The sequence below is a fragment of the Vanessa tameamea genome, chromosome 7 (assembly GCF_037043105.1).
Source record: "Vanessa tameamea isolate UH-Manoa-2023 chromosome 7, ilVanTame1 primary haplotype, whole genome shotgun sequence".
NCBI lineage: Eukaryota > Metazoa > Arthropoda > Insecta > Lepidoptera > Nymphalidae > Vanessa > Vanessa tameamea.
The window spans coordinates 326821-398909 of record NC_087315.1 but is presented as its reverse complement, the minus strand read 5'-3'; the positions used below and the strand labels follow the sequence as shown (position 1 = coordinate 398909).

Here is a 72089-nt window from a genome sequence, read left to right as displayed (position 1 = left end):
CATCCCATCTTTTCTTAGGTCTACCTATCGTTCGCTTACCTTCTCTAGGATACCAAACGGTTACTCTTTTACTCCATTTATCTTGGCCTCTCATTATGTGCCCTGCCCATCTCCATTTAAGTCGTTTTATTTTTAATGTAATATCAATGTCTTTTGTCTTGTTTCTAGTGTCGCAGTTTTTCACTCTATCGGATTTCTTAATGTTGAGCATACTCGTCTCCATTGCATATTGACAGGTTGCAAGCTTATTTGTAATTTTTCGAGTCAGTGTCCATGATCGGCAGCCGTACACGAGAACAGGTAATATACATGTATTAAATAAAGTGATTTTCATGCTTACATGGAGTTTTGTGTCTTTCATAACTTCTTTTAGTCCCCAGTACCTCTTCCAGCCATTAGTATTTCGTCTCTCAACTTCCTTTTGCATAGGCTCTCGTTGAGTTATTAGCTGCCCCAAATAGATGTATTCATCTGTGTAATTAATTTCCGTATGTTCTAGTTCTATGGCACTTTTATTTCCATTTGTCATTATTTTAGTTTTTTCTGGGTTCAGTTTTAAACCTACTTTATCACTTTCAATCGCAAGTTATCTTATCATTGTACTTATATCTTCAGAAGTTTCGGCGAAGAGCACAATGTCATCAGCAAATCTCAGAAGCGTCAACATCGTCCCGTTTACATTAATCCCAAGATGTTCCTAATTCAGTTTTCTGAAAATTTGTTCAAGTATCGCTGAAAATAGTTTTGGTGACATAGGGTCGCCCTGTCTTACGCCTTTTCCTATTTCAAATGCCGTACTTTTCTTCTCTAACTGAATCTTTGAGGTACTATCACTATATACATTTTTTATTAATCTTATATATTTGTGCTCGATTCCTTGTTCGGTTAGAGCCTCCCATATTTTTGCGTGTAGTAAAGAATCAAACGCTTTACTATAATCGATGAAAGCGTTAAAGTATGTAAGGTTATATTCATTATATTTCTCTAAAATTTGGCGTACTACGTAAATGTGATCGATAACCGAATAGCCTTTACGAAAACCTGCTTATTCTATGGGTTGTTGTTCATCTAATTTTAATTCCTTCCGTTTGAGTATTATTTTGGAAAATATCTTATATAGGTTTAACATCAGGCTAATCGGGCGATAGTTCCTAATATCATATTTATCACCTTTCTTATATAAAAGGATGAATGATGAATATTCTAACCATTGGCGTGGAATGGTTTCTGTATTTATGATATTTTTAAACATTTCCGTCAGAACAGGTATCAATACATCTTTACTTTGCTTAAGGATTTCGTTATTTATGCCGTCGGGTCCTGGTGCTTTGTCATCTTTCTGGGTTTCAATGCTATAGCTTTTTTTACTTCAGATGGTAAAATTTTAGAGACATCGGAGATTTCTTCCAGGTCGACTACATCGTTGATTGTGTCACTTGCATTCAGTTTCTTGTAATAGGTTGTAGCTGTACGTAGTATGTCTGTCCGGCGACGATTCCATTCCCCTCTATCATTTTTTAATTTTACTATCCAATCTTTAGAAATTCTTTATATGCTTTTTTTATTCCACCCGTGTTACTTATAAACTTTTGAATTATTTTCATTCTGTTTTGTTGCCGGTCCTTTCTTATGTTATTCTTTATTTCTTTACTTATTTTTGTTAGTAGTTTCCTTCTATCTGGTGTATCTCTTGCATTGATCAAATGGTATCTTTTTTCAAATAAATTAACAGTATTTGTTGATAATTTTTTCTTTGATTCTTTGTTAGTGTTCGAAGCTAATATAGTTTGCGACTTTATATTGTTTTCTATCCAATATTTTTCTTGCGTTCCTAGTTCCTTAGTTGAGTCTTTAAAGTTCGCAAACGCGTTTTTCATAGCAGATATTATTTGTTCTATGTTATGATTTTTAGAATTTCCGTAACCTGTGTATTGTCTTGGTCTGATATTTTTAGATTATTTTGCTGTTAATTCTGTTCGTATTAATTTATGATCGGTATTAAAATTTAGATGTTTTATTACATCGAAGTTTGAGAAGTATCTAGTTTTGTTAGTCATCATAAAATCAATTTCATTTTTATTCTTCCCATCCGGCGTCATCCAGGTCCACATTTTCTTTTTGTTTTTCCTGTACACTGTATTTAATATAGTCAAATTGTTCTCTAGTGCAAATTGGACAATTTTCTCTCCATTCTTGCTTCTGATTTTGTTTATATAGGTGAAGCTTCCTATTGTGGGCTCTTCTCCTGGGCGTCTTTCGCCAATTTGACCGTTGAAGTCTCCTAATATTATTAAATCTTTGTGGCAGTGCTCTATTATAGCTCTATTTAGGTCGAAGTAAAACTTATTTATAGTATCGTCTTTAGCTTGCTCTGTAGGTGAATATATTTGTTCAATAGACCAGGGAGGTTTGTATCCCGGTAGTTTTAGTTTTAGTCTCTTTCCCCTGCGCTGACCAGTCGGCTTGGGGGAGAATTTTATAATAATAACACGTTAATTTCAGGTCAAGCCCATTCATCAGGGTTACCAACAATAAAATTAGTTTAATTAGTGATTAAACTAATTTTATGTTACATTTTAATTTTATTAGTGTATCCAATGTTGCAGCTTTGGAGTCCCGCCTGACCAGAAATACAGAATACTAATAACAATAATACAGAATATTTAAGTTATTTTATACTCAATGTGTATTTTACGGCACAACTTTGTTTAATCTATGCTAGTGGTATGATATGGCGGGGGCGTCCTGAATATTATTTTAAGCAACTTGTTGATAATTATTCAAAGACAATATTTCATATTATAATTTTCCAGCAACACAAAGTACGAGTTTGTTGCCTTAGGGACTAATAGAAAATAGAAATAATAAAAGCATTGCTTTAAACTTCGGTTTCCAAGATCAACCCCTAAAGGAAACAAAAAATTAAAATATGAAAATATTATTGTTCTTTCTACTGTTATGAAAAAGGGTTAGACGGTAAAAACTACGGTTAGGTACTTAAGAAAATAATTAAATATTGCTATTACAATACAAGGTTTATTTTATGTTTTTATTTCCAAAAGTATATTCAGAGCAACACTGGTTGTTGTTGCGACCCCTCGCGTTTGTTTATAAAGCCAGGAAACAAAAAAAACCTTAAGTGTTTAGAAGGGGAAGGTTGGGAGGGTGCTAATCTGATTCCGAGTGAAAGATTTAGTGCACCCCTCAAATTAATCTTAGCGATGAGGATTCAGCTTTTATGCATTCGTGTCTTATATTAGGGACGAAGAGCTGACATACACTTCACTTCAAACATACACTTGCATACAGCATTGTGAGCATCTTGTTGATATTGCATATAATCGCTACATAAAGTGAAATGTTCCTCTATAAGAAAATCTGAGGTTTAATACAAATTTAACGCGGCGTTCGGGTTTTAATTCTGTTTTCCATTTGCGTTCCGTCCACACGTTTCGTCATATCCACACAGATATAATTGCTTAATCAATATTGACAATATTGATAGCAAAGATGGAATACAGAAAAGTGGTACAGATTACCGTAATTTCTGTGGTGTGAATGTACGCCGGAAAGGCGACGAACAAGAGTTCGATGTTGAATTTATACGCCTTTTTGAAATTGGACGAACGTCACGTTGACAGCGCTTATTTTTATATTCTGCAAGCGAATTCTTAATTTGTAATTAATTAATTGGCAAATATAAAAAAGTATCTGTGGAATTTTATTAGAAACTTTGTTTTAGTTAAAAAATATATGTATACGAAAATTTATAAATTAATCAAACTATATTGACAAGTAATAAAACTTTAGTAATTTGAATCGTGTTGCGAATGAAATATGTTTTTGTAAAACGTATTTTCATTAAAATACTAGGAGAAGAAAAAGTTCGGATACATTTTTATTATTTCAAGAATATTTTAACGAACGATTCGCAAGCAATTCGTGGCAGATAACATATCTCAGGAAGCACAATAAAAATAAACCTTACAAACATCGGTACACTCAAACAATACGCGCACTGAATTGAGAACTTCTTTTTAGTCGGTTAAAAAAGGTATTTGTATTCTGTCTCCAGTCGTGTCGGGGATATTGCACAATATTTGCAATATTGGATGCACGAACATACGCCCCTTGCAATGAAAGGAAAATACCGGGAAATGCACCATAAGAGTATATTGCCAGCGCTTGGATGAATATTGAAATTCCTACTTACAGGCGTAATATGCAACGGCTCGTGTATATTGTTTGAATTATCTATAATAATGTTTGGGTCGCGGCGGCGGCGGCGACGCCTTCGCGGGCTTGGGGTTTACAGATACGCACTGATCTGTTAGTTTTTAGTTTACCTCATAAGAAAATTCGGCTTAAAATAAGTTCTGGTAAGTCTAGTGGTTTTGATTGTGTTATGATTAAAATACATGACTATAATTTTCTGGTCATCTTTTTATACTTCACAGATATTATCATACTAGCCGTTACCCGCGGGTTTGCTCGCGTAGAATATGAATATATTTACAAAGTAACTTAAAATATTACGTTAACGTAAGACCTCTTTGTATACCATATTGGTGTGTTTATTACAGCCCTAAGGGTAGAATATCCAGAAAAGCTTTAATGCGAATCAACTCATTTTTAATCGGTAGCCCAAAAATAAAATTTCGAGCTTCTAACTTCAAAATGACGGACTTCCAGACTAACCTGTATACGAAATGTCAACACCTATTTTCCCTTTAAGCCTAAAATATCTAGAAACGCTTAGATACGTATCTACTCATTTTTAATGAGGAGCCCAAAAATAATGTTTTATGCTTCTAACTTCAAAAATGATGGTCTTCCAAACTATCCTATATACGAAATGTCTACCTAATTTCTCTCCTTATGCGTAAAATGTCTAGAAACGTTTAAATGCTAATCAACTCATTATTAATCGGTAGCCCAAAAATAAAATTTCATGTTAACTTTAAAAATGACGGACCTCCAGACTAACCTGTATACGAAATGTCAACCCCTATTTCTCCCCTCAGGCGTAAAATATCTAGAAACGCTTAAATACGTATCTATTCATTTTTAATAAGTATCCAAAAAAAGTTTCGTGTTTTTAATTTAAAAAATGACGGACTTCCATAAAAACTTTCATCCCTTATTTCACCCCCTTGTGGTAGATTACCTAGAAACGCTTAAATACATATCTAGTCATTTTTAATCAGTATCCCAAAAATAAAGATTCATGTTTCTATTTTAAAAAATAATGGACTTTTATACATACTTTCAACCCTCATTTCACCCCCTTAGGGGTAGAATATGCAGTAACACTTAAATAAGTATCTACTCGTTTTTAATCAGTATCCCAAAAATAAAATTTCATGTTTCTAACTTAAAAAATTACGGACTTTCATAAATACTTTCATCCCTTATTTCACCCTCTTAGAAGTAGAATATTTATTTATTTATTTATTTATTTAATATGGAACTCCAACACAGGTACATATGTAATACAAAAAATACAAGTTTAGACAATAAAATATTAAATGTACCTCCAATTATAGGAGAACACAACATGCACTTATAAAGTATTGAACTCTAAAACAAAACTTAAGAAATAAAAATAAAAGAAAAAGAAAAAACTAAAACTAATAATTACAAAACAATGAAATAAAATAATTTATCGAAAACTATTTAATAAATCTAAACTAAACAAAATGTAAACTAAACAAAATGAAAATAAGTTCATAAACAAATTATAGAAACAAATTTACTTTGACTAATAATTTGCATAAAAGGCATAACATTTCTTTTTGAAAGTGCTAAAAGTGTCGAAACCCATGTCGATAGTTGGTATTGCGTTATATAAGCGTGTCATTCGGGCTAATGGTGAATTTTTCCCAAGATTGGTTCTATTCTTACTCATTTTGAACAATGGACATGGGTTCCGAGGTGGTCTTCGTGGCACGTTTATATTAAGTTTTTCGAGCAAATATTTACTGTCCACTTTATTATGAAAAAGATATACAGAAAGGCTAAATCCAATAAGGATCTTCGCACACGAAGAGGTTGCATTTCGAAGTACTTAAGTCTATCGCTATAGCTTTTTACGTGTACCCTCATTCTGTAACACAAGTGTCTCAATAATCGTTTTTGCACCTTTTCAATACGATCATCATATACCTTATATAACGGTGACCATACTTGACAACAATACTCAAGTTTACTCCTAACATAACAGTTATAAAGTCGAATCATGGTGGATGTCCTCCTGAAGTCTTTAGATTGTCTTATAATAAAACCCAGTGATTTCAACGCAGAAGTGACAATGCCATCAACGTGAGCATCGAAGCGGAGATTACTGTCAAATATAACGCCTAAATCACGTACCGTTTTTGACTCCTTTAGATGTTTTTCGGAGATTGTATATGAACTAATTATTGGATTTCTTTTTCTTGTGAATCTAATGAAACAGCACTTCAGGGGATTCAAATACACTTTATTTTTCTGACACCAGATTACTAGATTATTTAGGTCCTCTTGAAGTTCTAAGACATCAGACTGTTGCTTAATAATCTTAGTGATTTTGAGATCGTCTGCAAACATGTATACACGTGAGTGCTTCATTACCGTCATGAGATCATTTATGAACAATATAAAAAAGAGTGGACCCAAATTTGAGCCTTGAGGGACCCCGGAGGTGGCAATGTAGGGATATGATTCATAGCCATCTATGACTACTTTCGCTGGCCTATTACAAAGATAAGATTTACACCATGTCAATAAAGGATTGGAAATTCCGTGATGCGTCAGCTTAAGAAGCAATAGATCGTGGTCAACTTTGTCGAATGCCTTTGAAAAATCTGTATAGATAGAATCAATTTGCAAATTACTGTCCACTGCGTCTATAAGATCTGAAAGGTAGTTTAATAAATTTGTATTTGTGGACCGCATAGCAATGAATCCATGTTGATCGGGTGATAGAAGAGACTTGACATGATGAAAAATAAACGGGTAAATAAGGGTTTCAAAAACCTTCGACATTGCTGATAGGATCGATATTGGCCTGTAATTGCGTACACACTCCTTATTACCGTCCTTAAATATTGGTACTATTCTGGCCTCTTTCCACTTATCCGGGAATATTCCACTGTAAATAGAGGTATTATAGATAATTGCTAGTGGTAAAGATATAGAATCAGAACAGTTTTTCAAAAATATAGGTGGTATATTATCCGGTCCCGCAGTTTGATGCACATCAAGTCTTTTTAATTTAATTGCAACACTTTTTTGAGAAATAAATATATTTTCCATTTCGTTACAAGATGTCGATTTACTTAAGCTATAGCTCGAATAGCCAAGGTTTGCCTCAAATACGCTTGAGAAGTTAAGAGCAAAAAGATCGCATATGCCTTTTTTGTCCGATGTTTTACTCTCATTAAATGACATGATAGGTGGATAGTTGGAACTATTTTTATGTTTATTCTTTATGTGTGTCCAGAAGTACCTTGGATTATTACTTATAGCGGACTCAATTGACATAATATAGTTATTATAACAGTGATGCATAAGTTTTTCACAATCATCACGAAGATATTGGAATTCAAGTAAATCTAGAGGATTTTTATATTTTTTATAACGAGTGTGATATTTATGTTTTTGCTTAATCATATAAATTAAATTAGAATTAAACCAAGTTGGATACTTATTATTATATTTTTTACTTTTAGGAACATGCTGCTGGATTATTTCTCTTAATATACTATAGAATTTATCTATCATAAGATTGACATCGTCATAAATGAGGAGTTCCTCTAACCAAGATATTTTGTCCAAGGCTGATTTAATTTTATCGTAATCTGCTTTACGAAAATTAAACCTTATACTCGTAGGACTCGCATTCGCATTTTCTTTACTCAATGGAAACGAAACAAATATCTCTAAAGGAGGGTGATGTGAGTCGACTTTACGTAGTGGTGAATCGCATTGTTTTATCTTAAGAAAATCCGAATCAAATAAAACTAAATCTAAAACTCGGTCATTCTCGTTAGTAATGCAGTTAAATTGCCGGATGTCGTTCAATTCCATAAAATCCGATAGGACATTATGTATGCTGCAACCAGAATTAAATTCAGGTACTAAGTTAGAACCAGATTCGCTTGAATTCCATGTAATATTATTGATATTAAAGTCACCTAGTATTAAGGTATATTTAGAAGAATTCTGCTCAGATAATTTGTTGGCCTCATCAAAAAAATTATTAAATGTTCTTAGGTTCATCGGAGGAGGAAGATATACAGCGCAGATTTTTAAAAATTCTTTACTTTTGCCTGAATTTACTTCTACCCCAATCCATAGATCCTCATAATCGTTACTATGTCCTAAAATCTTACATGACGGGAATTTTGTCGAAACCGCTATTAATACACCTCCTCCGAGCCTAGCGCCAGCTCTGTCAGTCCTATAAACATTATATCTACTGTCGAATATTTCGTTGTCAAATATGGTACCGTTTAACCAAGTTTCCGTAAATACAATTATATCGTAGTTGGTATTTAAAATTTTTAGGGATACATCCATAGTGTTAGACCTAAGACCCCTAACATTTTGATAATAAATATTTAAAGTACCGAATTTAATTATTTTATAAGAAATTAATAACACATAACCAACTTTTAAACAAATTTGAGATCAATTGAATAATAATAAAAACATTAAGTTGTAACTATTCTAACTTATCAACAGAGTCTTGATTTTTTATAAGTTTATGTTCGGATGACTCATTCTTTCGCACGTAGATACGACCTGACTTAATCCAGACATATCTGTAATTTTTTGCCTTAGCTTGGATCCTGGTAGCAGCATGAAGAGCTTTCATAGCCGGGGATAAATGTTCCATCACATAAATAGGTGTTTTATCACCCGATATGCCAATATGGCTTGTATTTAATTTATCCAATTTATTTTTATTCTTCTTGTTAAAAGATAAAGTGGCGGCCAAAAACCCATCTCGTACTATTGGGGAACTAAATTTCACTAGTACAGACCTAGGGCGGGGATTTGACTTATTTAATTTCGATACGCGTGTACAGAGATGTATGTCAGATTCATTTAGTTTATAATTTGTGATGCTTGCTATTTGTTTTATTATAGTAACAAGGTTTTCAGACTTGTGCTCCGGTATGCATTGAATCTCAACATTACTGGCCCTAGAATGTTGTTCCATTTGAGTTAATCTGGCACTAAGATCTGAGACAGTACATTTTAATTCATTATTTTTCGACTCCAAGTCTTTTATACACTCCGATTTAAACTTAATATCTTGTCTGATTTCTTCATATTTTTGCTCAAAAAAATTCAATGAATTGGTTAATTGTTCAACCTGCTGTAACAAGTCCTTGTTCCTAGATTCAAGTATTTCGAATATTTTTGTTTCAAAGTTTGAGAGAAAAGAAGATAATTCATTTCTTACTACATAACGTATTTCATTCTTAATAACATCAGATATGGGAGATTTCGTGCATTCTAATTCCTGAGAGTCCGAGGTATTTATATATTCGTCTCTGACGGATCTGTGTTCATGTTCAATATTTTTGGATCGATACGTTACGTTAGAAATTTCTGGGCATGATGGGTTGATTTCAGTTTGGTTTTGAGTACCGTAACGACTGCTAATTGGTGTGTTCGTATTATCACACTTAGGTATTTTGTTACGACACGCTTGACAAGTCCAGTTATTTTTATTTTCTTGAGACATAGAATTAAATTTTTTAGGTGTCAAGTTCGCACAGAGGAGATCATAATTATCTTTGCATTTTATGCAAGTTAAAAAGTCTTTTCGCGTTATCGACGAACGACAACCTGCGCATTGCTTTGACATCTTGCACAAAATAATAAATTTATAACAATTTGTTGATCTGGTAAACAGCGCTGACACTTGTTGCTAAATATAAGTAATTTCAATAAGCGAACGTAATCCTAGTAGATAAGGACTTCTTCGCGATGCACAGGTGCGAGCCGTATGAATCACACGCACAGCTCGGCTACAGGTCAATGCCCTGTGGTCACAGCGACAACCGTGTATTAGTTTATACTAACACTGCTAATAATTTGTAATTTTAATTTCTCAACACACACAAAATCTTTGACTTGCACCACTTTTAACTTTAGTCACTTTTAAGTACTGGCACTTTATTATACAATTGTTCAATTTTAACATAAAAAAATAACTATAAATACTAGTTAAATAAAAATTTCGAGAGAGAGATACAATACTGAGCTAACGCTTAAAGCGCGCGCGCGCGAATTTGATGCAGAAACGAATACGCAGAAAAGAATATGCAGAAACGCTTAAATATTTATTTACTCAGTTTTAATCAGTATCCTAAAAATAAAGTATGTTTCCAACTTAAAAAATGACGGACTTCCATACAAACGTTCAACCCCTATTTCACCCCTTTAGGAGTAGAATTTCCAAAATTCCCTCTTTAGCGGGTGTCATGATATATTAGTTTATAAGTGTACAGCCTAAAATATAAGTTTAATGCTTTTAATTCTAAAAATGACAATACATTCAACAACTTACAACCTCTCATCCCCCTTTTCAACCCTTTACAGCACTTTTTTTCCAAATAAAAAGTGCGCCTATGTCCTTTCTCAGGCTTTTGTGTACCAAATTTAATTTAAATCGGTCCAGTAGTTTTGGCGTGAAAGCGAGACAGACAGAGTTACTTTCGCATTTATAATATTAGTATGGATAGAGATAATCGAACTGCACAAATTGTATTTAAATTGATGCGAGATTTAAGATAAAAATAATAACAGTTTTAATACTTATTTCTCATGTTTTATCGTAATCACTGATTACTGATATCGTAATGTTCTGATATATCGCACATAACTTGTAAGCCCCGAGGCCGAAGCGGGCCTAGACTGGAAAATGATTAAAAACTCACGATATTCTCGCTTTGTTGACGATATTTCACTGCAATCGAGTGTAAGAGTAAACAAAAACCGTACATTTTAAACGTATATTGAATAGAAGGCATAATAAATATTTTATCAGAACAATTTCTTTCTACAATTATAATTCCTAGACACACACACACGCACATGCACGCACGCACGCACGCACGCACGCACGCACGCACACACACATACACACACACACGGAGTAATGATGGAAGGGGAGCAAGTAACGGGCTCGTGCAAACCTGTGGTAGGTTTCAAGTCACCTGTAATCTGAAAAGGAAATAAGTCGCGTCATGTAACTCTGCCGCCGTGAAGTGAGCGGCGCGGTAATACGCACGGGGGGCAGCTGCCTCTCGGGAATGGCATCTTAAAATTAACGATACAGTAGTTAGACTATTTTTATTTATTCTTTTCTTCTAGGGACGTAGGAGTACTAGTAAATGTTTTATGAGAGGATCATCATTGTCCTATTTCTATATTAATTTCAATCATTATGTAATGATTAGTAATTTCATTTCATGAAGTAAAAGCGAATTAACTTCGGTATAAGTATTCGTTTTTAATTTGATTAGTCAAATTAACTAACTAATAATTATACAAGAATAATTTTGAGCGCAATCTATTTTTTGTACAGAGTTGAGTCAGCGAAAATATTTTCGATATCCTTAATATTAGGATAAGTATTAAATTATAACGTCACTAGCACGAGTACAATCTGCTACATGGAACGGGCTCAATCATTTAACATTTCGAGTGAACCACTAGGTCGTAGCCACTCTTCACTCGACCGTACCTCGCGACCTTCTCGCCCGAATAGCCGAATCGTTATAAAAAACAACCACATTTTTGAATTTTCTTACATCCGACGAAAGTAGCGAACCCTACTTCACCACTGCTGTCCACCAATATAATATTACAAGCAATTTTTTTTCTCTCAGCTGCGGAAGAAAATACGCTACATATTTTTGTCGTCGTCGGTCGCCTGCGACCACAGACGAATGAGTATCGACGGCCGCGCCGCGGCCCGGCCTGGCAGAGGTCGCGGCGCGGCCCGGGTGGGAAATGAAACGGCCTCGGTCCTGTCGAGCATTTATTTCGCGTCAGGTCGTGAAATGATACCTCCGAGCGGGACCGCGCCGCCCGGGATGCGCTTCACTCGGAGTCGTCGCTGACGACGCGCCGCCTGCGTCGCCGCGCCGCGCCGGCCGCTGCAGACGAGATTCTTTTTTAATTAAAACGTCAAATTACAGCCGACTCCCCTCTTTTGAGCGGCGCTCGACTGGGTCGTCGTTTTTTGCGAACTGTGTTCGAGTATTCTCGGTGTTGTTTTAAATTTGAGCCAAATCTAGTCGGCGTTACGGAAGAAGTATGGCACAGATCCAGGTCGGAACTCTTGGGTCGATTTTGATAAAATTTCGGTGTGGCAGTGATTTTTAAATCAAAGTTAAAAATAACAACACTCTGCATGGAACCGTCGTGAGGAAACCTTAATGTTTAATGAAATTCGAGCACATCTGTGTGGTAGCTCATTCCACCGACCCGCATCGGGGCGACGCGGTGAAACGAGCTCCAAACCTTCTTTTCGAAGGAGAGGTGAGCCGAGGTGAGCAGTTAATGTCCCATTTAGGGGCTGATACGTTACCGCTGCCCGAGTCGTGTGCCGGCAGGTCGGCCGGGCCGTCGGCCGGCAGCTCCTCGGTGTCCGGCAAGTCGTCGCGCTGCAGCGTCTTCTTCGCGAACGACAAAATATCCTCTTCGCTGTCGTCTTCGTCGATTTTCTGCATTTTCCGATTATTTTCATCGTCGGAACTTAAGCTGCGATTACGTTTACGATTATTTAAAATATTGCTTGTCGGGTGGCTGCTTTTCTGTGGGCTCACATCGCGCATCTTCCGGAGAGTATCGAATAAGTCCTCATCGTCACTGGATTCATCTTTGGGATTATTCTCTTGTGTCGTTCCAGCGTTATTCTCAGTACTGTTGGTATCGTTGGTACTGTCCACAAGGAGTTCTTTGTTGACAGCCTTCATGACTATTTCTCGTCTTTTCCGTATAGTTTCATAGTGTATACTGCTCGGTATCCTCCAATATGTTTCCTGAAATATACATTGTACCTGAATCCTGGGTAAACTAAGGCCCTGTCATGTGAACTTATTAAGCTGGAGATATCAAGGTTCTAAGTTTAAGCCCCGTGTAAAATATATTTTATATATGTGAGTAAGGGGGAATAGAGAAACCACCCATGTTTGTGAACACACACTGAGCAATCTCCTGTGCTGTTTATCTGAGATATAAATTCGTTATTAAAATATGTCAGGAGGATCACCATCATCGCCAGCTGCAAAATCAACTCCCTAATGAGCACGTTACCTGTTCGTCACTGGGCGGTGAAATCCCAATGCTCTTCAATACTTTCACGAAGAGCGGATTGTCCATCGCTTCGACGGATTCGCTTGAAATAGGCACTAGCGGAGTTCCCTCTGACTCGGGGTCGAAGCCTTCCGCTTCCTGATCGAGAGCTACTTCTTCTAAATTCTCTGCTAGCCATTTGAGTGCTTCTGACAAACCTGATATACAAGAATTTTAATGTAATTTTTTATAAAACTTGAAACGATGAATACCCCTCTATTTATAGTTATGATACCACATTGTTTGTTGCCGGTATTTACTATTTGAAGGAAATGATTAATCAGATATTCTAAAAATGTCATAATATCTTCTGACCAGCGTTAATTTCTTTTAAACGAAAGTGTTTTGTTATACATGTGGCTTTGTGCCCGTTTGGGCTCATAGTATCGACAAACATAAATGCTGTACATTGCTGTGTTCCAGTTTAAAAGGAAATGTGAACTTACATGTCCAAGAAACTGAATATTTTTGCAAGTTGACGGTCAGTAAACATTTACGGTGTTAATAGCTCGCAGAGCTTGTCTATGGATGGTGATCGCTTACTTAGGTGACCTATTTGACCTCATTCTCATTTCAAAGTGATAACATTTATAATAAAAAAGCTTCGTAAACAAGTGACATCATTTTAAAAATATTAATATGAAGAAAATAACAGTCATTTCTAAGGACCGGTGTAACTGGGTCAGCTCGTTCTACAGTACAGCTGGATCTTTCCTCTATAGAAATTATTATTATAGCCAAGGAAGTAAATTCTGAAAGCTCGGACACCGGGGATTATGAGATGTTTTTAAACGAAGCTAATTTGATTATAAATTATTAATCGATAAAATATACAAAATATCTTGAGAAATGTTTGTGACGTCACATGCACTAGAGAACTATCGGCGTGCCATTGACTTGAATGGAAAAAACAGATTTCCTATAAAACTTACACGATATATCTTTCGACTTATAACAAAAAAAACTCATTCCAAATAATAAGTGTATGAACTTTCTCTAAAGCCAGTTTTCATTTAACAATAGTTTTTAAAGTAATTATGTCAAGTAGCAGCCGGAACATACAGGGTGATTGGTAATTCGACGTATTCGACGTATGCACGAATCTACAAAAAATAACTCTCTTTTCAGGGACCTGTTCGTAAATAATTTGCGCAGGAGTATAATGGTAAGGATGGAATCCTACATTATGCACTGTAGACCAAGCTGTGTGTGCTGTGCTCTGTTACAGAGAGTCGTGCGGCGAAGGTGTTTGGCGAAATGGTTCGATTGGTTCATCGATAAATTCTTATCCTCTTAGTAATTAACAACATGGACTGGGAGTCTTTCGACTCTAATTTTTCGTCTCTGAACACTACCAGATTCTCGGATTCGCTTATTATAAACTGATATATCGGGTAGCCGTTGATTAGGAAACAAATGCGAATAATCTTGCATTGGTTAGGTATGCGTATGGTAAGTTTTGTTCGAATACGAATTTCCACCAGCGTCCTTTGTGGTCATTTTATTTCGATTGCTTTGAAATAAGTTCCTAGTTGTTATACATTTTTGGAAAGCTAAGAAAACGCTTATGTTTTTAAAATAATCTGCAGGACAAGTTTCATAACGATTTTTTTAGTTTTTAAGGATTTGTTATGGAAAAAAAAAATTCCGTCTCGCATTTTTAAATTTGGACGGATAATTACTATTTTAATATTGACAAATAACCAGTGTTTAATCGTTTTTACACATCAGAAGAAAAAAATTATTTTAATTGATATTTTTTTTAAATACATTTTTAAGTTGCAAATTTGACTTATTTTGAAAAAAAAACTAAAAAACGTGATAACTCAAAAATGGTTAACTTTTGCATCATGCGTATGGGGGTTAAAATGATCACAAATAGTCACCCCTATTACCTCCTAGTGGGAATACGTCGAATTACCAATAACCCTAGAAAATTTACTATTGAGTACAAATTAAGTGTGTGAAAACTGAAGGCTACTATTTTAGTAAAGATTGACGTGTTCCATAAACTGGACCATCTCGGCTTTTAACCCTGGATTACGTACGGCAGGTAATTGGGTTTAACTTAGCTTCTAATGCACCCATTGTTAGTTAGCATTTACCAGTTCAATACTTACCACTCTCGACAGCCTGGATCAACAGTTTTGCAATTTCACTTGCACTTAATTCGAGCCTCTCGGCCTTCTTAGTTTTACTGCTTTCTTTCTTCTTCGAAGGTTTCTTACGCTTAACGTTAATCGTGCGCAATGGTGGTCGCGCTTCATTTTCGTCATCAGAACTTGAATGTTCAGATTCGGAGGAACTATCTAAAAGTTGTTAGGTCTACTTTAATTTAATTGATATGAGTGATAACATTTGTCTAATTAGATATTTTATATTAGTTTATCTGTAGCTCGCTTGGGATCAGTATTTCCTTCATTGTACATTTTACTGGGCGTTGATATGGGTCATGTCCAAGAATCAGTCTATAGTCCAGTGCAACAAGCATTTAATTTGAATTTTGGTCAACTCCCCTAAAATACTAATTCTTATTTAAGCTTGGGTTGAATTGATGACTATAGTAAACAACAAAGTAAAAGGTGTAGTATCTGAACAACATTTTCATATTTGCGTTTTTTCTAATACGGGAATTAACAACTATTAATAAACACATGTAGCGATACATCTTAAAAGCGATGACAACACATTACAGTCACACGAAGGATAAATAAACAAGTAATTGGAAAGTTTTACAAGATAATAAATAGACAAATTGAAAACAAGTCCTCGTAGCGCAAGTTTATAAATGAAAATATGTTGGACATAAAAGGAAAGTACAACAATACAAAAGTCGGACAGCGGATAAAGTTCAATTGCTTAGGAACTCACCGTTCAATTTATCGCCATCGTCTCCCGAACTCTTAGTTTTCCTTTGGCGCCTCTTACGGCACTGGTTCTTGTCTTGTATAATACCCAATTCTAGCATTCTCTCCACAAAGCTACGCTTCGATCGCTTCCGGGGCATTCGGGCGGTTATTAGCCCCATTGGATCTACAGAACCGAGACTACTGTCCATTATCTATATCAAAATTTATTCTAAATGGAAGTACATCAGATATTATAATTTTAACCAAATTAGTTTCAGCACGCAGCATGTATTTTGTTCCTTTGATAAAGTATTTGCAAAATTTCTTGTTGACCGGTCGAGTTACGACCAACAAACTCTCTTTCACAAAAATAATTAATTAAGGATCTATGATTATTAATGTAAGTAGGTACATATTTAAATTTTGAACTAGATTGTATCGTGTTTTAAGTTAAGCAAAATTGAATATATAAATTATAAATTAATTTGAAGTCTGCCTCATCTTTGATTACGTAGAAACATTACAAAATATATTTCAAAAAGCCTTCAAAGCTCACTATTTAATATAAAGAAAGAAAAAAAATTCAACGTTAAGTGGAAATGAGAGATTTAAAGGCAGAAAAATAGAAGAAAATAAAATATTAAATGAAAGTATTGTCCCAGAATCGTAGGTGGTCAGGGCTATCGCATCCGTCCATTAAACTACAATTATTTTTTATCTAATAAAATAGTATATTATAGATAACATATAGTAATTACACACTCATTTATGATAAAGGAATTAAATCAATTCTTCGAATATATTTAGAGAAACTAAATTAATTAGTTTTGACATAAATATTTAACGTAACATGAAACGAGAAACTAATTTAAAATAAATTCTAAAATAACATTTGGACAAATTTACATATAATTAAATGTGGCATCCCTGTCAGTAAAATATTTTATCTCGTAGATTCATTTAAAGTTCTTTTAGACCTTTTTCTATATGAAAACGTTCAGCTTGTCCGAGGAATTTATGTAGGATTCGTTTTTTGATGAATGGTCTAATCCAATTCCTTCTAAAGACGATTCGTTTTAGTGCTGTTATGACGACCGAGGTCACCTCGTCGTTTACTTAAACGTTTAATGTATACAAAGATGAAAGTCTTGTTTTCGTTTGATATGCTTCTTGTAATATTAAATTCACCAGTGGTAGGACTTTGTGGACGTCAGGGGTAACAAGTATTCAACAGTCTATCGCAACACAGTTATACTTTGCGTTCTGCTCTAAATAACAAAATAAATACTATGAATGATTTTAAACTGTGTGAAGACTAAACTATTAATACTATTAAATTAATTAATCTATGTTTTTTGTTGATAATGTCGCAGTGTGTCTCTTTAAAAATCTATTCTATCTAATACTTCTGTTGTTTTTAGTTGATGTACTTCTAAAATTTGTAGACATTAAAAATATCTGCTTAGTATAAAGTTTAATTGACAGCGAGTGCCAGATGGCCTTAAGTTCGCCCTTTCTACCGTGCAATACTTTACACAATAAAGTTAAATAAATATAAATATTTTTTGTAAAAGTTTAAGATAATTCGATCCGGTTGTTTACGTACCTGGTGAATCTTGGTACTGTTTCCAAAGCTCGGCCAGAAGGTTATCCTCTTCTTCATTGAACTCCTTGGACACTTTCTCCTGTCTCTCTCTGTTACTCTTTTTAGTCGGTGCCTTGAATATGAGACCTAGTTCTTTTAGCTTCTTGATGACACTTCTTCTGGTACGAGTTTGGTCGATTAAATTGTCCAAAATCCAGTCAATTACATCTGTGTTATGAATATTTGGAGATTACTAAGAATATAATTGGAAAACACATAATCAAATGCAGGTATTTTAGGGTTCCGTAAAACGGAATACGGTGTAATATGTTAAACGGAAAAGTGATCCCATACTCCGTCCCACCTGTAACAACCTGTTTTCTCAGTATATACTAGATTGGGTTTACAGAGTGAGGTGACCAAATCTCGAGCCCATACTGATGTCAATGTTTAGTAATTGAGTGAAACAGATAATTAAAAAAAGACACGTGTAAAGAAAAATATCACATGACGTACCCAATCAAAGATACATTTTATGAAGTTTTATAGTTAAAAGTTTTAAAAAATACGAAAATCGACATTAAATAGTCAATAGCGCAATGGTTTACGGGCCCCCTAGCGATGTAAAAAGTCGCAGACCGATCCTGACCCCTTGTCGTCCCCACTCCTAACACAAGTGATAAGCTTAAAAGAAGGGGTAAATAGGAATATTAGTAATTCCTTAATTAATACGGGGCATAGCTAGTATTCTTGGGTAGATGCCACTCACTCATCAGATATTCTACCGCCAAACAGTAGTACTTAGTATACTGCAAATTGGCGCTATAAGAAATATTAACCAAACTTCCTTAAATCGTCAATACGCAATACTTATATTTACAACTTTAGGAATTAATATGTTATGTCTTATTTTAATCTTAAAATTGGATCACAATAATACTTATAAGTAAGTATTGGTGTTTGGCGGTACCTACCCAGCATGGCTTGCGCAAAGCCTGACCACTGACAAATCCTATTATAAGCATAGAAACATAATTATGAATCATTTATTGTATTATTTTAACTAACTTTCAAGTGAATGTATAGTGAGTCAGTTTAATGAGAAAAAGAAATAAAAATGCTGTCAACTTAAACAAAATAATACTTGGATCTCATTTAAACGAAATGTCTTAGTGCAAATAAAAATTGATTAGTAATCTTATATTCAAATTATAATATCATAATTCTTATCTATCAGACGTCTGGGTCATTTGCGTTCATTATCGTACGGACATTATTTTAAACTAAACGAGAGAGTCCCTTATTTTTAATAGTCTCGAACAAAGAAAAAGATACGTTATATGATTTTGATAATTTTGTCAGTTGTTAGTATATTTTCCCCTTGGGGACGTATTTTATCTCCAATTTTAAATGGGACTTAACGGAAAATATAAAAAATATTTTCCAATTCGGTTCATACATGATGAATTTCGGATGTAACAAACGGAAGAAAATATATAACCGAATTGAGAACTATTCCTATTGCATGCATTTAGAAATCTTATCATTTTAATAAGATTTGCGATGAAAATATAAACTATAAAAATATAGACTAACAGATAAACTTTTTCTATAGTGATACGAAGATTATTTATAAAGTTAACAAATTGCTTACTGTAATTTAAACTTTATATCATTGATATAAGCGCCAGTTCGTCTCAACAAAGACGCCAGCATTCCGCGAAGAAGAAACTAAGTGCTACAATATTTTATAATTTTAATTAAAGATATTTACTAAGAGTTATTTCTGTATTTCTTTAGATTTTTCACAACAGCACTTCGAAAGATAAGGGGAACGTCGCCTTATAAACTTTAAGCGAAAACATCTCGAGACAGAAGCATTCAAATGAGTTACTTTTCAACGTTTTGTTCTATTTAAAAAAGTCTTACTTAAAGATACTGAAGGACGACGAACTAGGTAAGTTTTTATTCCGTTCTATAGAAACCCTACTATACAGCTGGATTGAGAGAAATATAGCTGTGTTTTTAGATGCTCCAAGTACTTGGACTTACGTATTCGACGCAGTGTAACCACCTTCATTCCTTTTTTTTTATTTTGGGGGTCATTTGACTTTTAGTGGTTTGGTTCTCAACCGAATGAGGAGTTACGTGTTCGATTGGCATTTTGGTACTGCAAAATATCTTAGCCGACTGCGACTTAGCTCATTGGACAACAACGGGTGGAGATGGGGACGCCTTATTCTACTCCGACGGAACTACGTCAAATTATGTTTAATAAAGACAATGAACAGCTAGTAGCAGTCCTACTACTGGGAAAGGGCTACTTTTCGTTTTGAAGACAAGTTTGGAGCTTATTACACGCCGTTTCATTGCAGGTCGGTGACATAATTTCACATAACTTAATCTGCCCTGTGCAGGTTCCCTCGCAATGTTTTCCTTCACCGCACGAGATGAATTATATATGTAAATTAAACAGAAAAGGGGTCTTGTCCGGGTCTGAAGCTGTTTCGATTGAGATCCATGTGTTAAATCCACATTTTTTGCAATACATTATATAAATATGTGAATACAGTAATCAAAATGAATGAATCCGCGCACTCACCCTGATCACTCTCCGGTTTCGCCACATTCTCCATGTACAGACTCCGAAGTTCCTCTTCCTGTTCCTCCGTCCAGGCCGCCCGGCCCGGCTTATCTCTGCCGACGGACAATTAATCATGGTTCAACCTTTCGCCCGAGTTAAAACTTTGACGTTTCCACAGAGTTAGTACCTGCTTAGAGGATACGTTCCATTTATATTCATGGAAGTTGCGAATTCTCATTTCACGAGCATCGTTTGTAAATATTTTAATTATTTTTGAGTTTACTGTTTGTATGACCCGTTGTTTAGTGGATAGACTATAAGTCTGTAGATGTCAGGGTTCCGGGAACGAATTACGGGTTGCACTTATAAAAGAAAGTTGTTTGAAGAAACTCGTAAAGTATAGCCGTTGGTTTTGTGCTTAACCTCTAGGGGTCATGTCAGGTTGTCATCCCATCGTATTATAATCATTGTTTCACAGGACTAGACACTAAGAATTTCTCAACGGAATACCTTAATGTTTTGCCCGACCCGGGATTTGAAGCAAGAACCGCAGGATCAACGACTTGACAAGTTAGCCCCTAGAACCACGAGGCAGATATATATCACGGTACTGTAGCAGGTGAATTACGTTCACAATCGAGGTTGACACTAATTGAGAATTTAGCCAGTAAAACTTCACAAATGAGGTTTTTATTTTCTTTGTCCTGTCCTGATTAAATTCGTTCCTGGTCCCGGGAGGCCGCGGGGAGTATTTGAATTCCATTGTTCGGTTTATGTTTAGTATTTAACTGTCAATCATTGGAAAATATTTCTGCCTCAAAACAATTGTTCGTTAACAAATAACTTCCTTTATATCAGTAATTGAATTTGTTTTTCAAATCAAAAATTTGCTCATTTTATTTATTAGACATTTAAATCGGGTTTATATTTGTTCTTACTTTGTTTAATATTGTGATGAAAGATTATAAAGTATCATTAGCGTAGAAATAAATCTTTTTTTATTGTTATTATTGTATCTCCATAGACATGTACGTGCCTTTGGTGTATCTAACTTTAATTTTTATATTTTTTACGTGCCTGCATATTTTCGTAACATCAGCAGCATCAGAATTTGAATTAAATTTGAAGGGGTTTTGTTAGTATTCTTGAGATTCTGGATTCTTTGCAAGTAAGTAACAGAAAGTAAATACGACATGACTTACAGTTAAGAATGTTTGGAACCTCCACACTCCACGCACAAAGTGTCGAATGATGGATTCATGTTATGTAGAAGAATATCACCCGTCATTATTATCACCATCGATACGTTTTAAATTACAATAAATTCCCTATTTATTTAACAATATAAAATAAAATATCCCATAAATCTTCTGTTAATATCTAAGTGTTCTTTCTGTCTCCAGACTTTTGCGTATGATTATTTTTATCATTATATTTTATAGTGGCTCTGCTAAAGTCTTATTAATGAAATTCATTATATAAGCAACTAATTATATAGAATAATTCTTTGATTATGATGGTAGGCTGGGTCCTATACTAAGATCACTAGAACCAAACTCTTCTTCTATGTATTGTACATGTTAAGGTAGAGAAACAGTTTTTCAATTCACAATTTTGTATTAAACTTACCTCTGGTCGTGGTAGAGATCGTAGCCGTGCTCGATTTCGACGGAATCTTTAGAGTTCTTCCAAAATAACAGTTCGATAAAAACTTTATTGCTCTTGGATGCTATTTCGGTGAATTTTCTTAAAATAAATATGGCGAACTTCTCCAATTCCTGTTAAAGTTTTTATTACGAGCATTATGAGTAAAACTTAATATGACGTCACAAACAACCTCAAAAATACAGTAAGATCCTCCACAACACTAAAATAGCAATGATATAAAATATGAAGTAGCGTTTGAATCAAAACTATTAAGAGAAAAAGTTGTTTAAAAAGAAGCTATTATTTTTAAACAACTTCAAAAAAGGAGGTGATCTATAAGATTGTAATTTTTTTAAGTGTGTTTGGATAATTGTTTTCTTCGTTTGGAAGGGTGAGTATACTTTCCGTTCGGGTCTCACTTAAAATTGAAGATAATTATACTACTACTAACGAATATAGTTTAATAAAAGCTTGTAAAAGAGTAATTAGCGTGTGGTCGTGTATATAAATCGAGAGTGTTAAAGTTTTTTATTTATAAACAGATCACAAAATTTTATATAAGAAAATATCTCAAAAACCTTGATTATTGTAGTAAAGGCTAATATTACATTGTAAGGAAAATAAAAATGAATTTATTCTCCCACCGAAAAATTAAACCTAAAAAAAGGGACGTAAGTTTTATCTAGAAATAGTTTAACAGATTTCGTGCAAGCGAAACAAGCGAAAGTAATAAGTGCGTATCTACGCAGTTCGCGCATTAAGTGTACTCCGCGCCTACGCAATAGTCCTACCGGAGACTTCCCTGCGGACACCGCGGCCGCGCCGGCTGCGGGCGTGCGAGCAGTGACCACCCACCTTAACAACCTTTCATCTGCAACTCGGATATTATTCCCCGAGCGTTTTATATCGAATACATTTTCAAATACAAGACGCTGCGACCGCAGAGGACCTTATCTTGTTCAGAATGCGAATCAATTTTGCCCCGGCTCGAGCCGCTAATTCGTTTTCCACCGCAGACTCGGTTCAGATTTGTTCTATTTCCGTCAACATTTGGTAATTGGCTAGACTGTTGCCTGCAATTTCCTCCCCTCTGCATATTTTCTCTGCTTATTTAGATAAAGCGGTTAGGGGCGGGCTTTACGTCATAAATGTTGTAGTAAACGTAACCACATAAGTGAGCTGTAGGATATTGTATGAAACGAAGTGAACGATCTGGATTGAGTACGTTTTGGTAGTGAGGACTAATTAATTTACTTTTTATACTACTTACTTACTAATACTCCCGACGGACTCCAATTTTGGACAAACAATTAAGTGTATTTATTTAGTAATTAAAAATATTAACGAAGTAAGATTACGTAACATTTTTTTCATGGGAACTATTAAATTAGATGGTAGTGGAAGATTATTTTCTTGACAGTCAAATAAGTAATTGCTATACTTTTATATTTAATAAAGATTTTTGACTTTTGATTCTGACTTTGACTGACTTACTCGCCTTTCAGACCAGAGCACAGAAGTTTCACTGAAGTAAAAAATAACCGTTTTATAACATTACCATTAATCGGCTACGAGAACTCTACGACGTAGCAACTTATATGACTTCTATATAAACATTAAACTATACGTGAATGTTCGTTTTTACAAGCTTTTATATTCACCTTTTAGCATGTGGGTTAAATGACGATTCTGAAATCAGTCTAACAGACCATTAATCATACCAAAAATGATCAATGCTAATGAAGTCTCGTATATAACACACGTTTTTTTTAATAAGACTAAATGTTTATTTGACCTTTGCATACATATATGTACTAGCAGCAATCGGAGCTTTTTGGTCTTATGAGCAGATAGGTCTATTTTCTAAAAACAATTTAAGTACATTTTTTTCGTTTAATCGAATCAGCTTACAGAAAAAAAATATTGGTGTTTTTTTTAACGAGTAACCCTAACTCGAAACGTACCTCGCGATGCGGGGCGGGCCTGTCGAGAATCCTCTGAAACACGAGGAACAGCGAGGCCTGGAACAGCATGGCGGGCCGCGCGCAGTCCCACGCGACGCGGTGCAGCAGCTTCAGCGCGCAGTGCGCCGCGCGCGCGCCGCCCGCCTCGCGCGCCAGCACGCCCGCGCACGCGCTCACCACGCGCGGGTGGCAGAACCTGCGCCGCGCTACGATGCTATAGCCCCCTATACGAGCAGGAGGCTCGCCTGATGGAAAGTGACTACCGCCGTCCATGGACATATGCAACACCGGGGGGCTTGCAGGTGCGTTGCCGGCCTTTAAGGAATGAGTACGCTCTTTCCTTGAAGGTTCCCAGGTCGTATCGGTTCGGAAAAAACCGCCGGCGAGAGCTGGTTCCACAGAGTGGTTGTGTGAGGCAGAAAATGTCTTAAAAATTGCGCTGTTGTGGATTTTCGGACATCTAGGTGGTGCGGGTGATATTTGCAATTTTGACTAGATGTCCGAAGGTGAAATTCAGCAGCCGGGCTTAATCCGAACAATTCCTCGGAACATTCCACGTGAAAAATTCGGAAGAAGATGCCGAGCGATCCAACATCTCTACGCAAAGCCAAAGGATCGAGCAGATCGGAAAGGGCTTGATCGTCGATAATTCGAGCCGCTCTGCGTTGGATACGATCAAATGGAAGGAGCTGGTACTGGAGGGCACCCACCCAGAGGTGAGAGCAGTACTTACTCCATGTGAGGCCGAATTTGCGCCTTGTATAGGCTTAGGCGATGGGCCGACGTGAAATACTGTCTGGCCTTGCTGAGCACACCGAGCTTTTTTGATGCCAGTTTGGCTTTGCCTTCCAATTGACCGCGGAACTGAACGAGGCTCGAAACATCAACGATTCCGATACTAGCTGTGGCGGCTATTGGAATGTTCTCAAAACGAGGAGAAATAACAAATGGTGATTTTTAGCGAAAAGAGGGCTGACAGAAATTCCCTAAGACAGCCTTAGCGAGAGACTAGAAGGCACGTGTTCCTGAAGGGAGCACCAGTCTCTCGCCAATTCTGTCAATGTACTCCGTCTTCGCCTTAGCTGTCACCTTTACATTCCTTTCTGAATGCGCTGGTATTGACATCACGTCTTGGTTGCGTTCCCATTTTCGGCGTGAAGTCGTTTTGCAGAAACGACCAAACCAGGACTGTGTTTTTGCCACCAATGGGGACCGCAAAATACGGAATGAACAGTTCCATACCCTGAAGTACCAGATCAGCGACAGAGTCAGTAACAACGCTCGGATCATCCGGCGAGAAACAAACCTGCCCCTCTGGCTAGAATTCAAAGAAGGACCGCATCCAATCCCAATCTGCTGACTTGTAGTGCTACACTCGGCGGCAGCCCACGAAACGAGGTCATGAATACCGCGCAACCGGCAATGTACTCCGGACGAGACAGTGGTCTGACGAGCCCAGAGGGTGATCGACGATAACCTGGTAGCCATCCGGATGGGAAGTCAGCAGAAGGTCCAACAGGGAATGTGTATGATCCTCCACCTCCGGTATTCGCGTTGACGAGGTGAGCAGATGTGTCAAATCATATGCTAAGGCGAATTCGAGAACAGATCTACCCGCATGATCGGTAGTGCGTGATCGAAGCCATTCGGCATGGTGGGCATTAAAGTCGCCAAGAATTATGATCTCTGCGGATGGGATCTGCTGCAGCACGGAATCTGTAGCCATTTGGACGTGCTCAACCAGTCGGGCGGTTTCGGCATTACTGCTATGGGACCTATAGAGGCACGCGTAGAATCGCGGATGGTCGTTGCAGTCTACACGCAGCCAGATAATAATCGATAGGTACTCTTCAAGGCTGCCGAGGCGTCGAGAGCAGATATCATCTCTGACGTAAACGCTCACCCCAGCTCGTGATACAAAGGAATGTTCCAATTTGTACTCTGGGTGGGAGAGAAAAGTGGTATGAGCAGGAGAGGATATCTGGGTCTCGGTAAGAAAGAGGAGGTTGCCTTATGATACCTGCTCCGCTTGCCCCGAACAATGGCGAGCGCAAAATTACCCCCCCCCCCCCCCCCCCCCCAGAATTCGGAGGGCAGCCTGAGACGGAGACTGCGCTCGCTTCCTATTGTACCGTACTACTATTCGGTTGACGGACACAAGATCATCCTATGAATACTTTGTCATTATTACATAATGTAACGTCCAGGTAAGTCCAGGTAAGCTGTTTAAGGATTAAAAAACAATTTATTGGAAGGAGAGAATCTTCCACCACATAGTGTTTTTTGTTATTATAAACTTTGTATAAATATAAATGAGAGATTACCTTAGAACGAAATCTTGGAAATCGAAATCTGTTTCCACGACGGACGTTGTATCTTCTTCTTCTTCGTCTATTCATAACAAAAACGAAAACGTGAAGAATCATTCGTAATTAAATGTTAATTAAAATTAATTAATGTTGGAATTTAGAGTCACATGATACAGAACATGCATTTCCCAAACAATTATTTTCAGAAAATTAAATGCTTGATCTTTTTTTAAAATAATGTGAGAAATCTCGTTAGAAAACCCGCATCTTGCGAATGAAATTCAGTAGTAGATCCACCAACTGCACGGATAGAATAATCTAGAATCGTTACTCTTTGCCCAGCAGTTGGACATTCTATTTCTGACACTACATACACCTTGTAACACATCCATCATGTATTTATTCAAACATCTGATGATATCTCCGAAAGTACTGGTCCAAATACCACCGTGTAAACGGTTATTTGTTTACAGAAAATTATTTAAACTAATAATTAAGCAAAGCACAAGTTAAATTAAAGTCATGGTTTTTTTCCATTATATTCAATTTATCTATAAAAATGTATCCACGCTATCACAGATTCTCCTATAGACATTTTGGAGAACTACAAGTCTAATATATATTTTTTTTCCGGGGATCGAACCCGGGGCATTTCACATGCAAAGCGAACGCTCTACCACTGAGCTACATCCCCGTTCGATGAATGAATGACAATTTAATATCAAAATCATAATAATAATTACATATTGTATAATAATATATAATCTAATCACTGAAAGGCATGGGACCGGCTGCTCGGGTTTTACTTAGCTTTTTTAAACCGAAACACAAGAATACTAAATATTGCTTTCTGGCAAAAGCATATCTGATGAGTGGGTGCTACCCTGGCTAGAGGATATGTTACATTTTCGACGGTGGGTTTCTGTTCGAAAGAATGAGTACCAAATTTTGCCGATTCTAACGGAACCAGTAGCTTTACATTCAATGTAAATTCGTAACGCGTATAAGATTTTTGTTGTGGTCAAAGTTTCGGAGGTGAAATAGATAGTCGTAATTGGCGTGTACATTTGTCAACGATTCGTATTTATATTTAAGTAATTTTATATAAGTAGTGAAATTTAATCTAGCGCGAGTCTCGTCTAACGAGCGCAGCGGGACTGCGATGCTTTAATGCGGAATTATCCGGATAGTATGAATTTCTAGGATTCCCGGCTTAATTTCTTTTTATTCTAATTATAAACTCATAATTTAATCGTTTTTTGAATTTCTGTATTGCCATTCGTACGAGTCTTTTCTTTTTGAACGCCAGTTTATAAAGCTCGATGAAAAATATGTTTTATGGTCGACTTTCTGTGCAACGCATGTTTAATATTAAACGTAAATAGTTTTACTTTGAATGCTTTATTTTTTTAATATATTAGAGTTCATTGATCTTGACGTTCCTATGGAGTGATGATCTACCAATAGAGGCAGTGGAGATTGGATAGAACAGGCACGGAACAGATAAAAATGGAGAAACTTTGGGAGCCTGATTAAAGTCAAACGAACTAATTCGAGTTAATACTAATCGCTTATTGGTCACTTATTTCATTATTAGATGTAATCGACCAACGAGTATTGAGACGAATTAGTTAATCTGACTTCTATCAGGCGAGGCGAGACGAGCACTATACTTTACCAATAATTTTAGGTAACTTGACTGTAATTCACACCGGAGAGTAAGAGTTGAGGCATAATGACCCATAAGACGCCTATTCAGGTTCGGCGTAAAGATAACCGAATTATATTGATTTGGCTACGTAGACAACAGAACAGCTATCCCCTCCTCGTCTGTTCACATCAGAAATGAGATAAAGCGCTGTGCGAATAAATTGGATGTCTATGACGTAGAAGTTTGGGGGGGGAAGGGGGAGCCTTATCTCTGTAGGAAAATTTGAAGCTAGCAAAATTGCGTCAATGTCTTGAGTCTTTGGAGCTGAATGAATTGATGGTGTATTTAGTCTATACAAGATATCAGTATTTAATTTAAAATCAACCAAGGGAAGCCATGCTCCTTAGATTCTGACCAGACGGCTCCTGCGCGCGGCCCCTCCCCCGGGGCGCCCCAAAGAACTTATGCTGTGACTGGAGGAAGAGATCAATCGAAGAGAAAGTTGCGCTAGCTCAAAATTAATATTTTAAGAGCGAGATGCGCAGAAGGATGACGCGAAATAAGTGTAGCTAATGTGACTTGTAGACACGCTGAGGAGAAAAATCGGCGGTAGAGCTTTGTGCGAGCTTTGGGCGAGCTTGGGCAGATGCCGTCAACAAAATCGGTATTGGAACGAATACTGAATCTCGTACGTCGCCAGCGTCTATGGTCGCTGGTACCATCAGGTGGCACATGTTTCCGACAGGTTATTTCATTAAAATTATACATCGGACTAAATCTGGGATATTTTTTTCTCAATCGTTGATATATATTTGAATAGACTTTGACAAGACTTTCGACTTTGCAAATAAGCTACACGTACTCACCGTCGTCTTCGTACTGCGAATTTTCTTGCGCCTCTTCCTCATTGATGGATGCATCTGAAATATTAATTATATGAAATAGTTACACGTAAATATTCACCTTAAAATAAAATATTGAATTGTTGGAACTATGTATGATTATTATTACATCATTTTAAAATTTTCGTTCGTTACAGTATGGAAATAGCCTTATGTTTATGCAAAAAGAGCTGCGGTATATTCCGAGTTCGTTTCATGTTCAATAACTTTCATTTTATTGATTATTGTTCAGTCATTGTTAATATCTCACTTAAGTTCTGAGCTGAAAAATAACAATGCAAAGAGTCTGATCACTATTGACTTATTAATAATACCCCCAGTGTGCCCCTTATAATTTTCTTATCCTCCACTTAGGTAGCATACGTTTCTTTAAAACATATTATATATTTTTATGTATAGTAGGTATTTGCATATGTGTATACATGTAATACAAAATACGTGTACTTATATTTATTGATTCAATAATGAGGAATTCTAACAGAAATACATGTATATGTCCAAAATTACGGGTTGAGTGTATGGTGTATAAATGTACCCCCTATTACAATAACAGACACACAACGGGTTTAAGTCGGGGTTATATGACGTTATTATATATTTTTTTAAATTTAATGTTCGACTACCTACTAATAAAATCTTTCGAACTTAACGCGAAACACCAAACTAATAATACCAAGCACCAGGTACGATCTGATCGACTGAACTATATACGTAATGAAGTAAAGCGATTGAGTCTGTATCGCGGAGGTGCAGTCGAAAGCAACGTTCGGAATGTCGAGCGCCGTTTAATGCGGAGGGCCGAGCTCAGAATTATTATTAATAGGTAAATTCGGGTTACAATTCAACGCGACCACGCTGCTTGTATTCGGGTTATCATCCGCACGATCATGATTTGTACAATAGTCATTTGTAAATATTTATTTAAGTCATCGATATATCAAGTATATATCCAAAAATATATTTATAGACACCACACACCACCATAGCAATATTATTACGGCGCCAATGCCTATGGGCGGTGGTGACTACTTACCATCAGTTGGCTCATTACCTACCAATATTATATACTAATAATAAAAAAAAACTCAATTTCGTAGCAAATTTATTATCCATTACGTCAAAACAAGGTACAGTATAAAATGTAAAATATTCACTAACCTACTTCGACTCCTAAGTCAGTATTATAAATGGTTTCCAGCATGTCGAGCTCTTCGTCCTCCGTTACACCGGCAACGCCGAATATTCCTTCCTCGGGCCACACTTCCCTGAATAATTAGGTACTAGATTACAATAATAATAACCTTGAACTCAATTTACATTTTTTTAAATCGACTATAGGTAGTAACAGTACCAGCCTATAAATGTATCGCTGCAATTTCAAGTTTAAATTGCATTTAGGCTACATTACACATATGTCAGAATCGGTTTCCTCGCGATGTTATCGTCGCCGCTGAGTCGTGATAAAGTTTGGACATTTCCAGCCCATAAGTGTCATTGTAGGTGACGATAACTTATTTTATGAGGACACAGAGTTTACCGGTACAATTCTCAAAACGAACGTAAATAAAATACATAGTGATTATAATTTATAATAGCATATTTTATATATGTTCATTTACCTGGCGGCTCGTAGCATACCGACAGCACCTTCATACTTGTGATCGCGCATCAATTTTTGGATCTTCTTCATACAATCCTCCCTAAGAAACAGAATTTTGAAAGTGTATCTTTTTTTTTAATTAGTTTTATTTAGCTCCAATTGTTAGTGTTTTGGGTTTTTGATTTTGAATTGAATTATGGATACGTTATTGATATTGGTGATAGTACAAATTATTAATATAGTATTTAATTGGAACATTGATATAGAATCCTGGTTTTAAAACCTCGAATTGAAAAGGGATGTTTGTTAATAAAATGTCCAATTGGATTATTTATTTATTTCACATCACATAAATGTGTTTTATTGTATAAAAGATTTCTAATACTAAAAGCATTTTTGTCAATCTTACGTACAATTGTATGTACATACATTCATACATAACCATACATTGTGCATTACCTTAAAATACCATTTTTTTGCAAGTGCATAATAGACTAACTTAAACTAGAATGCTACTCACAATGCGTACTTTACATAATAACTTAAATTCAAAATCAAATTTACTCAAGAGCCTATGAAAATTTTGAAATATTCATTTTACAAAACGATACTAAAGGTAAAGCTGCCACCATTCAGAAAGTAGATTCTACTGAAAAAAAGAAAATAGTCCAGAAGAACCGACAAGAATAGGAAACATCGGTCAAGTTTTATAAATTTACAAAGCTTTTACGCTTCAATCCCATAGTCGAAATTCAACGTCTAGACTAGACAGGCAAAGAGCTAAGAGCCGCTTTTAAGCGTAATAAATTTAAGCACGTTTTATACAAAATCTCTTAAGCATCCAGGCTATTTACTTTGATGCCAGAACTTTGATGAATTCAAAAAGCCTCAATGATAAGACGGAAGAGTTAAACGGTTCAAATATAGGAAATTAATATTACAGATTCGTTTAAAATGCCTTTGAAGCGGCTGTTGAAAATGTATGTTCGATGTATGTCAATTCCATATAAGCTGGTTTTTAATCGCGATCATATTTTTTTAATATTGGCCTCACGTCAAGGTTGCGCGTGTACTCTTCATCGAATCGCGAGCGATATTTGTAGACGTCCTGTGGATAGTTGAGCTGTATATGAGGTTTGGTGTATTTGGTGATGGCCTAGATAATACGGCTGCGAATTACGAGAGCCGTGGTTCAAATATTAAGTCGGTTTTGTTTTACAGTAATAGAGTTGGGAAGTTAGCAATGTTATTAGACCCATTCATCGTATAGCCTGTAAAGTCGTGTTTCCTGGACCCGATCTACGGTTGGCTCGTGATTGTGTTTGTGTTTGGGTTCCCCGTGTTGAAGATGTCCATGTGCAGTAGTCGCTTTCCATAAGACAGCGTTAGGTGGTAGGCAATTTAATATCTCTACCATAGTCGAAATTCGATCAGGAGGATTATTTTATTTATTATTAAATCTATATAACTTTAAAAACTAAAATTAAACGAAAAATTAAGTTGCTAACATAGCATCGCTAAAAGTAAAATTTATTGAACAAAACTCTTTCAACTAACTGAGGTTGGCAGGCTCGGAGCCAAGAGATATTAATATCTCAAACAGCGTCTTAGCCACTAAAGGATAAAACAAGAGATTAATGTATTCTTTATAAATATAAGAATTAATATTTCTCAGTATGTCTTAAATGTCATTTATATGTTTTTTTCCAATCCAAGCGAATTCCAAGCGAAGAATTCATGTTTTGTCGTTGTTAACCTGTGGCCGTTTTTGACTTATTAAAAGAGACAATGAAAGTCTCACTATTGGGCAAATCTCTTCGTGGCTGCTATGGAACGTCGTCATGAAAAACGTGTTACATGAATTTGACACAAGCAAACTGTATATTTTGGAGGAAATTCTACTACGTGTGCTCTGACGACGTTTCCCATTGCCGAGCAAGAGATGAATTTTTAACACAAATAAGCAAATGGAACCTCAGCGATGCTTGTCCGGGTTTCAAGACGTACTCTTCGATTAAGAGTTATGTGTTCTGACGACTCAGCTCTTAAATAATAAGAAATATCGTTTTAATACTAGAAATTGTTTCATTTTAAACTTGCTTTTCTGTGTTAGATGCCCTGTGTGACGAATGTAATAAAATTTAGATTGAATACAAACAAGGTTTGCAAACCGTACAGGGGAACTGTTTACATTTGTGTAATATATTTATAATTTAGAATTTTTCCGTCCCACGACTTTTAACTGAATACAATTTAAACTTCACAAAAATATTTCAATGGTGTAGGAATTTACTCCACGTCAAAATAAATTCAATCGCCTAATGGCACATCCACTGCATTTTCTTAATGAAATTGAATGTAGATTCGTCTTTCGTATTTTAAACTTCGGAGGGAATTCAACATACTTTTTATTTGCATAAGCGATACGTTGAACGGTAAAACTTTTCTCGATTTATTAAATTTTTAGTCAAACGGAGATTTTAATGGACGTGAAATAATATTACGGCTCACATTGTCAGTGCAGTCACGAACGACAATAATCGACTGAAAAATGCATATCTAAAATTATCTAGGTAGAAATATATGAAACACATTTATGTAGAAGGTGGTGGGGCTTTGTCCATGGCTGTTGTCAAGCTAACGTATCTGCCAGTGGATCTCACACATACATCTATAATTCGAAACATCAGTACTAAATATTGCAGATCTATAGAGTGTTGTATCTTAAATCCTACGTATGGTATACTATAAAATAGGTATGATGTACTATGAGCTAAAATGATAACTTACCTGAAATGGGACATTTCAAAGGGAGTCTCCCTTAGCTGTCGAGGACATAATACAATGCACAAATGTGTTCACAAAGATAAGTTTAATGTTCTCATAATCCAATAGGACGGCAAACGCGATACCACTAGAGAGTTCTGTCGTAGGATCAACGGCTTTATAAGGTTTACGATGCAAGGGAGTGTAAACACTATTAACTCCCGAGCTCCAGGGTGCGCGTGACATTTCTTGATAAAGATACTCAATAGCTTTTATTTCCCGATTTCATATGTATAAAGTGGGAAGGCAGGCGGACAAACGCGCTGCGATGCGATGGTAAGTCGTTACCACCGCCCCTAGGAATTGGCGCTGTAAGAAATATACACCACTCATTCCATCACCAATGCGCCACCAACTTGGGGATCTAAGGTGTAATGTCCCTTGTGCCTGTAGTTACACTGATAATCGCAACACAATAATGGAATAGGTGGAATATTTAAGTGGGTGGTAGTTATTCATCCGAACTTGCACAAACTCTACCACCAAGAAGATCCGGTATTGGAAAGGACATCGGGATCGGTTAAAAATAGCAAGGGATGGACGAGTTAAGTCCATACGTGTCTATTTTACATTGATGTATATCTGCAGACGGGCCAGCGGCACCGAGGCTGCTGTTAATTGCTGAAGTGCCTTCGGCCGCGGGACGGGGGTCGTTACTTGTGCATGTTATTATACTGGTTCACTTATTCTTGTGTCCGAAACGGAATAACTTCAGCTCTGTTGCTTCCCTATACAATACTATGATGAGTACGTACTTGAAGCCCAATTCTACATAGTCTATGTTACTTCTTTAATTTTTAAAATAAAAAGACGTATTTCAATATATGACGATGTGAACAATGCTCTCTCCGAAATAGTAAATTGGTTTAGTGTTAATAATTTAATGTTAAATAGTAAAAAGACAAAATGTATTCAATTCACTCCCAATGTAAGATGTGTCAAAACGAGTGTACGCTTAAACGGGGAAGCATTAGATGTTTTAGAATCAACAGATTTACTTGGTATGACAATAGACTCTAAGCTCCAATGGGGCCCCCATATAAATAAATTGGCGGATAGACTCAGCTCTGCAGCCTATGCGGTAAAAAAATTAGACTTTTGACTGATGTGGATACGGCTCGCCTTGTGTACTTCAGTTATTTCCACAGTATAATGTCGTATGGCATCCTACTCTGGGGTAACGCAGCTGACATTAATACCATTTTTGTACTGCAGAAGAGGGATATTCGTGCAATTTATAACCTGGGCCCAAAAGATTCGTTAAGAGGTAAATTTAAAGAAATTAAAATAATGACTGTTGCTTCTCAATTTGTTTTTGATAATGTTATGTATGTACGCAAAAACATAAACGATTTTCCCAGAAATTGTGACGTACATTCTATTAACACTAGGAACATGAATAACCATGTTACTCCAAGTACCCGATTACACAGGGCTAGTAACTCTGTTTTGGGGCAATGTATACGTTTTTACAACAGGATCCCAGAAAACGTTCAAAATTATTCAATTATAAAATTCAAAAGAATCGTTAAAGAGCGTTTGTGTGCTAAAGGATATTACAATAGAAATGACTTTTTAGTTGACTGCACACCTTGGGAATGAAATGATCGCCTCCAGGCCGTTTCAAATAACTAAAATATAATTATTATTGTACATGCAAAATGGAAAAAAAATATCCCGCTGAGTTTGTTTCGCCGGTTCTTCTCAGGCCCGAGGTGTTAAATTCCGAACCGGTGGTAGATTTTTGACTATCAATAAGAAAGTGTAAACACTTCTATATTGAATAAAGATTTTTGACTTTGACTTTGACTAACTTAAGTCAGTGTGCCTTTGAATAATATATTATTGATAACATTTATTGTTATCCATGTGTTGTTGACTGTCCGATAATGCCTAGATAGCGTGAAGCCGTTTTTCGAACTATGCAATTGTTTAGGAACAATGAACTTTATATAAATCATGGAACGACTATTGTAGAATTTGAACAAATAATTCACTATGAAGATCACTTTTTGCAGTTGCATTAAAAGCGAGAAAGTTGAAAAAACTTTATCAAACATAGCCTATAAAGTTAAGTGTCGGTTGTTAGAAAAAATACAAGCGAACAACACAACTAGAATATAATATTTTATACAGCTGTATATAATTTTAACCTTAAAATGAGTATTTTATTAAATTTGAATATATTTTTATGTTACCATACAATAAGTAATATTTAAATTAACTGAAATATTTGAAATAAAATATTATCGTCTATCTTAGAACCTTTACGGACAACACACACTTGAGCATATTCTTACATCGATGACCAAAATATAGTTCTTTTGAATGCTTTACATAAAAATAGCTAATAGCACTCAAGAATCTATATCTACTATGACAAAGTTTCACCTTTACTGACCTAGTTAAAATGTATGTATGTAATAATCATACATACATATGCACAGGAAATTAAAAATTTCAAATCGAATATTTAAATAGTTTTATTGGACTGTGTAATGCAGAATTGTTCCAACCTACAGAAATTCAAATAAGTTTTCTAAATAAGTAAAAGAGAAAGCCATGATTATAGTTAAACTTTTATTGTGATTTTTGCAGTCATCCTGTTACCTAGTACATATAATATTAGTTTAAAGATTTTTTTTTATTTAAGAACAATAGTTATCAGTTTTATTAACTTTAATTTGTGTTTCTGTAGGTTGGAACGTTTCTGTACAATACGGTCATACAAATACAATAAGAGTAAAAGCTTACTTTTGTTGATCTATGGGTGTGTCGGAGGCTGCGTCGAATGGCGGCGGATACTCTTCCACCCCCGCCCTGAGAACTGCGGCGACTTGGGGGCGAACTTCCTCCCATTGCGCTGTCTCCACTCGTTTGGGTTTGGGAGCACGAGGTTTTTGTTCTGTAAACAATATTATGTTAACGCTGTGTGGTTCCAGCAGAGTAGAATAGAATTATCCCGGACTCAACCCGTTGGAGTTGTAAGCATTCACACTACAGAAACAAAAAATGGTAGTGGTTAGTTAGACACCATAAGGATGGATGAGCCGTTAAAAATAGTAAGATATTGTCTTATGAAACCTTATGATTTACTTGATGGTAAGGCTTCCTGAAGTCCATCTGGGTAGGTACCAGGTACTCATAATATATCTACCGCCAAACAGCAATACTTAGTATTGGGATTGGCGGTATATTTGAGGGGTGCGTTAACCGCTGTAACTACAAGCACAGGTGACATGCTAGTTCTCAACGTTGGGGCGTACTCGTGATTTTTTTTTATGATAAAGTTGGAGGACGAGCATATGAGTCACCTGATGAGGCAAGTGGATACCGTAGCCCATAGACAATGGTGGTGTAAGAAATATTAACCATTCCTTTCATAGCCAATGCGCCACCAACCTTGGGAACTAAGACATTATGTCCTTTGTGCCACACTGGCCCACTCACCCTTCAAACGAGAACACAACAACACTTAGTACTGCTGTTTGGCGGTAAAATATCTGATGAGTGGGTGGTACCTACTCAGCTCTACCACCAAGTAAACATCGTGATGTAAGGAATGGTTAATATTTCTTACAACTCCAACGTCTATAGACGGTGGTGACTACTAATCAAGGGGTGGCTCATTTGTACCAATCTTATATATGTCAAATATGAGGTAGCTTTATTCCGCAGTTTTATAGTTAAATAAATATTATATACCTGCTAAATATAAATAAAAATCAAAGTATACTTCATCGAAGTTAGCTTTCATTCAAGGCATGTTGATTCATAATTTTACAAGATTATCCTCGATTTTCTGAAACGCTGATCAAAGCTAGATTAACTAATTTGTGTTCAATCTGAATGGACATTGGCAATGGCGGTTGATGACGCATTATGCGGCCAGCGAGCGTTCAGTATTTAAGTAGCTTTGATGAACGTTTCAGAACCTGATCGTAGGTAAATATTCAAATTGTTAAGTTACCATAACTGGAAGTTTGTGTTTTTAAAGAATTAAATACTAATGGAATTTAATAATAAAATAATAAATGCATTGTTCGTTTTTTAAATTATACATCCAACCTCGTCTATAATTTGCTAGCAAACTTTAGCTAAAAACTTAAAAAATATATTTTTTCGAATCGTTTAAGAAAAAAGTAAATAAAGACCTCCTCTCGTATTGAGATTTGTGGTGTACACTTATGGCCGATCTTATCAGGCATACGAGTGAACCTTTCTTTTTAGTCACCCGTGAAACAAGATACATTATTTTAAACACAAAATAATCATATAAAAATCAGTTTAACCATTGACGTGTTTCGACTTTTAACGAATCAATACAAAAAATCAAATTGCAAATATCCGTACTAAATATACTAAAGTAATAAAAATTATTTCTATTTCAGCTGAACATGTTTCTACTTAATTCGTAATTACATGAAGCGGAAAATGTTCAACTCATTAAGAAACTTAAGAGGTAAGAAAATTAGCAATTTAATATAAAAGTTCGTTAAGAGTAATGTAAAGTCGCACTCTTAACGAGTCCTCTTCAAGCATTCCGACTGCCGTGCCGCTCGCGTGTGTGGAAACTTCATATTTGAAGCGTTGAAATACACATGTTTAAAATTTCAAAAATGTAAATATTGTCAAATAAAGAACTATAAGCACGTTTCAGTATCGCGTTAAAAGTTTGCTGTTATAAGAATATTATTTAGTAAAATTACCTCGATGGTCACACTAGACCATAGTCACTTTCTAGTGGGTAGTAGAGTACTTTCAGCAGTGAAAAATAAAAAATGAATATTATCAATATTGATAAAAATTAAAATGTATATAGAAATATACTTAAATATTCTGGTTTTGAATATTAAAAGCAAAGTATTGTTTTATTATATTCAAATTAAGTCGCAATTTTTAATCTGGATACCACGTGACCTAAAACACGAGCCACCACGGTAAGACGTCATTTAGTCAAAAACTGACAGTGTAAGCGGCTAGGGACATGTTATATATACTTTCACAGTAATCATAGGTTATGTTAGTATCAACTTTATTTATACATAAACAGGACAAAGGGCAAAGTATTATTAGATTTTAATAAGGTGATTTTACTTATATCGAAGTGATCCTCACATACATATATAGAATCGACTTTTAGTTGATATGGATCTCGTTTTGCGCTGTCGTTTGCGTTCAGCCAAACATTCCTCATTCCAATATCATTTGGCACTTTGATAAACAACTTTTCTAGAGTTATAATGCTTGTATTTGTACAACTATATACTACAAACCAATGAAAGCGATTGAAATTCATTATTTTCCCAAAAACACCAAATATTTATAACTGTTAACGTTGAATGAGTACCGGTGGTAAATACAGGACTGTTGTTTTTAACAATCTGACATCATGAAAATGACTGACAAATTTTTGGTGGCTTTTTATTAGGAAAATCAACATTTTGAAGTACTTTTCCAAAAATAGTAGAATACAGTATTGGGAGGTTCAGAGCTCGAGTTCCTGGATTCAAAAAAAAGGTAGAGCCAGTAAAAGGTACTGAGTTTTTCTGTTAGTAATTGCTGGCGTTTCTGAGTTGGAGGTTAGTGTTACGATAACGTCTGGAGCACGTAAAGCCTTTGTTCCTGATATAATACTTGGTCATGTTTTATTGCACTGTGGACATGCGACAATAGTGTCTACAGCTTGTTCCAATCACAAGTTGAGTAAACAAATTAACAACTTTGTCATTAAACTGATGTAATATCATTGGTCGAGATCTTGTATAATCAATGATCTTCCATAAAGATTCGCGAAAAAATAGAATCTCAGCAAAGGTTTTACTGGAGCTATCGACGTAAAATTAAAGTGAACAGATATACGTAGAATAGTGTTAATAAGGAATTGATTGGTTATAATTAATATAGCAGAGCTAATAAGGAACTTGCATAGAATATGTAAATCTAATCTCTATTTTATATGGACTCGTTCCATTATAATGTAAGTAAGCCGAGATGGCCCAGCGGTTAGAACGGGTACATCTTAACTGATAATTGCGGGTTCAAGCCCAGGCAAGCACCACTGAATTAAAACCTGCATGTGTCGGAATTTAACGAAATTCTGCCACATGTGAATCCAACAGCATTCACCGCATTGGAGCGGCGTGCTGGAATAGGATCCTAACCTTCTCCTCAAAGAGAGAGGAGGTTTTAGCCCAGCAGTGGGAAATATACAGGCAGTACATGTTGTTCGATTATAATAGGCGAGACACGGCACACACACACGCGCCGTAACAATATATCCAAAGGACATGACTATTAGGACTACCATTGCTAAAAACCGAAAACTAAAGCTCTTATTTTCCCGTGAAGTGGCCTAGTCATTTGTAATACCGGCATTCTTATGCTTAACTCAGATACCAGATCTTCACACATTCTAGACTTTGATATGAATATACAATCTCGTTATATATTTGTGTAAGGTCTGATTCTGTGAAGAGAAATACATGTTTTTATTTAAGACTAGTTGACGGCTGACGCCCGCAGCTTCGCTCACGTTTTAGGGGGTTGGTTGTCATGTGCTAGGCAAAAAAGTAGCCTTTATCCTTTCTTGGAGTTCAAGTTTGCTTCATACCATATTTCACCAAATTCTGTTCTATGGCTTGATAGTGAAAGAGCGACAAACAGACAGCCAGACAGAGTTACTTTCACATTTATAATATTAAGTAAACATTATTTGACTACAAATGTTTTATATAAACTATAGTTGAATATTTCTCTTAAATGTATTCCCTGGCTAACGCATAGCGTTTAAACAAATATCCAATAGTTCATATTTATAGCTGAACGTGTATTCGTTTTGATAATATCAATTAACAATTTACTTCGGTGCAGCAAACGTATTTATTGTCGCATGAGAATCGTTTGACGCTTTGAGCAACGTGCACGTTCGGCGCTTTGACACGCGACATTTTATTAATTTTATATTTACACGAGACATGCGAAATTAAACCTTATAAACTGTAAATAAGGTCACGATTGCAAGAGCACGTGAGCGTTAGTTCCATGGAGTTTTTGATCTAGGCGCGAAAGTAACATGAACGTCAAGGGCGTATTGATGTGACTTGGAACATGTTTAATTACACATTCAATAGCTCGTTTCCGAGAGTTGGGTCTATATTTTTAACGTTATGTAATTATCGCTTCAATTATATCGTGTCTCGTTTAAACATGACCCACACATACTAACAGGTAAAGTTTAATAAAAGCTTGTAACAAGATATGTACTAAATGTCGAATGGGACAAGTATAATTATCCATTCTATTAACAATCTATCTCTTTTTACAAAGCGCCGCCTTTCAGTCAGGGGCCTAACAAAAAATCAATACGCAATTTATTTACATTGCAAAATGTGCTTAAATTTTGTTTTATAAATTTTAATCAACTAATTATTAATTATTTGGTTAAATAATTATTTTTACTATAATATGAGTCTCAAGGATATTATTGTATTCTATAAACGGCTAAGATATATTAGCTGAATATCACATAAGCCGCTGATTGAACGGCGCCGTTTAGTAATATGGCTAGGCTATTAACTGAAAGGCTAATTAAAGTTGCGACATAAACATTGAATCTAAACAAATAGATAGTTCTTCTGCGTTTAGATTTTAATTTAATTTCCTATAAATGCCGATTCATATGTACATTTATGACTGACCAGTGTTAGCATTGGTGTAAATCCGTTTGGGTATTATCCTCCCCCCAAATAGTCTACCACCAAGCACTAATACATTGTATTAGTGTCTTTAAGTTTGACTGGCGGATGAGCCAGTCGAATAAACGGACATAACTTTCTAAGATCCCATTATTGACCACGTATCGACAATAAGTGATAATTCATTATATTTACAGTGGCAATGTCTATCATAGGTCAATATGATTCACGATTTGAGGATGACCCAAAACACGCCTGTTATCGATTTAATAAGGTTTCTTCAATAACATACATATGTGGGCGAACGGGAAAATTGACCACTTGATGATAAGTGGTCAGCTCTGCCCAGTAACATAGGCGTAAGAGAATTCAATAATTTCTTATATGACCAATGCGCGAACTACCTTGTGAAAAGATATGTTATATCCCTTGTACCAACACTGCACTGGCTATATCACCCTTCAAACCCGAACACAAATACAACAAAATACTACTTATTGCTGCTCGACTGTAGAATGGGCTCGCACAAAGCCCTAACAGCAAGTAAACGTAAACTTAAATTAATAGATTTGGCAGAATAAATTGAAAATCGTTATTTTTTGTAATTGAAAAAAAATCGCTTTAATATTAAGCGAATGTGATCATTAATTACTTAAAAAGCGCGCGTCGTTAGTAAGAAGAAATTGATTGCATTATTTTAATTGCAGTTACCGGCAACAGTTCGAAACAGTTTAAACTCTATATGTAATGTGCGTAGGTCAGTTTTATAATCTGTTACTATCACTAATTATGCACATATAAAGATTATTTTTTTGTCCACGTGTTTCAGTACCGACCTACCCAAACGGGTGAATAGAGCCAAGACAAGTAATCGCGACGACCTCTGTATTATTATCACTATTAAGTCTTTATTCTTGTCTAACACCAAATTCACAATCATACGTATTAATTATTAAAGAAGTATCCGGCAGAGGACCTATTTACACATAGTCTTCTAGACTTGTTTCGAATATTATAAAAACTAATCAAAGGCGTAAAGATTTTTCCACTGACAATTTGCTACTTTTTACTGGTTTGACATATTCCTTATACCGATTGCTGTTGGGATCAGCAGCACTGTATCAAATGTTGATACATCATTCTACAGACGCTTGAATATCTTGCTAATATTCGTGAGATTGTTCTTTTCACGATCCAACGGGCGGCAGCGAAGGCTCGCGGACAATTCTGGCTAACACATTTTATTGGTCCAAATGAGCGTTTGAATTCAGGATCATTAAATCTGAGGCCTCATAAGCTAGCCACTCGTTCAACGAGGCTCACACGGTAGAAGTTTAACTTAATAATTTAATTAATTTATTCATTATTTTAATCTGTCTTTACGTATTTTCGTAACATTTAATTTGAAATCATAACGATTCTGAAGAAGTTTACAATAAGTTTACAATACAACCGAATTGATTAATTAATCTTTATCTCAAATCGGTGAAAAGTAGTCACACGAGAACATCCTCTAATCGGACACACTGCACGAAGTCGACGCCACACCCGTCACGCTCGGAACGTTAAAGTGTTAGAAGAATAATTATGAATACGAAATGAATCGGCTGGTTACACATATTTTTATGTAATACTAGATATGCAGACTGGTAACCGCGCCACCTGGTGGTGAGTGGTCATCACCGCTAGGGCTGCGAATTTAAATTTACGTTGAAATTTGTCAAATAATACTCACTTTTAGATTTTCCCTTCTTCCTCACTTTCTTCTGCACCACGAGTCCGGTATTCTTGCAAAACTCTTCCAGCAATTTCAGAAACAAATGTTCCGTCTCGACCAAATCTGCTAAATATGAGCTGTGGGAAAATATTACATTTAGGATGACGGCTCGGAGTCGGACCGATAGCATGATAGACTTTTATTTGGTCAGTAAAAGCAAGAAAAACTGTTAATTTGACAGCATAAGATATTTTCATAAGTTTTCATAATTTATTTATTTTTAGTCGTATAAAAGAATCCCCATCGATTCCTGGTCCGAAACTAAATCAAGAATTACCAGGAAATGAGTAGATATTTGCTCAGCTCGATAATGTAAATGTTTGCAATATAAATAGTCCTCAATACATTGTACAATTCTGCTAAACATTTGTTCAATACAATCGGTTCGCATCAAAATAATATTTATTAACTATAATCTCTGTTTGTTGGGGACCTACGGTTTCTATTTGATAAAATATATAATTAATAATTAGATAAAACGATCACCCGCCGTTTGCTTGATAAAATTAAATTTTCTTTGAATTCAATTTTACGGCTGCCCAATATTACATTAGTTGCTGATCAATTAAGTTATTTTGCCACTCACTGGAAGCGGCTCATTTTACTTTGTTTACCTACATAGTACATTTCGGAGCCGACAAAACTGTTTGTTTTAGTACGAATAAATTTACAACATTATCATTCACGGCGGTACCTCGGCATCTTATTCTCGTCGTAGGCGAGGAGCAGCGCGAGCACGAACTCGCGGTACTCGGGCGCGTACAAGAGGGCGGCCTGCAGCGCGCGCGCCGCGTCGCGCACGGCGGCCGCGGCGCCGCGCGCGACGCGCAGCGACTGCAGCAGCTCGCGGAAGGCGCGCAGCGCCACGTGCAGGCGCCGCACCCACACCGGGAACCTCTTCCTCTCCACCTTGATCATGTCGCTGTACTTCTCCATCTGCTGCTGCACGAAGTGGAACGTCGGCACGGACAGCGTCTCGCTGGGGATGGTCGTTTGCGCTGTGGCGAGTTCGTTTTGGACAGCTTTTGGAGTGGGCGGTGTGTCAAACTCGAGCTCGAATTTCTTTATTCGATATAGAAGCCTTACGCTTACTTATTGATGGTCAAATTGAACACTCCCACCGGTTCGGAAAAGGAAACACCCTGACCTGAGAAGAACCGGCGAAAGAAACTCAGCGCGTCTTTTTTTTTGTCAAATTAATTACATACATAATTGTATATGAATAGAAACAGCCAGGAGGCTATCGTTTCATTCCCAAGGTGTGCTGTCAAACATAAACTCACTAATTGTATAATAACCTTTAGCACACAAGCGTTCCTTAACATTTTTTTTTAATTTGGCAACAGAAGCATTTTGAACGCTTTCTGGGATCCTGTTGTAGAACCGTATACATTGCCCCACAAGAGTTACTGACTCTATGCAGTCGAGTATCAGGAGTAAGAATTTGTGTTTGTTCCTTGTACCAATGCTATGAGAATCACATTTTCTCATAAAATCATTAATATTTTTTCCGTACATACAAAACATTACAGAATATATATTGAGAAGCAACAGTTAATATCTTGATATCTTTAAATTTATTGTCTAAAATATTTTGTGTCATTTATGTCAATTAGTTTTATTTCTCATAAAATTGTATAGATGGAATTACTAGTCTTTTAAATCGCGCTGATGTTTTGTACAAATGATTTACATATTAACATTGTATGCGAGTCAATAAAGGGAGTTATTCAAGAACATGGAAGTTTAACTTATCTAGTGAATAGTGTGATCAGTATAATAGTGCAGTGTTGACATTCTGGTACCGAAACCCGGGAAATATTCAGGATTGAGGAGGAAGATATATTATGGACTTAGAACATCGTATGTTGAGTGGAAAACTGACCCTACGTTAAAATAAAAGTGCAATAAAAGACTAAGAATAATCTGTGAAATTGTGGGACTTAGAAAAAATAATAATTGTGTAATTTCGAAAGACTTAAAAATAAATTGTGTTCAACTGAGACTTCAAATATTCGCGATATATAGGTATACGGATTTAAAGAAATGTGTTATTCTTATTAATTATAAGACTGAATTATATATGTAATTTCAAGATTTCAAAATATGAGTTCGTTGACATTGACAGTTTAATAAATCAAACTATAAAATGGATTATACGATTTTAGAACAAGATCAATTAAAAAATTTACAGAAAGCTTTTCGAAATTATAAAAAAACACCAAGGGAAAGAATTACACGGCCATATATAGAATCGAAGCTTGAACATATAGAGAAATTATATACAATTTTCTTTGATCAACATTTAGAAATAGTTTCTAAAGTGACAGTTGCTGATAAAATAAAATTAAGTTACTTTGGAAATGAGATCTTTGATAAATATGATGAAATTTATTTCGAATTCAAAGTGAAGTTAAAAGAATATCTTGAGCAAATAATGTCATCAATTTCAAAGAAAAATTCTTCAAATCAGCCGACGAACATGTATGAAGTACGATTGCCGCAGATCAATTTACCAACATTTTCACGTGGTTATGATGAATGGCAAACTTTTTATGATCTCTTCGTATCACTCATCCATGAAAACGGAAGTTTAAGTGGAGTGCAAAAGCTACATTATCTAAAGAGCAGTCTTTTAGGAGCACATGCAAACCTTCTAAAAAATTTATCAACTACAGAAATTAATTATGGTGAAGCGTGGAAAATGTTGGTCAAGCGCTACAATAATTTCAGATACAATACCAATGAGATTATGAAGAAGCTATTTTGTCAAAGAAATGTAATTACGGATTCGGCGGTTAATTTAAAACAACTTTTGGATACTACTTCAGCGTGCCAGAAATCTCTGAGCAACTTAGGTGTAAACATTGAAAATTGGGATTTATTCATTAATTATTTAGTTGTATCCAAGTTAGATCAAGAATCTCGTAAACAATGGGAAGTGCATGTTAGTCAGACTGAGTCAGACGCCTTACCGACGTGGAAAGATTTATCACAATTTCTAGAAACACGCTTTAGAACATTAGAGATGATAAATCCATTAAAACAACTAATCAAGCAGAAATCATTTCATTCCACTTATGAAAAAAATAGAGCTATTTCACGTACAAATACCTGCACTATGTGTTCTGGATCACACATACTATATCATTGCAAGCAATTTTCAAATAAATCTCCTGAAGAATGATCTGAGTTTGTGCAAGCAAAGAGATGTGATTTAATTGTTTGGGACATAATCATGCAGTTAAGTTTTGTCGCCAATCAACCTGCTGTTGACGTTGTGGAAAACGTCATCACTCTTTGTTGCATATTGAACGAAAACAAGAATCATCTCCTTGCGAGTCGAAGGAGCTTAACATCGCAACAGAAACGGAAACTAAGATATCAACTCACTTTACACAGGAGACACGCAGAGAAGTATTATTGGCTACAGCAGTGGTCAAGATTAAAGCAGAAACTGGCTATTATCAATTTGCACGTGCTCTTATAGATCAAGGTTCTGAGGCATCATTTATCAACGAAGCTACTGTTCAAGCTTAGCTTAGCGTGGCCTTATAACAGGAGCAGGAGATGGGAAGACACGTACAAAGAGAAGAAGAGGACCAACTCTTAACCAAATTTTGGGAGATAGAAAGAGGACCAGAGAATATAGTTAAGAAAATGACAAGAGACGAGACAATTTGTGAAGAGTTTTTTTAAAAACAACAAAAAGAGATGATGACGATGAATCCACAGTGTTTTAAAGGTGAAACAAAATAAATTACACTAAGAAGATTTAAACTACTAGAAATAAAACTAATAAAAAATCCAGCCTTATATGATGATTATAAAAAGGTGATAGAATATTACATAATTCAAGGTAATTTGATTAAAGTCTCGAATTCAGAAACGAACTCTAAAGTATTTTATCTTCCACATCACGCTGTTGTATATATAGATTGCGCGAATAGCCCTTTTCTGCAGCACAAAAATAGTATAGATAGCGGCTGCGTTACCCCAAAGCATAATACCGTAAGACATTATACTGTGAAAGTAACTGAAATATATTAAGCGAGCCGTATCAACATCGGTAAATAATCTTATTTTTTTGGACGCAAATGCCGCAGAACTCAGTCTACTCGCCAATCCGTTAATATGGGGGACCCATTGTAACTTGGCATCAACAGTAAGGCCAAGAAATTCAGTTGATTCAACTGGATCCATCGATCCCCCATTGATAAGTACACCAGCTTTTACATTTCGTTTACTAAATTTTACAATTTTTGTTTTTTTATTATACGGCCTAGGAAGAGAAATGGACCAAGATTTGATTCTCGAAGGACCCCTACATTAACTGGAGCCCTGGGAGATCTCTTTCCATTTATATCATCCCCTGAATCCGATTGCTCAGATACGAAATCAGAAGAGTGCAGTGTCTCTAATGCCATAATGACATAGCTTCTTGACCAAAGTTTCGTATTACATACAATCAAAGGCCTTATCAAAGAATAAATTACTATTAGGTAAATTAATATTTGACCCAGAAACTACTCTTTTTTCTTAAAATTTCATTTTCATTTAATTCTGTCGGTAATTTTTTATTGCACTGCACAATAGAAGCAGTGGTCTGTCAACCAAATAATTGGTTGGTTTTGTAAAAATATATTTTTATAGAAATTTGATGGGTTTTATTTTAGCTATGATTTTTCAAAATATATTATGATTTGAAATTCAATCACTTACCTGACTAATCCAATTTGAAAGTCGTGTCCTCTGTTGAACTCCATGAAGAACTTCATGGCCCACAAGTAGTACGACTCATCATTCTGTTGAGCCTTCGCCCTCACCAACACATCCTTTACGTAATGCATCATAGGGTTGTACGAACTGTTTAAGAATTCTATACAAAACTCCTTGAGAAATAACCTGAAATGTTTCACTTTTTTTATTTCAAGTATCAAGATTTCTAGGTTTACTATAATAATTTAGTATATTTTTATATAATATTTTTGATCCACACTCGTTTTGAACACGTCTGATCAATTTTAAACTTATATTTATTACAAGAAATTGAATAACAGGGTATTTTTCCAACATTGTTATAGTACATACTAAGATTATAAATGCAAAAGTAACTCTGTCTGTTGCCTTTTGCGGCGAAACCACTGAACCAAATTTGATGAAATTAGGTACTAAGCAAGCTTGAGCTTAAGGAAGCATATAGGCTACGTTTTAATGCATAACCCCTGACGGCCAACCCCTAAAACACGAGCGAAGCCGCTGACGACAACTAGTTATATTAAAATATGGAATTACCTGATAGCGAATGCAGATCTTCGTTCCAACATGCCGCTCTCGGTAGGCCTTCGGTTCTTGGGTTTGACTAGTTTCGATTTTTTGCTCCCGTTAAAATCTAAGTTTGATATTTTATTTAAGGGTTTAAGGGAAATGAGTTCGTTCTCCGATATAGACTTCATGTTTTGTATCACGTAAGTACCTCCGAAACGAGAATGCCTATAACAAACAGTATTGGCAATAAGTTTGAAGACAAACGGTCAAGGGATAGGTTGTGGTAAACGATGGGCAACTCCTATAAAACTTAAAGGCACCTGTGATACCATATTTCCGAGAATTGTACTAAGATACAGTGATGGATTGGGAAGATATTATGTTCGTAGGAACGAAGAAAACACATGAGTTTGTAATTAACCATGTAATTCCGTATATAGCTTCTTCCTGTCACACACAATTTGAACACACCCACTAAATTTACTTGATTATTTAACAAAGTAAAAAAGTACCCTACGTTTTATAAGCATAACATTGTACATAACAGAAGAAATAGGGGTGTTTTGAATTATTATTACTTGAACTTATTCTGAAAAGTGTATTTTATGTGTAGTGTATATTTATGAACTTATTGTGGCTAGCAATTCGTACTTACCATGATGTTATTAAATGTATATATTTTTTTATTAAATCAACAAAGAAATGACATTTGAAAAATCCATTGTAATAAATTTTTATGTTATATAGATTATACAATTGTTGTTTTAATTGTTTAGTTCTACACTCAATCTGTTATAAATACACATTGTTTTGCAAAAAAAAAAAAATATAATAATTGAAGAAAAAAATGTTTTCAATTCACAGTGTAATGCAATAATTAAATTAAATGAAGGTTTTTTTTTTGTTTTATCGAATTTTAAATCATAATGATTGTATAGAAATTTAACTTCAATAACTAAATGTTAAAAACATAAGATTTAAATATAACCAGAATTTATGAAGTAATAAATATAACATATCTATATCATAAATATTATCTATATTTATGTATATTTATTAAATATTAAATATTATCTATATTTATGATATAGATATGTTTATATAAAAATACCTTTTTTAGGAGCCTAATAGCTTTCTATATAATGGAATATGTTATGATATTCTTACTCCCTTACTAACATAATGTAATTAATATTTATTTCAAATAATAATAATTATTTATTTGATTGTAACTGATTTTATAATCTCGAGAACACCAATTGATTTGATTCATATTTTCCCTTATAATCTGTGCTATCCCGCCACAAACAAAAGCCACAAATACAAATAAAAAACATGTTATCTCTTAAATGACATTGGTGAAATAATATGTGCACTGTTATCACTATTTAAAGCAAAGAATACAGTTGAACATAGACTAATAACATAATCAATACTAAAAAACAAACTAACCTCGTAGATGAATACATTTTTACTTTATTCATTCTCTCCTTTGTCTCCGCCATCCTCATAGTTAATAATTCCTGGTCATCTCGGAGTTTCTCATCGACACTTCGCTGTAAAGCTGCATCTGCTAAGCTAGTGGGGTTCTGTTCTCTCAATAAATGAGATATTATTTCTATTATATGCATGAAGTACTGTTTTTCATTCTCTGAAGACATGTACAGGATTATGTCCAAAATTCCTGCTTGATTTAATGCCCAAAGAACCTAAAAATAATGTAATTCATATTAAAATAATGTTCACTCTGGAAGGAATCAAAGTGGAATATCAATATTAGGTTGTGGCAAAATAAATTTAATATAGTTAGTCATAAAATGTAGTATTACTTAGTAAATATTTTTGTACCGTTTAATAAAAATTACTTATTTGTTTAATTTATTAAACTTATTATATATTATTATTATCATTATATAATTAAGTAATTAGATTTTTTTATATACATTATATTATGTTTTATGCAAATTATATACTTGATTCATTAATCATACTCGATGATATTGGAATTGTTTTTAAAGATAAAAAAATTATATGTGAAGTGGCTATTTATCATTAAAAAAAGCTTATACTTAAAGTATAGATTGTGGACTCAATTCCGTGTAAGCATAATGATGCAGTTTGTTTACAACTTATTTTATAGTTATTGACATAGTATCAAATTTGTTACAAGAACAGAATTTAATCAGATATAATACATGTTAATAAAGGACCAATCTTGTTACAACTATAATTACAGAAAATAATAAATTATACCTGATCATGAACACTAGCATCATTCTCTGGTCTTCTCTCCTTGTCTAAGTCGGCAGGAACATGCAGAACATTCCTAATTAAGATCAATATTCTTTCTATTATTAATCCCGTATCTTCGTCTCTTTCCGACCAATCCTATTTGTAATAAGGCATTACATTTATAAATAAAGTGCACTATTAATTACACCTACCCATTTTTATATAAATACTTACAAAATAGGCTTTGCCTCTTGCTTTCAAATATAAACAATATTTTTCATATATATAAAATGTTGTGTTTATATCATAGTAAGAAAATTATATGAACTTGGTAGTAAATAGAAATAATAAGCTATATTCAAATGTATTGAATTAAAGTTTAATTTGTAATAAATAGTAGAAGTAATATGGACAATAAATCTATTTAATTGAGTTTAAGCAGTTAAATGAATTATTATTATTTTTTTATTTTATTACTCACAATTTCAAGTATCTTTGCTAATTTCTTTGCAAAAACTTGCCAAGTTTCAACTTTTGTAAAAGCTTCCTCTTTATAAGACTGTAAATGTGTCAGTATTTGTAAATAATTGTGTCGAGCAGTCCTCTCGACTGGTACCTCTTCTCTATACAATAGGAGAGCTGGGTTGGTCAAATTTACTAAAAGCCTGTGAAATATTTTTGTGTTTATAGTCTTATGGTCTATCACGAATATATTTAATAAACTTATTTATGCTAACCTAAGAGTAACGTCAAAAAGTTCTTCTTTCTCCCAGTGATCGACAAGCATGGGCAGTAGGTCGGTTTGTAACACTTTAGTTTGTCCAAAATGTCTTCGTATCTCGTGATCTTCTCCATCACGTCTCAGATATCTTATTAGATCCTTAACCGTATTCAAAGTAAAGTCATCTATCAAATACTTTCCTGTTTTCTTGTTCAATGTCCCCAATGCATTGCAAGTTGCTGAAAGTTCTGCAGATAGTAAAGAACTCATAATTAAACAGTTACACTCAATGTTTCATACACAAACTTCCGACATAAAATTATCGTTGTAATAAGAACTATTCCATTTAAATTGTAACTTTTATATTCCGTTGTTATTAAAAGTAAACTGACAAGCAGAAGCAAGTATTTTGACATCGAATAACCCGCGCAAATGTGACGTTTGTAAATTCTAAGAAATAAAACGTTCCGTAACACGTTACTACTATTTTTTAAGTTTTGAATGTGCATAATTATGATCTCGAGTTTACTTACTAAAGTAAAAATTTTTTGTCCTTAGTTATTTTTGTCATGGAATAGTTTCTAGTTGGAAAAATAATTAATAACATATAATTGAGTTTGTTTTTAAATGTTCAAGATAAAGTTAATAACGAAAAAATAATATTTTGTACAAACAAAAAAACCGAAAAGATAAAAAAGTCACAAGATAGTCCGCTATAAGATGCATTTATCTTTTGTAGACAAATCACAGTAATCAGAAAGGAATATAACTCTGCATCTAGGTCCTTCAAAAACTATTTCTTATTGCGAAAGAAAAGACGAAGTTCATTGACAGGATTGGAGATATTTGTGTGTTTTCCTTTAGGAACACGTACAATCTGGTCTGGTCGCTAAGGTTACCTTAGAAAATTTCTGTCTGCCTTCTTTTTCATCCCTGTACAGGAACGGTGAGCCATTGGTTGGCTCATACCGCGAAGAAGAAATCTGACCTTTTACGTTCTCTCTTTGTGTCAGGACAGCCACCACCACCAATTCCTCGGTGTGATACCATAATGTCGGAGGTTAAATTCCGGCAAAGTGCAGTTCGTAAAGTACTTCTTTTTTGGATATTTATAATTCGAGTGTTCCCGATTAGTCCCGATGGAGTTGGTACCAGTTTTAATGCGTCGTCAGACCCGTCCAATTATAGGCTTATAGCCATCACTTCCTTGTTCTCCAAGATAATGGAGTCCATTATAAACTGCTAGCTCCTGCGGTACCTAGAGGATCACCAGCTGATTATTGACCGTCAGCACGGTTTCCTCAGTGGCTCAGCCGGTGATCTTCTAGTTTGCCTGACATAGATGGAAGTAGTTGATTCCAAGGGGGAGGCATTAGCAGCCAGAGCCTTCGATCACGTATGGCACAAAGCGCTTCTTTCGAAGTTTCCTTATTATGGGTTTCCCGACAAATTATGCAACTGGATCGCCAGCTTTTTGGCAGATCGGAGCATCACAATCGTTGTCGATGCATAGTTCCAAAAGGCTGCGTACTATCACCTACTTTGTTTCTTCTGCATATCAATGACTTGTCGCAAATCAGCAATATTTATTGCTTTGCAGACATCCATAGAGAGTACCGTTGACTCCATGTAGGTACATATGTACTTTAGCTGTGCTAATATTTAAAACTATACAAGGCGCAAATTCGGCCTCACATGGAGTACTGTTCTCATTCTGCCCTTCAATAGCAGGAAGTCGAATTATTATTGACGATCAAGCCATTTACGAAATACCTAAACCTTTGGCTTTGTGATGTTTGATCACTCTGCACCTTCTATCGCATTATAACGGGAAATATTTCGAGGAATTGTTTGGATTAATTCCGACCGCAGAATTTCATCAACACCGCCTAAATGTCTGAAAATGCACAACAGCGCGTCTTTTAAGGTATTTTCTGGCTTTGCGGTTTTTCCGAACCGATACGACTTGGGAACATTCAAGAATATATATGGGCGGTGTCAGTAACTTTCTGTATGGTGGGCCACATTCTGGTTTGCCACCTATTCCACTGCTAATTGCAGTGTAATTTATTGATCAATATTTTTTATTAAAACAAATGGTATACCTATTTATTCATTTGTTATTTAGTTTACGGAATCATAATACATCGTTTATAAGTGATATTTTATATTTATAGAAAACTTTAATGTATATTATACTCAGTAATACTTACTTGTAATGTATTTTAAGTATTTAAAAAACAAGGTCATGGTACGGTACAAAATATTCGCTAGACTGGATTTTGAGATTTTATTATAAATCATGAGGCTAAATACCAATTCTATCCGTGCGAAGTCGGAATCGGTTACTAGCTACTTTTTATATATTTTACACCTACATATTTTTATGAATACCTACATTATTAGAAATAAAACCTTTACAACGTATTAAAATAAACTGCCACATCAAATTTTGGTGGCGTCGCTTTTCCATCGAATGAATGTGAATTCATTCGTAATAGTAACAGACTGCTAATGTCCCACTCAATCAATCAAAATAAAAATTCGTAAAAAAATATTTTATTAAAAATAGGATTACAAGCAGGTTTGAATCAACATTTTATAGGATTATATTGAATGTAAAGCTGGAGCTGGTTTGGAACGTCAGTTCTACCTATAAGATACGACTAGAAAGTCAGTAGGAACTTAATTAATCTTTATTCTAATGAAATCACGACGTAGGTATGAAGTCAAGTAAATACAATAATATTTGTCAACTCTGAATGGAAATCAAAGAATATTTACTTAATTGATAGAGATAAATATATTTTAATTAATATGCTATTAATATAAGAATGGTAAAATAAATAAAATATTTCTACGGTATTTTATTTTACAAGCGCATACCTTTACTCAGGATTTTTTTTTTTATGTTATAGGTGGCAAACGAGCAGGGGGCTCACCTGATGGAAAGTGACTACCACCGCCCATGGACATCTGCAACACCAGGGGGCTTGCAGGTGCGTTGCCGGCCTTTCAGGAAAGAGTACGCTCTTTTCTTGAAGGTTCCCAAGTCATATCAACATCTTCGTTTAAATATCTTCTCTTCTTATGTTTATATATATACGAAATATAATATGTTTTTAAAACATCTCGTAGGGAGTCATCGGTCAAAATGTTATAAATAAGCAGACAGCAAATTTTCATAGTAAGAAAAGTTTCAATATCTATATCGTTATCCCAAAGTAGTATGCCGTAAGATGTGAAACATTGAGAATAACCAGAATGTACTAATGGAGTACTATCAACATCAGTTAGTTGTCTAACTTTGATAACCGCGTTTGCAGTGTTACTGAGAATCCCTGTTACGGCCAATAAATATGGATTCCAATGAAGTATTGAATCTTATTGGTTATTTGAAAAAAATTCAGCATTAAAGATACAAATATCTCCTGTAGTATCAGTAACACCAAGATTACTATTATTTTTTGTATGCTCTCTAACAAGTCATTACTTGTTAAATAAAGGTTCATAAGGTATCATCAGCAAACGATACAATATCACAAATACCTTTGACTATTCCTCTCGACAAAGGTTCTCCAGGTAAGATGTAGATTTGATTTTACTCCAGCACGTTGCCAAACTGAAATATGTCAATTTCCCCACGATGATTTAAATCACGCGAGATTAATAATTATGAACGCAAATTGAGCACATCAAAATTCACCATTGCTTCAATTTAACTCGTGCTCTTTTAAAATCTACTTGTTTCTACCCTGAGCTCATACTAATTGTTGACGCTCTTACAAAGATTTTTTATGACAAATACAAAACTTATATACAGTTATCAACTAGTTTATTTCATTATTTTAACTCGACGAAAGTCTAATTATGTAAAAAAATAACACAATATCATAATACAAATTTAATTTATATAGTTACAAGGACTTGGAATAATTTTGTTTGAAGAAGTTGGCATTACGGCTTTTGTTTCTCGAGTTTGTTTAGTATCTACTTGTTTCTTACTTCCTTTATTCTGTTAGAGAATATATTTCGTACGAATAATAATACTATAGACATTGTAAATAAAGTATTATGTAAATATAAATATTCTTATTATTGTTTTGTAATACGCTACTATAGTTTTTTTGGGTTCCGTACATATAAAGTAAAACAGGACCTTATTACTAAGACTCCGCTGTCGGTTCATCTGTATGTCCGTCTGTCACCAGGCTGTATCTCATGAACCGTGATGGACAGTTGAAATTTTTACAGATTTATTTCAGTATTTCTGCCGCCGTAATATTACAAGATTCGAATGGAAAATTTATTCAGATAATATGTATGCAAGGCTTGATATTCTTATTTAGATTTAATCTTTAAAATTGGATAATTTTGTAAGATTAGATAAAAGGACAAAATTTAAAACGGATTATTAAAATAAAATCACTTATCATGTAGTAGAGCAACGTTTTATTATAAAGTTTACTGAAACTAAATACATTTGATGATGAAATCATGTATCATGATTCGTTCCAAAATGGCTTTATATGTTACATCTAAAATGTTGCACTTAATTTCGACCTTGTTTATATTTACTTTTTCACTCGAAAAACAGTCTCTCTACACACAACTCTTCTATTTAGTAAGCTTGGGTGACTGTGTGTTCCAATAAACGCACTTACAAATACGACTCTCGAACTATCCGCCGATTTTAATTGCTAGTGGATTATTACAGCACTTTTTGTGTTTTTTTCCTCTGCCTTTGAATACTTCTCTTTAGTGGACGTTTATATTGAGTTCCGAGCTCCGTAAAGTTAAGAGAAATGAAGTTAAATTAAATTCAACGTTAAATTTACAAAGTGCATTTTATTTTGTTATAGCCAGTTATGTAGCGTGGAAGTATTCAAAGTATTTTGTTTTAACTGTTTTAATGTAAACAATAATTAACAAAAAATAGTTTATTTTTCAGTTTCACATACTTAAATAATGGTGTAAAATAAATGCTAAAGGCAAGGCAGACCTCCTCTGGAGGACATGGTTTGGAGCTTTTTCTACCAAGTTGCTTCAATGCTTATTGATACATATACCCTTACCTCGCCGTATTTTCCATCAAGTGAAATTGAGCAGTGAAAACTCAGTAGTGCTTGCTCGGGCTTCGAGCTAAGATTCACTCGCTTTCGGTATGGGCGATCTAGATATTTTTCCTTTGATCAAAATAACGTTTGAGCATAAACCGTAACATTATAATAACCTGCTTAAGGTTACGCTTCTGTTAGTGTAAAATAAAAGTATTAAAAGTATTAATTAGAAAACAGAAACATTAAAAAGTAATGCTACGGGCTAACATATATAAATGAAATATAACAAAACGGGCTCGCAGAAAGCCCTACCATATGTACATAGGTAAAATATATATCTTTATTCGATGAAGATAATAAAATAAGCAGAGAATATAAAACTTTGGCAACTTTTTGCTTGATAAAATCAATGGGTATCAACATCTAGCGAAACACAAGCTTAGAGCAACGTTTTCCCATTGATCTCTGTCGGCGAACGCAATCGTAGCCTATTTTCTGGCCTGTAGCCAGCTCACAGTGCCCAGGATACGTTGGCAACATACCAATAACAGGATTATCGCGCTCTAATAGCGACTGTACGCGTACTGTCCACAAAAAAAGAAAACGTTCAAGTTGACAAACTAATTATTATGTTGGATCTCACGACTGGTGGGTTCGTTTTGTGGAGACTTGTTTGTATGTTTGGTAATATACAAGTTGTGTATGAGACTAATAAGATACAAGTTGAAAATAAGGGTATAATAGTAATAGTTGTTAAAACATATATTTATAGTTAAGTGAGACCAGACGATTATGCATTATTCTATGAAGATGAAATAAATAAAATCCACGAGGTTATACGCGAAGCGAGAGACTTCGTGAGTAACGAATACTTTTTTAAGCGCTGAAATGCAAAAACTCAGCGACGTAGGACTTTAATTGACTGGACAAAATCGATCGAAAGGCTTCCACTCCATAAACAGATGAATTTAATTCTAATAGAACTCGCGGATTCCGCATATCTTAGGCTTAATTTATAGTCTACTTAGATGTTATTTTAACAATATCATACTTTTCCAGTCTGGTGGAACGCTATAATTAATCATCTCAGATGTTTGATCACTTAGACGATTAAAGTTATTATCCCTTGTTAAGCCTAAATAAATAGCAAGACCCTTTTAGGTCTTTAGGTCTAATCTAGACGTTGACATTTCAATTATCCTAAGCTAAGTATCTCATATAGGATTTCTAATCGAATTTATTTATTTATTCATTTAACATGATACAAAATAGCAACAAATTATTATAGTACAGCCTCAGTTGAAGCATGTGTCGGTCCTGCTGAAAATGCCAGAGCCTTATTGTATTCGGCATTGATATTTAAAATATTTTGGACTTAAATATTACAAATACATAAATGCGACTACTAATACTATAAATTCGACAGTAATACTGTTTGAAACCGCTGAACCGACTTAGATGAAACTTGGTATGTCGATAGAGCCCGTAGGAAGGATATAGGCTAGTCTTTTATTTTACCACTCGAGGAGGTACGGGTAAAGCCGCGTATTCAGCTAGTAAATTATAAGTTAATACAGCTAAAACTTACGTTTTTCTGTCACGCAGCTACAAAGCAACGGACGTGATTTTCTACAGGAGGATTGTTTGTAGACGGGCGAGTGCTATAGCGATATTTCTATACCAGAAAAATACACGGCTTTGTCGGACTTCAAAATATTCCTGTGTCCAGAATATTTTGTCACCATTTCGTACAGAAAAAAAACCTTTTGTACGATATAAAAAGAAATTACGTAAACAAAATTCCATAATTCAAAACTGTGTGGTTTCGGCTACAATTTTGATCTGTTAATCAGTTTATCCTCTAAAATATCTATAGATGTTTGAATATATTACTGAGTTTGATGCGACCAGCCAACTACGGCGACATATTATTGTACACAAGTGTGTGCGCAAACTCATTTGCTCTTTTTATTGTCTCACTCTCATAACCCGATGTTGACTGCAAGTCCGACACGATAAGAAAGAGTTCAGGCGCACGACCAACAGCTTCAAGTGTTTTTCGAGGCACAGGGTTGTACAGTTACAACTTTCAGATTTCTTGCTGTTATTAATTTTTTTGGAATAGACATCCCCAATATTATTTATCGGCCCGTTCGTATCGGAGTTAAACACGGGACTGCTGATTCTGCGGCCTTTTACCTAGTCATTAGACCAGAGAGGCAGTCAATAATATAAACGTGCTTATGACAGCCTACCAGGATAAAGCATATTTTGTTTTTTTTTTTATGTCATAAATTCGTACCGTTATATCAGTACCTGTATATACTTTAAGATGGTTAACTTTATTTTATAATGGTGCGTGTCTATTGTAACGGTTGGAAATTCTCGTTGGAAACTTTGTATGGAATCTTGGAACAGAAGATTATATTAATTTTGACTTTTCTATTGTTTAGATACCTTTTGTCAACAGGCCTTGATATCACAAAAGTTGCCAAATTTGCTTCAGTAGTCTTACCGAAGAAGTCCGAGGGTCAAAAACATTTAATAAAATATTCTTAAGATCAAACTGATACGAAAACCGTGTAATTTATTGTATCTATCTCTTCAATCAAAGCTACATTTAATAACAATGAGTTATTGCTACTTTTTCAATAATACCTTAACTTCAGCTCGATATTTTCGATATTATCTATTGTTAGAGACTAGCCCTAGCCTCCATACGGTGCTACGTCATAGGATATCATAATTAATTATATCATTAATAATATTACATTATTATGATTATTACATATTATAAATATATACAATTATTATTGTAATTAATTGATCAATAATTTGTACAACTTTAATTAATATTATTTTATATGGAATAACATTTAATACTGGCATGTAACACTATTTCTTATTTTAAAAATGATTGGGCTGTCATAAGGAAAACAATTGGATGATTGTGAGGGATTGTAGAGAAATATAGAGAGATTGGAGCGTCATTGTAAAACATAATTTTATTTTGCCATCCCGAACTACTGAAATTACACTATATAATAAATTTTAATATTAAAAAAAAACCTAGTAAAGGCACTCCCAGCTATCTTGGTACATTAGCACTGTCGTTACGCTTAGTAGAGATTATTATGAAGATGATCTAGTTTTGTGAAGTCAAGCGTAGAATATATGTAATATGCTGAAATCCACATAATGACATCATCTTACTCAGCAGTAGTTTATATAATGACAAGATGAGATTGGTCAGTAAATGTTCAATGTAATATTCATACTAATATTATTGTTACAAAAGTAACTCTTTTTTTGTGCATTACGTTCTCATGCCGAAACTATTGAACCGATATTTATGGAGTTTGGTACGGAGTAAATTTGTAGTCTAAGACAGAACTAAACAGCTCATCAATGGTAACTTTTTGAGTTACCGATGTACTTACGATTGTTAAATATAGCCAGGCAATAGCCTATTGAGTAAATATCTAAGATACATATATACTAAAATTATATATGCGGTAGTAACTCTGCTGTTACTCTTTCACGGTCAAACCATTGAATCGAATTTGATGAAATTTGATGTGTACTAAGCTTAGAGTCCAATAAAGGACAAAGTACTGGCTGATTACTAGTATTACTTTCAATATTTAATTTTTAATAATATTGTTAGAAATCCTTTTCGAAATGAACAGTATTGATCAGAAAGTATTGAAATAAACAATTTATTCGAACGATACACAAACAATTGTTAGATAGAATAAGGTATTCAGATTTCTTGGTTTAAACGAGTTACTGGAATAGCGTCTTGTTAGTTACTGCTCCCCGCCCAAGGGTAAATCACTGATGTAACCCAAGGAATGAATGTTGTTTGAGAAATTGTTCTCTGAGGAGCGCATCGCTTCTTTTTCTTATTTTCTTCCTACGTTCCGTCTAAACTACAATTTCCTCAATTTACTCTTCAACGGAATAATGTTTGGCTACTAACGGGAATTCTCATGGTATAGAGTTACACAACTTTGATACTGGTCATCTTTATATATCTAGTGTGTAGTATATCTGATTAAGATCAATTGACCAATACACAAATATAAAAATCGTTAAGGAATCTTTGTGTGTTAAAGGATATTATAAGATAATTAGCGGCCCGGTACGTGCTTCGCTACGTATAAAGTGATATAATACAAAAATGAGTTAGAACATCGATTCATTTCTTAAAAAAATATATTTACTTAATTGCTAGCTATATAAAAAATTAATTCAAAACATTTGGATAAACAATATTTTTGATTTTTCCATTTTGAGTGTGAATAAACAAACGGCTGGGGGTACCGACTCTGGAACATAAAGTTGGCTGTGTGAAAACCATGATTCTTCCAAATTCACACCACAAACATGAAATGTTCGCCCTTGGGCCTTGTTGATGGATATCGCAATTGATAAACGAACAGGATATTGTAATCGTTTGAACTCGAATGGCATTTCAGTTTGAATCATAGGGATACGCGGTATCAAACAAACTTCACCTTTAGATTTACCAGTTAAGATCGTAGCTTCAATCAAATTTGGCAATAACTTTTTCACTGATATAGTTTACCACATCTCAAGATATAATTTTGTGTTTGTGGATGAACCATCAATCGATACGAATAAAAATTCATGGCACTAACGTTTTTTCTGTATATGTAAACCTGAAAATAAATGCAAAATGTGACTTTGGAAAATGAAAATGTCAAGACACAGAAAATAGGATAATTATTTACCGGTTTGTGGATTAGTCATTAGTATATTGATATGGTAGCCATCGTCACTTTTCCAACGCAATATTGGGTATTGTAATGCATCATAACTACGACGAAGTTCCGAAACACGTTGCAATTCCTCATTTCTGCGATGAAGTACAATATCACGGGATTGAAATTGATCACAAATAAATACAATTGCAACCTCATCAATTGTCGGTGCATTGAATCGCCTGGCATGCTCTCCAAAAGGTGTTCTATCAGCCCTTATTACGATTTTGTGATTACCAGATGGCATACGATCGAGAGCAATCTTAAACAATTGAACTAATGCGTTATGTTGATGGAAAAACCATTGTAGCTCTCGAATAATTTTCTGGTCTTGTATTAGAAACAATTGTACAACGTTGATCCAATTCACGATTTTCATCACCAATAAATTTGCAAAAATTGATGAGCAGCGTCGGGGTACGGCAATAACGAACCAACTTGATGATAAATTTCGCCCTGAATATGTAACATGTATGCAATTTTAGGTTCTTGGATAGGAATTTTTAAAACTATCGAATACTTTAAGATTAAGATTGATATAAATATGGGACAATCCAGTTGAAGTATTTACCTAAAACGTCGGCATGAAATTATCTCTAATAATTTTAGTAGCACCAAAAGAAGTCATTTGAAATGCTGAATTGTATTGTTGAATTTGACTCAAAAAATGCTTCGATGTTTGAGATGTCCCAAATATTAATGAATATAATGGTTCGGGTGGAATTTCTAATGCTGTCAATCTAACTTTGCCATTAGCACAACACATGCCGGGCGTTTCACCTGAAAATTTTGCCGCATCACAATGTGGACATATTACGTCCATCATTCCAATGTATCCGTACATACTATAATCAATCTGACTGTTGTAATTAAAAGCAGCACACATCGTTTCAGTCAAAGTAGCACAACGTATTCGTGATCGCCGTGGAAGATTCAATACAGGCGCAGGGTCAGCAGATCTATTTCGTGCACTACGTTCACGCTGCGATGCATTAGCTTGTGTGCGTTCATCTGTAGTCTGTGATCGTCTTTGTGATGTCACATAATTTGTATTACGCGTTCGCCGACATATATTTGCTCGTCTGGCTCGTGGCATTGATCCTTCATCCTTCATCTACAAAAGAAAAAATGAAATTGAAAACAAATTGCTACATTAATAGTGGTGTATGAAAAATGCCACTTATTTTTATATATAAGATGTGATAAATGAAGAACCACTCGACCGATTTTGTGCAAACTTCACATTAACCATCTACTAAATACTCCGAACAAACCCTGAAAATTTGAATTCACACTTTGAGAACATTTCTGTTACTGTCACGAAAAAATGTTATAAAACAAACGACTTTTTAGATGATAACACACAAAGACAACATAGAAAATTAATGAACTTTTTCTACATGGACTCGGCCGGGAATCAATTTTAGTTGAACGTATAGGTGATTCTTATAAAAGGTGCTTCATAATAACTTTTGATATATTATTATAATAAACCATTTATTGAAGACGTATTTTTATTTATTCTGTTTCTGATAATGTCTTAATTGCCTTTGATGATGGCAAAAAGAAACGTACAGAAGGAATTAATTAAAAACAATTGTTATTTAATTATGGAATAAGAATTTTATTAGTATAAGTAGAGTTAATTAAGGAATTGCAGTTGCCAATTAGAACCTATTAAGCCGTCTGGACGAAATGAAACAAATTATTCAGTATACATTCAGGCTGTAAAAGCTATCCCGTGTTTGGGTTTTGTTTCGAACATTTTACTTTATTTTATTTTTATACTTTTTGTCTTATTTAAGAAAATGACTAATTAAATAGTATTTTTGTATAAAAAAAAGTTAATTTTGTAGAGTAATAACCTTGTCCACCGTTTTCGGCTACAACACCCGATCTTCAACAGCGTTAGCAATGTTATAAGAATATTGAGAGTAAGGTTGGTAATCCTACTTAACTGGATAGCGTTCACTTGCAGAATTTTCAAGACATGGTAATGTAAACACTGTTGATATGCGAACTCGGGGGCTGTTACTGAGAAAACTTCCCACGGAAACGTTACCAAGGAGATACACAATAAATTAATGGCTCATAAACAAGGCGGTCTTTTCGCTAATAGCACAATCCCTTTCAGGAAAAGACTTTCGATAAAAGACAAGTATAGTAGATTTACATACATATAAATTAAAGTACTGTATCATGTCAATAAAATATTTAACGACAGGTATGATTCCTCCCACGCCCATGCCCTTTGTTTAATAAAATAACACTAAAATATTATCCAGGGGGAACAAATGGCGATCGGTTGAACTTTGTAGAACTTGATGTCATACAGCGCCGTCCAGTGGCGAGTTTCATTAGGCGGGTAGTACAATAGCGGTGTCAAAATATAGATAAGTATGCCAATATTCATGGTGTTTGGTAAACTGATTTTGAAGTCAATACAATATCTATTTTTATGTAAAAGTATTAGATATTAGGCGTTATTTGTACATACTATAAACGTATTAAAAGTACGTATATATACATATATATTTTCGTTCCAGGTATATAAATGTAAATAAATTGTAGCGACCTAATTTAAAATCAAACATCAAAAGTAAAATCATAAGTAAATAGAGGTCCCATTATATTTATATAAAGATTATCTGTTTGTAAAAGAAATTTCTTAGTCCTAAATCTATAAGTTTTACGGGAAGGCCGACGTCTCCCGGATCTATGTAAATTTTATCGTTTTGCTGAACAAAGATTCTCACGATCCTGGCGACATCTTATTCAGCGTTAATATCGACACAGACGATATTGGGTTTAATCCATAACTATTATTAAATCAGCTCATCCGAATGTAACAGAGAGCTTGATAGAATTTCATGCACTTTTCAGAATTTTTACAGGATTGGCAATGAGCTTGTATGGGCTTATCAAGTGGGTACCATTCATTCATCGGGTCACTAGGTGGCACTTTTTCACGGAGGGAAAATGTTCAGTCAGAACATTTACACTTATGTCAGATTCTTCCCGACGAAAACTCTTGCGATTGTTGTCCGTGACATGGATTGGGGAGGCTGTGGGATCTTTTTCACATCCACAACCGTTGCCGTGTCATTCTTCACTCGTGTTTTAATTATTATTAAATATCTACATCTAAAAGGTTAATGAAGAAAAGTTTTAAAATAAGAAATTTAGAGCATAATGTTAAATGAACATAAAAATGGTCTTTTAACTTTTATGCATACTTCCATAAGCGGAAGTTAATTACGAGGAAGCAGGACGGCTCTAAGTTAATGAATGATATAAAATGTTTAAAAAGTTGTAATAAGTAAAAAACATAAAAAAACATATTTTATATAAATCAACTTTTGAAAATCTGTACTAATTTTCAGAGATCTAGCATTTGAGTTCAGTAAGTTCATCATTATTTTTATTTAAATAAAGAATAGATTTTCTTTATTTAAATAAAAATAGTTATGATTCGATGATACTATTCAACCGCATTTTTGAATTTAAAAAAAGAACTTGAAAGTTATAAAAAATATATATATTTTTCTGGCGGTCGGTGCGGTTACCTGTCTAAATGGCTTATTAGTTGTGTGTACAGAAATTCAGCAGATTCGGCACACGAGGCCGGCCGCAGTCATCTCACGTCCATTTCGGGAGGCCACAATACCACAATTTATTTACTACTACAGAGAGCGGCGCACGACGGGACGGGTACAAATAGCTATGTACATTAGGTGCCTTGCGAAACATATTACGTTCTAGATGCGAGGACCAGCATTCATGTAATGTTAATGTTTAGGCTTTTAAAGGGAAATACAACTCAGAATAGTAAAGATTTTTTTCTGACTTTCTTATTACTTTAATAATAAATTTGTGATTAAATACAAGGGTCTACTATCGGGTTGGCTTTGTTTTTTATTTTATCGGGACTGTCGGCTACTTCTGCAGCGTGAGTTTTTTTCAATAAACTTTTAATTTTTACTTTCATATTTAAAATTCAATGTAAATTCGATCACTCTAAAAATACCTACCAAAAATATAAACATTTTTTCTCTTCAAATTTTGCTTTTGATACGACGGTGACTTGGTATGCGGTAGCACGTGACACTGGTTACCTATAAAACTACTTCAGTTTAAATTAATAAATCATACATGTGAATCTTAACCGGATATTGCGGTGAACCCGCACGAACACGTGCGCGATGGGAAACATTGCGAGAAAGCTGTCCGTGCCCGACGAAATTCTGCCTCGCGTATATTCACCTACCCGAGTTGGAGCAGCATTTTTTAAAATTTATTATTCAGGTAGGCGGGCGGGCGGGCAATGGGTCATCTGACGGTAAGTACCCAGCAGAGTATATTGGCACTGTAAGAAATATTTACCATTCCTTACTATCCCATCAACATTGGAAGCTAAGACGTTACAATTCCTTGTACCTGTTGTTACACTGGCTCACTCACCCTTCAAATCGGAACACAAAAATAATAACATGAATAAAAAATAAGAATAAAGTAGAAACTCACGATACGCGACACCAACCATAATATTACTTGGTGGTAGGACTTTGTGCAGGCCCATATGTGTAGATACCGGTGGTATCTACGCATCGGATATTCTTCCGCCAAAAGCAATACTTAGTATTGTTGTGTTTCGATTTAAATGGTGAGTGAGTACATTTACCATCAGGCTTATTTGCCCGTCCGTTTAGCTATGGCATAAAAAAATATCAATACAGCATGTCAAGAAAAATCGACAACACTTCACGAGTGAGATACGAACCGAGTGTGACACAACAGCAGTGGCTGTTTTATTATTAAAAGTCTATGTAAAAACTTTTCCACTTTTTGCCGTCGATTGTACAGTAGAAGAGAAAATAATACAATAAATTTGCTAAAATACGTTCTTATGAGATTTTTCTAAGCGAAATAAATATGATTACATTTAATATAAGAAAATATAACGTGACATTGTTTATTGAATGAGAATAAGGTTTGAGGATAAAATAACTGTACCTGACATTTCGCTTACGTATGGACACTCTACTTTATGTTACCTTTTTTTGAAAACCGTCGAGTAAATATACCACCATCGATGCTAAGACGATCAATTAGTGATCTAAGATTTGATATCCCTGACGTATTATTACACTGGCCAGTGAGCCAAAGAGATAATTAATAGCGAGTGAGCATTCAAATCAATGGGTGAGTGGGGAGGGGGGGGGGGCGTGCTTAATGCTTCTAGTGTTAATATTAGATTTATATAATAGAATATATTATTACTAATAAATAGTATAGTATATATTTACACAAGAATTGTTACATAGAATGTATACAGAATGTATACAGTAACTATTTTTAATTCATATTTAAGTTAAATATTAATTTAAAATAGTTACTGTATAAATCTTGACCGCGTTTAATGGTGGCAAGAATGTTAGCAGCATTTCCCTGTTGAATCGTCTATCACCAGAGGAGGCAATAAGGCGAGGTGTTATACAGTAAATAAAGCTTTTTGCACTGCTACTCCAAGGTCCAAGGGTTTCAACAGCCTAATTAATAATGGCCTGTAAACTCCTAACGTACCACATCTGGGCTGAGGAGTCCTCTCCTTATGAGGACAAGGTTCGGCTCATGCCATCAGGCCACTCCAATGTACACGTGTAATTCTTGCGATACAAGCACGATACTTCGCGATGTTTATCTTTGAATTATAACACGGCGATTATAATACGGCCAATAAAATACGTAATAATTTTAATATTTAAATCTCGGCTCACAGCTAAATCGTAAAGGGAGAAATAAGAATATTTTTTTTAAATGTTCATTATATAATTTTAAAAGTGTAAAATTTGTCGACGGTTACGCTGCTTTATTATTATCGGGGTCATAAAATAAGTGTACTGCAGACTGCAGCGCGTTGCAAGGATCGTATCCAGGGCGTTGAACTAAATAATAAATATATATTTTTTACAAACAATTTCTGAAAGAAGAGTTACGAAACGTTTTTATATATGGAATGAAAAAGGTTTAAATTTTGTGCTCAGATTTAGTTGAACCGGTGAGGGACGTAAAGTCTAAATAAATTAATACCTGCTGATTAAAGAAGTTATTTTTGGCGCAAAACAAAAATAAAAAATGAAGTACATCTGGCTGACTTTTTTTTTGGGTTCGGAATTTTGTAATGTACAGTTGAAAATATGGATAACTAACTTTAAATTTTAAGAGGTAACGAAATACTTAGTACAAAACCATCTCTCCGACAGTCCGACTTACACTCGACCAGCCTTATAATATAAAACCCATATAAATATCATATCATACATCTCTTAAGCTAAAGTTTTTCTCTTCTCCACAGATTTATACGTAGACTTTTTCATATCCTTTTTATATGATATATTGATCTTTTTAATATTAACTTTATAGAGCCATCTATTAAAATCCTATCTATAATTAAATGAACTATATAATTACATGTTTGTAATAATATTAAATAAGTTTTTTTGTAATACAGTTTTGTAACAAAGTTTAGTCTGAGGAAGATAAATGAAATTTCCCAACCTATGTTTTAAGTCAGGTAAATTTATAAAAGGAGTGTTCGTGTATCTGATTCCAATATTACATAACACCGAATGTCAATTGGCTTGTGTAGATATTCCAGATGTGTAAAGCCCTCGACTGTACTGGTCTCGCTTCTGGCAGCGATGGTACATTGTGTAACGGTGCGGTACTAATTGGAAGCAGTGTCAAAGCATGCGTAAGGGAAACGCTTCGGAGCGCTACGGTATTGTGACGCACGACGTTCCTTATTTGTTACATATGTGCAGTAAAATATTATTACACACCGCTGTGAAGCGGCTGCATTGTCAACCAATATATATTATACATTGCCAATCTAAATTGACAGTGAAACCAAATTTTAATCTTTTATATAATACATGAATATATATATCGTTAAAAAGACATGGTCTTCCTATTCGTAGTTTTTTTATACGCATGTGGACCAGCAATTGAATGACACATCGACATTGGCGCTGTAAGCCGTATTAATAATTTAATCATAAATGGAGCACTCGAATTTCCGTTTTGAACCCAGGTTTGAACTTGGAATCACAACATTAACATTTACGTTTTGCTACCACTGAATCATCATGACCCTTTAGAGTATTGTTGATTAAAAAGGGTTTTTAAAATAAAATAAAGCACACGCTAAAATAAAAATGAAGAGATTAAAATCCTGATGTTAAAATAAGCGATTATTTATTTATTCAAACACGTTATTGACTTCAAAAAGAAACCTCATTACTGAGCAAAAACGAGCCAGCCACGGGCGCTACCAATATAAATTTAGTAAGGGTCATTTTGCGGTTAATCAATATCGGTGGCCGATCGAGTTTTAATTAAAACGCAGAAAATACCAACAGCTGATACTTATGTTAATTAATATTTATTTCAGCCACGTCTTGTGTAATTGTGATAAGTTTTAATGGACATTTCAAATCTTTGAATATGATTTATATTTCGTCTGAAAAGTTATTTGGATATTTTATTAATTTAGGTTTTCAGGTGTAAGAGCCTCGCTGTAGACATTTAAATGGGTGTAAAGTATTCGTATTTTAAAGAAATTTTTAGAAATTTTTATTTTATATATTTAGTTTTTTATTGGAACTGGGTTGGTTAGGTTAGTATCGGTCACATTCATGCTCAGCGACGACAGTGGCGACATATTCAGTATTTTCCAACTCTCACCATCATACACTATACAATTCTCACGATATTTATATTATACGCGCCGACTATCTATCAAACCCGACCACGAGCCTAATTTTATTAATTAATGAGTGGCTGACACCCATGTAGACGGATCTGTCTAAGCGAAAACAACCTAACCCAATCAAAATTATTATTAAAACAATTGTTTGACAAATTATATTAATTTATGACGTGAAGTGTTATGAACAATAATTTCACAAATTAATTATTTATATAACATATACTTGGTCGATGTATGAAAGTATGATTCGTAATTATGTAAAATGACTATTTGTCAGTTATTTTTTATCAAATGGCAGGACTCGGAATAATAGATTTTAAAATACAATTATTCATAACTACATTGACAAACTTTGTTCCGAAAATCAAAGACTCTACCAATATATAAATAATGGATGATTGTATAATTTGTTTTAAAGATTACCGATAGATAAACCGAATAAGCGTTCAGTCTGTACGCTGCAACGATTTATTGCAGCCTATGTCCGATATCTAAGCGTTGTCTGGAAGAAATAGTTTGTTTATTCAATATATAAACATAACAATATTGTGTTTCCAGCTGCGCAATGAAAACAATATCAACATTAGTTTTTCTTAATTCGACCTTCAAAAGATAAATATGTCTGCAACTAAGTCTGCAACTAATCCTACTTTCGCAACGCAAGAAAGATCACCAGTTTTATGAGACGTCGGCTCCGGGGACCTATGTAAATTTTATAGCTTTGCTGAACCCAGCCTCTTTCGATCCGACGTTTGTTCGTCGGTATTCTTATTCAGCGACATATGAAACTGTGTTCACTTGTGATTTATTGATGCGCAAAAACGAAGCAATTGAAAATTGATATCCATAGATGTAATCAAATAAATTGCCAACATCTGCAGTACGATATATCGAGTTCATTTTACTCTATAGCTCACGCAATGCCGGCGAATAAATAAATAATGATTCTTTATTTGACGCAGGTTAAATATATGCCTTCGGTTTCAATTCGCTACGCTGTACATTACGATATTAAAAATGATTTCGTATTTGTACAACCGTCGCATGTTTAAAAGACATTCGTGATTAAATTGTTCTGTTCGAAAAGGATTAATTAATTAATTAAATTGTGACAGATATAATTAATTTCACAGAGTACAATAAATATTTATCTTTGACGATAATTATGTCCTTCAGACCGGTTAAGTCACTACTGCCAATCGCAACGGATACAACAATCGGATCAAGCGATCTACGTATATTTTGTTGACCAACAACTTGATGTCCGAGATACAGCGGGTACTGAGACTGCTGAGTCTGAACTATCTCCGATCATGTGGTTCCATCCAATTTTAAGCGTTTGTTGATATTCAGTATCTGCGTAGATCCAAGATAGTCAATCACAGAAATAATTCACCGATATGTTGAGCATACCAAATGTGAAGTTCGATTTCGGCGTTAAACCGATGCTAGAACATTACAAAAATTCAAGTTTTTCGTGTTCATTCTGCAGGAAAGTTTCTAAAAACTCTATTCCTAAATGTACCAAACAGATGTACTGTCAGTTCGGATTGACTTCAGAAAAGACTGCGTACACATCGATCAACAAAAGTTTAATTATAGAACAGCCGAGAGAAGGATGTTGCCCTTAATCTTCTCATGGGCTTCGACTGTCCACAAAATGCAAGTCAGCACCGCAGCCCACGGTGTTGTGTATGTAAGCTCAAAATTGTTTGAGGAAGGACAAGCTTACGTTGCACTAAGTCGAGTAAAGTCTTTGGAAGGATTATGTATTGAGGGGTAAGACTGCAACAAATTGACAAGAAATATACCCTGTTATCATTTAAATATGTGCATAGTAACGTTTGGATTCTTAAAATAAAGTAATAATAAATCATCTTCAAAATATGTTTCATAATATTAAAATGTCTAACGCTCACTCACCTTCAAACTGGAACACAACATTACTAAGTTGCTGTTTGGCGGTACAATATCTGAGTGGGTGGTACCCAGACGGGCTCGCAAATGCCAAGTTATATGTGCTATTATGTAATATTATAATTAAACCAAAAACATATTAAATGTTTTAAACAATCAAATGCGAATTATTAATTATAATACTTTTGTTTATGCTTTATCTGGAATATTTAAACATTTGGAAGATTTAGTCATGTTATTCGGACATAATTCTAAATGCAGAAGATCAATGCTTGTACCATAAGTTAGTTATCAAGTGATATCCCGACGGCGACATGGCTTGTTCCTGCATTCGGGAAACGAAATTCAGTTATCGACTACGATAGGAGCCGCAACGCCTTCAAACACGATTAGCTCCTGGATAAATTGCAAACTAAGCGGCGAGACAGTCCACACAATAGCCCATCAGTAGAGTTATTAAGTGCCGATATACGTGTTTCGTTAAATGCAAATTCATATTTAAACATGACACCATGTTGTTTTATATTCGTCTTTATCATATAATATTTTTTATATTTCATTGAAAAGTCGTGTACGGCTCTTCTGTCTTCCTGTACTATATTCAATCTTTTATCTACTTATTTCCCGACAAACTGATAAATGTTACGTGATTGGTTTTAAGAATTAATTAGGTAATTGGAATCTCAGGTAGATTGCAATTACCTTTCTTCCCTTATTAAGATATCCGCACCATCTAGATCGCCTATAAAAATAATTTTATGATATATCAAAGGTAAGGTAAAGCCTAGGTCGAATTTAGGATGCGTTAATAGAGTAACAAGACCATATTATAGTCGTATATCAAAGAACAACCATGTCGAAGTTTTTGGTGACTACTGGGACAAATTTAAAAAACGGATCATTTCTTCATTCTCTAACTATAATATCTATAACTAAGTATCAAACGTCATTGTTTTCTGTTTTTAATTTTGTGTATATAAATTTTATGCAGATTATATTCCGGAAAACTCATTTCTATGTGACATTCTTATTAGTTTAATTAGTGTCATTTAACTTACTTTTATAAAACAGTAGTTTGCTCCTATTAATGTTGTGTTAAAAACCTTCCTATAATAATAATAGGTATTTTCCTATAATAGACTTACACAAAAAACTTGATGTATTTTAAACATAGTCGTACATCAAAGTGCCTTCGAAAATTGACGTTTCAGGAAAATATATGTCACCTGCGTCCTCTTAAACAACGTGTAGTTTGAGGACGGAGATATGAAGCTAAAAGCAAAAAATACTAACACACGTCTCCTTTGCTCCTGAATCTGCATATCAAATTCCATATCTCAAAGATCCTCAGATGTGTTTTTTCCTAGCAATATGTTTAACTAATTATGCTTTTTTAATTTTATTTAATACACTAACATCTGAAATCTTAAGTGAATAATTATAATACAAAGATTCATGGTGAGTCAAATAAGTCACGAACTCGTCCTTAGAATAATACTACTTAAAAAAAATCATTTCCAAGCGTGATCATAACCGCATAGTATAATTTATTTTGGTTGAAAAAAAGTCATTTGTTACAA

The 72089-nt window shown here is 34.7% G+C and overlaps 1 protein-coding gene across 1 annotated transcript; it reads right to left on the bottom strand.

The window, feature by feature from the left end:
• Window positions 1–12056: 12056 nt before the first annotated feature.
• LOC113392197 (protein timeless homolog) lies at window positions 12057–51394 on the bottom strand. The gene is made up of 22 exons (XM_064215434.1): window positions 50991–51394; window positions 50735–50918; window positions 50275–50409; window positions 49474–49730; window positions 48049–48246; window positions 47476–47658; window positions 43448–43732; window positions 42712–42830; window positions 36034–36184; window positions 30473–30553; window positions 30012–30118; window positions 28818–28871; window positions 26316–26382; window positions 23992–24187; window positions 22010–22158; window positions 20399–20493; window positions 17818–18024; window positions 16234–16395; window positions 15483–15671; window positions 13324–13520; window positions 12596–13049; window positions 12057–12161 (listed from the first exon to the last, which is right to left on the bottom strand). Exons 1-22 carry the CDS (start codon window positions 51242–51244, stop codon window positions 12106–12108), a joined length of 3780 nt encoding a protein of 1259 aa, XP_064071504.1. The 5' UTR covers window positions 51245–51394; the 3' UTR covers window positions 12057–12105.
• Between the last annotated feature and the right edge of the window lie 20695 nt (window positions 51395–72089).

Excerpts from the sequence above, each read along its gene's own strand:
- LOC113392197 (XM_064215434.1), bottom strand. The coding sequence starts at position 51,244 with ATGAGTTCTTTACTATCTGCAGAACTTTCAGCAACTTGCAATGCATTG. Across the intron at positions 30,119-30,472 it reads GGTATGCTACGAGCCGCCAG|GGAAGTGTGGCCCGAGGAAG; the intron begins GTAAATGAACAT and ends CTAATTATTCAG. Across the intron at positions 26,383-28,817 it reads TTCGCAGTACGAAGACGACG|ACGAAGAAGAAGAAGATACA; the intron begins GTGAGTACGTGT and ends TGTTATGAATAG.